General features: G+C 37.0%; 5 protein-coding genes across 58 annotated transcripts in view; 3 read left to right on the forward strand and 2 right to left on the reverse strand.

The window, feature by feature from the left end:
* Nucleotides 1–700: 700 nt before the first annotated feature.
* Nucleotides 701–15,331, reverse strand: sytl2b (synaptotagmin-like 2b). Of its 4 annotated transcripts, none has more exons than XM_079885274.1 (19): nucleotides 15,258–15,331; nucleotides 13,527–13,735; nucleotides 11,557–11,708; nucleotides 11,313–11,433; nucleotides 10,813–10,879; nucleotides 9,754–9,871; nucleotides 8,828–9,652; nucleotides 5,648–8,164; nucleotides 4,884–4,976; nucleotides 4,593–4,646; nucleotides 4,387–4,475; nucleotides 4,200–4,304; nucleotides 3,616–3,785; nucleotides 3,428–3,530; nucleotides 2,790–2,951; nucleotides 2,591–2,669; nucleotides 1,924–2,023; nucleotides 1,633–1,838; nucleotides 701–1,520 (listed from the first exon to the last, which is right to left on the reverse strand). In XM_079885274.1, exons 2-19 carry the CDS (start codon nucleotides 13,625–13,627, stop codon nucleotides 1,372–1,374), a joined length of 5,211 nt encoding a protein of 1,736 aa, XP_079741400.1. In that variant the 5' UTR covers nucleotides 13,628–13,735; nucleotides 15,258–15,331; the 3' UTR covers nucleotides 701–1,371. The 4 variants fall into 4 exon arrangements, with proteins under 4 accessions (XP_079741400.1, XP_079741398.1, XP_079741399.1 ...); XM_079885272.1 differs by having other exon boundaries at nucleotides 2,591–2,684; XM_079885273.1 differs by having other exon boundaries at nucleotides 2,591–2,684; nucleotides 13,527–13,794; nucleotides 15,258–15,302.
* Nucleotides 15,332–16,203: 872 nt separating this feature from the next.
* Nucleotides 16,204–35,478, reverse strand: picalmb (phosphatidylinositol binding clathrin assembly protein b). 50 transcript variants are annotated; one of them, XM_079885326.1, is made up of 24 exons: nucleotides 34,887–35,476; nucleotides 30,963–31,105; nucleotides 30,781–30,856; nucleotides 30,475–30,577; nucleotides 30,047–30,140; nucleotides 28,602–28,713; nucleotides 28,076–28,182; nucleotides 27,950–27,991; nucleotides 27,257–27,268; nucleotides 27,044–27,129; nucleotides 26,714–26,837; nucleotides 25,696–25,829; nucleotides 25,049–25,140; nucleotides 24,774–24,926; nucleotides 23,512–23,595; nucleotides 23,185–23,274; nucleotides 21,824–21,931; nucleotides 21,499–21,603; nucleotides 20,957–20,987; nucleotides 20,754–20,853; nucleotides 19,151–19,210; nucleotides 18,970–19,074; nucleotides 18,655–18,766; nucleotides 16,210–17,604 (listed from the first exon to the last, which is right to left on the reverse strand). In XM_079885326.1, exons 1-23 carry the CDS (start codon nucleotides 35,014–35,016, stop codon nucleotides 18,674–18,676), a joined length of 2,184 nt encoding a protein of 727 aa, XP_079741452.1. In that variant the 5' UTR covers nucleotides 35,017–35,476; the 3' UTR covers nucleotides 16,210–17,604; nucleotides 18,655–18,673. The 50 variants fall into 50 exon arrangements, with proteins under 50 accessions (XP_079741412.1, XP_079741407.1, XP_079741454.1 ...); XM_079885325.1 differs by having other exon boundaries at nucleotides 21,499–21,606; nucleotides 34,887–35,474; XM_079885301.1 differs by lacking the exon at nucleotides 34,887–35,476 and adding an exon at nucleotides 31,422–34,468 and having other exon boundaries at nucleotides 21,499–21,606; nucleotides 25,696–25,823.
* Nucleotides 35,479–41,423: 5,945 nt separating this feature from the next.
* zpld1b (zona pellucida-like domain containing 1b) lies at nucleotides 41,424–52,376 on the forward strand. Its single transcript, XM_079885335.1, has 12 exons — nucleotides 41,424–41,545; nucleotides 46,425–46,533; nucleotides 46,665–46,778; nucleotides 47,653–47,873; nucleotides 49,089–49,270; nucleotides 49,421–49,493; nucleotides 49,880–49,977; nucleotides 50,280–50,360; nucleotides 50,586–50,757; nucleotides 50,854–50,959; nucleotides 51,787–51,816; nucleotides 52,085–52,376. The coding sequence occupies exons 3-12, from the start codon at nucleotides 46,673–46,675 to the stop codon at nucleotides 52,246–52,248; spliced, it is 1,233 nt and encodes a 410-aa protein (XP_079741461.1). The 5' UTR covers nucleotides 41,424–41,545; nucleotides 46,425–46,533; nucleotides 46,665–46,672; the 3' UTR covers nucleotides 52,249–52,376.
* A 2,058-nt stretch (nucleotides 52,377–54,434) lies between these two features.
* Nucleotides 54,435–58,714, forward strand: LOC307167759 (zona pellucida-like domain-containing protein 1). The gene is made up of 10 exons (XM_079887048.1): nucleotides 54,435–54,657; nucleotides 54,745–54,962; nucleotides 55,539–55,723; nucleotides 56,502–56,574; nucleotides 56,686–56,783; nucleotides 56,871–56,951; nucleotides 57,221–57,389; nucleotides 57,812–57,917; nucleotides 58,030–58,050; nucleotides 58,146–58,714. Exons 1-10 carry the CDS (start codon nucleotides 54,564–54,566, stop codon nucleotides 58,283–58,285), a joined length of 1,185 nt encoding a protein of 394 aa, XP_079743174.1. The 5' UTR covers nucleotides 54,435–54,563; the 3' UTR covers nucleotides 58,286–58,714.
* An 11,675-nt stretch (nucleotides 58,715–70,389) lies between these two features.
* The window catches only part of alcamb (activated leukocyte cell adhesion molecule b), a 20,998-nt gene continuing 20,107 nt past the window's right edge, over nucleotides 70,390–71,280 (forward strand). Inside the window, exon 1 of one of the 2 annotated variants that reach the window (XM_079886127.1) lies at nucleotides 70,390–70,643. In XM_079886127.1, coding sequence (XP_079742253.1) covers nucleotides 70,589–70,643 — 55 coding nt within the window. In that variant the 5' untranslated portion in view covers nucleotides 70,390–70,588. The remainder of the gene's footprint in view (nucleotides 70,644–71,280) is intronic. The other variant, XM_079886128.1, reaches the window with a different exon arrangement.

Consider the following 71,280-nt stretch of genomic DNA (forward strand, 5'->3'; position numbering starts at 1 on the left):
CTTTCTGAGGCTCTTTGCACCAGATTTCAATAGTGGTGTATTGTATTTGCATGCATTGTCAGAATTCTATAGTTATGTAATACAAGTGCAATTCAGTACTCCCTCTATGCTGTTTAATTGGTTTGATATGTTTTAAACTAGCCGTTCGTTTGAATGATTGAGAATACGATGTTGTGGTTTATGTACTTAATATAATGGCATATTATTTATTAGTACATGCACATTGCAAGTATGCATGTGAGAAACCGCGCTCTCCTCACTAGGTGGTGCTATGGATCAGAAGTTTCATATTGTTCCTGACTAAATTGCTTAGGCTCAAGGGGTCATGGTAGCCTTTTAAACAGCCATTTATTCTGACTAAATAAATGTTCATGTGGTGCCATTAGCCAGTCAACATTACTCAACATACATTAGTCAACATACTGTCATGAATGTGGATTTATGGTTCAGTCGATTAGCTTAAAAGCAATTGTGTCCGGAATTGAGCCATGAACAAAGGCAACAGATTTTAATATTGCATGCTTGTAGGGAGTCTCACTTTCTTAGCTAGTCCGATGTAGTTGTGGGTCATCCAGATATTCCGTGCATGTAGAAGTGATTTACATATGTAATTGCATAAGTCATAGGGCACCATTTGTAACCATATACAAATACCTTTGATATATCAAGAAAAAATAACAACTTCTGCATTGTAAACAGTTTTCTGTTTATTTATTACACTTTTCATAATATTTCTGCTATTTTATCAGGTGTATCCAGCATTATTTTACTTGTGGTACAGTATATCTATGATGTTAGTACAGGTGTATTTTACAAATAAGGCAATCACCATCAGCACATTTTGCACATCCTTGGCAACAAACTCAATCCCAATTATGGGACACAACATTGCAATACACACATATTGCATCTTCCTCCTTTCCTGGTTAAACAATTTTTTGGTGGGTTTTTTTTTTTTTTTTTGCCATTGCTTTGAATTTTAGCTTCTTTTCTTTTTTTTAAATATATGTCTATATCTTTTCAGGAATTCTCATTAACTACATAATTCAACAACTTCTTTAAAAATATAATAAAAAATATAATATTAGAAAAATTACCCCAACATCCACCTCTGGACATATGTAAGTCCCATTTTACATTTTGTGTGGGTAAATTAATTTGGTTCTCTGTTCAGTCATACTGGACACGCATTGAAGTGAAATCCAGCTCAAGAATAACACAATACTATCTGGATAAGAAACTTATGTTAATCCCAGGTGTAATGGGGGCCAGAATGTCTTTCTTAATGTGACAGAAACCGCATCTATTTTACTATAAATTATAACAAATGCAAGATATTGTATGTGGACTTTGATAATATTCACTGTAATCTCATTTCCATGTGTTTTTGGCTGCTGTTACCATCCTCAGTGATAACAAGCCTTCCACCCATTCATTGGGAGATTCCATCATTCTCCTCCATAAAGTGACCTCCTCTGCTGTAGAGTCCATCCAGTCCACCAGTACTCCATAACTCCTGCCTGTAAAACAAGATTGACTTATTAAATGCATATATATTTGTGTTAATTTGTATTTTATGCGTTTATGTTTGTAGATCTCAGAACACACAAAGATCCCAACACTGGACTGCACCTGTGCCCATGCCGAGTCTCAGGCCTCCAAGCGAGTGATTGGCTAGACGGTCCCGGTCCCAAACAGTAAGCTCCACACAAGCCTCTTTTAGGTCCTCTGCCTTGAAGCCATCATACACCATAGTGTGATTAAATATGGGGTTGGCTGTTCTCTTCAGCACCCGGGTCTTCTGACGGCTCTTTTTGCTGGTGTCGGGGAGTACAAAGCTGTGCAGAGAATTCAACAATTACTTAGTGGGACCTTGAAGATGTTTTCATATCACAATAATACAAAGCAATCATATTATAATACCATTTCACATATGGGTCAATAGTTGGACTTCTGATAAGAGGGAGATTCTTGCAGTCTTTGACCCAGATATGCACTTCACCAGAGCCAGGAATGTTCTTTGCTGGATTGAAAAAATAAACACTCGCACAGATCAATTGATAAATCTGTGACATTTGACTTTATTTTTGACATAATGTGCAGTCTTTCTGTATATAAGCTGCATGTATGTGAATTATAATCAAGTGTAGAGTCAGTTCTGGTAGGTCACGTTAGTCAGGCTCGCATCTGCTGATCCATGTCTACCTATATGAATACGACGCCTATCACTGTATACATATATAAGCTCCTTCACTATTATCAGCAGCTATCGCGTTTTTCAGGAGCGAATTACCCTCCTCCATCCCCAGCTCCTCCTCTCGCCCAGTCAGGATTTGGCATTCTGATTCCCCTCGAATCAGAATAAATTCTCGAATTATGTTGTACTTTAAAATCTTGAATTAATGATATCTGCAATACATTCATGTTGGTTCTGTTCTGTTTACCCTAAGGGGGGTTATTGCTGCTCTCTTCTCGCCCAGAACGGAACCATTCCGCCAATCCAAACTGTATGCTAATTGTCAATCGTATTTGACGATAGTGGTCCTGACAGAATTGTAATTAGTAAAAGATTGTAATGGTGGAGCCTTACAGTGGGAGATCTGAGGCAGGAAACGTATGGCCAGTCTCATCTGTCCTCTTAAGTCAAATGGCTGGAGGCTGTTTGTGGTCTGTGGGAAGAGATTCTGAAATCAAGAGAGATTTGTATTTTCATTTACTAAATATTTTCACTTTTAAAATTGTATCACAAGTTTCACCTAAGAGAAATTATGGACACATTCATACTGTACCCTTGGTTTAAGAGGCAAAAGCTTCATCTCTGTGTCGTTAAAATCCCACAACGAGAGGTCAAGCTCTATCTCACCCAGAAAGCTGTTACGACCAAATGTGTCATTGTGCCATGCTGAAAGGTTGAGAACCTGGGACATCAAGTACTCCATTCGGACTCTGTACTGTATGCATCAAATAATAAAATGAACGGAGATTATTAAGCATTTGGTATGATGCATATAGGGGACACTGGGGCTAGCTGTCACGTATTAATCCAGTGAATATCTCTCATGTTAGGGTTATTTTTCAAGTACATTTTTGTATAGACACATATTAAATTCTTAAAGCCTAAAATTCCACCGTTCGCATGGGAATGAGTACAGTAAATTGAACACACCCAATAGTGGGGCATGTTGTCACACTATATGGGGTAAGTTGTCACAATTGAACCTGCTGTTAAACAGCCTATTATAGACATTTCAGCTCAAAATGAACAGTAAAACAATTATGAAAAAGCAACAGTGTGAAATCTGATGTGCATATATATCAAACCATTTATTTGATCAGCAACGTTATTAAATGTGTAAAACACATGATTGCTTGCTCCAATAAAAATGTGAACACTGGCCCTGACTTATTCTGCCAGCGATTTCCTTACCCTAAGAATCTCATTGTATGTAGGATTCAGTGTTTTCTTCTTCACAGCGGTTTTTCTTTTTCCCAAATTGGCAGAATCAGGTATGAGGTAACTCTTAACATACCTAGAAAACAAAGCACAAGTTCCCTATGGAGAAAATATCTATTTAGAGGAGAAAGGGGTGGGTGGTATTGAGATCGCAGTCTTACGGGTCAGATCGATTCCTCTTCTTGTCCACTGCTGCCAGATTCTGGCACTGAACAACAAAGATATGGAACTCCCGCAACTTGTGCACATAGTTTAGTGAAAACTGGATGCTCCCTTGAACGTCAACGCTGCTATAGTCACTACTGTACACGCTTGCAACACTGCCGCTGACCTGAAGGTAATGGAAATACAATATTGAATCATTCCCAGAACATCAATGTGCTTAACGTCAAATTAAATTGGACCCTGTTTGATTTCTAAGTAAATGTTCTGGTTTTACTGTGATCAATTCATCACTGTGCATGAGCAAAATTATGTTTATATTCATAATCAGGATAAAATAAAGCCCAACATTACTTTTGTTCTCATTGAATATCCTGTTTCATTGGATTCTGTCCGATTACGGATGTAAACTTGGCTGTGAATGGTGCTTCATGATTTATATCTGAGGCAAATGGGATAATTTACTGGGTACATTTGCCTATGTATATGGAATATAAATACTACTGTATATTATCTGACAGTATATGCTTGGTAAAGAACTTGGTAAATAGTTTAGTATATAATATACAGTATATGAACATACAGAGGTGGAGCCAGAGTAGTTGCTGAGGTTAGTAAATTGTCTGTTATTCCACTGTGGGACGCCACTGCGGGAACTGCTCTCCGAGTCACTCTCTCCTCCATCACTCTAAAAAGACAGGACAGCGGCAGACATTTTGAGCATTTTGACCTGGCCTTTTATCTTAGATAAAAATGACAAATGAACCAACTTCTTTTTGTAGAAATGAGGGCACTGATTTGCTGAGTTGCTTCAGGTGCTCTGGGTCTGAGGTTGCGAAGGAAGTCTGGGCAACTGAGACTGAAACAAGATGGCAGAAGAAATCAAGTAGATGTGCAAATATGATGCCAACAAGATTAGTGTCTCACAATATAATTAAAACTGAATATAAAATGAGAAGTTAAGTTTGAGACTTGCCATCATAGTTGTCCTGCGTGTAGTCATTTGTTTGTTTGAATTTTTGGTCTTGTCCTTAGAGAAGAGATCACAATGACAAAGTAGAACAGATTCTGTTGTCATGTGAACTCTCCATTTAAAGCCAAACAATAAGGTGTTTTCCTCTGGAAGAGTAAAACTAGAAGTATACTATGAAAAAGACAGCTAAATATGGATATGGTATTTTTAGTTGAAAAACTAATGTCAAAAAATATTTAAATTATTTTCTGTTACAGTTCAAAGTGTTTGACATAATAGAGAATTGATGCTCACTAGGAAGAAGGCTGATGTCTTCCATGCTCTTATGGTACACAGGTCTAGATGAAGCGTGTCTCAAAGCTTTCAGAATGGGACTCTCATTTTCACCTGCAAGATTTAACAGTGGCAGTTTGATCCAATAAAGGTATAAAGAATTAATACAACAAGCAAGAAGAATGTGTTCATGAGAGAACTTGTGTTTCCTGTTCTTGTGCTATTGTGTAATGTGAGCACTTATATCTGTTTGATTTAACATTTGAAAAGAAAGCTGTGGAAACATCTTATACAACACTGATGTAAATGCACTTAACTACATTAATTCATGTTAGTTAATCTTTTATGAATGCACATACATGTTTCTTGCTTATGGTTAGGAACTTTTTCTAAATCATTAATCCTAAGTATTAAATTATTATTAATTTTCGAAGCAATCAGATTTACGATTTTTACACCTAGCAGTTGATAAAACTTGTGTTCCTGTAGCTCAAACAATAGAGCATGGCAATAGCAACACCAAGATCATGTTCAATTCCCAAGGAATGCATAGCTTAAATGCAACGCAAGTAACTTTTGGATACACATGTCTGCCAAATGTGTGAATGTAAATGTAAAATGTGTATTATTATTTATTTATTTTAAATACAATGGATTTGCATTCATGCATTTGACAGACACTTTTATCTTGCATTGTATTCCAAGTATAAAAGGGGTTGGGGTCTTTGGTTAAAAACGTTTGAGAAACCTGTACAGTATGATAAGAGAAAAAGCTTCAAACTTACCCTTAGTGGCATTTCCATCAGTTTGTGTGGTTGAGTGGAGTCCCAGGCTCCCTTTCCTGGTTTGGAGGTCAGGGGAACCCTGTACTGGAGTACTGGTTTTTACTGGGGAACACTTACAGCTACAGTTTGTCTCTGGAGATGATGTAAATGAAGTGCAGATAAAATTATCAACCTGCTCTGTAACTGGAGGTGGAGTGTATATACTTCTGTCTTCTGTAATTCCAAGGTAATGTTGGTAGTCCCGTGGAATGAAAGATCTAGCAAGAGGTTGAGAGTCGGAATCCTCTGAGGTACGTGATGGTCTTCTCTGAGTATTTTTGTCTCTGTCTCTCCAAGAGATTTCTGGGGATGTTTTTGACATGGTATAGCTAGCTTCTTGTGTTTTCCTGGTCTGTGTAATGCTAGCTTCTGGTGTCTTCTTAACCTGTTGCATATTGGGTCCCTGAGACTTCTTGGACTGAAGATGTAAGTCCTGGCTTTGCTCCTCAAACGCAGAGTTCACTGAAAACATGCTGGTGGCACGTCGCATGGCACTTGCTTTTCCATTTAGACTGCCTTTGTTGCTTCTTCTACCCTGCTGAGGTCGTGACTCTTGACCAGCCTGAGGTTTAGGTACCATTGTGGCTTTTGAATTGTTCTGAGAGCCTTTCTGTGCCTGAAGAGAATGAGACACTCCATGGGATATTGCTTCGCCCCCATCTGACTGATCGTTTTTTGATTCTTGTCTTGACATAATCCTCTTCTTTGAGGGAGACTGGAATGCTCTAGTTTTGGCTGGTGAGGATGTTTTACCATTCTGGCTGTCATTAGCAAAGTCTTTGACATTGGCTCTCTCTTTTGGACTTTGTGGACTTAAGGATCTCTGAATTCCACTTTCAAGGACCGGTGACCTTCGTCCAGATTTTGTAGGTGGTCCTCCCCAGAAGTCACGAAGGTTCTTAAACTGTAAAGTGCTCATACCATCCATCACAACTGGCTTATCCTTCCGTAGAGGTTGCACAGGGAAATTAGGAGACAGTCTACCTCTGGCTGAAGAACTGTCCTCCTCCTCATCATCATCATCATCATACTCTGTACCTATTGTTCTGAGATCAAACTCAGACTTTGTAAATCTTTGGTTCAGTCGAGCAGTAGTAGTCGATCTGATTTGAGCTGCTGATGTTTTAGATTCTTTCTCCCAGAAGGACTTTAGTTGCTTGATCCTCTCTGCCATGTTCTCTTGCTGGGAATTCTGCTTAACAAAAGGCACTTGATTGGTTCTTGGTGTAGTTCTTGATTTTGCCTCTAAATCTTTTGGAGAGGTGTGATCTGCATCACTACTGTGTGTGCTAACTGTGCCTCCCATGCTATCACTATTTTGACCCAATAGCAAGGATCCACTGTCAAGTGATGGAGAAGATGATTTTAAACGTGGAAGAGAACCTACTTTGTCTAAGAGAGAGCTTGCAAGTATTTGGTCATTCTTCTGATTAGCATATATCAATGGCGGTTTTGAATCATCTGTAACAATGGGTACTTGGGGTTTATAGATGGTGTTAGCACTCCCTATATGCTCAAGGTCTAAATCTTCCACAACTGTCTCTTTTTTCTGATGTCCTGGAGATGTTGCTTTCAAGCTCTGTTCACTTCTCTGTTGGTCCTGTACACATTCAGTCGGCTTTCTGCTAACATCACTAGGGATTAATTGTTCAGTTATACCAGGAGCACTAGATTTGCTGATCAAAATCTTTGGTCCAATGTTTTCTTTCTCCCAGAATGATTTCAAATTGGCAATTTTTGGTCGCTGATTCTCTTCAGCACTTGGTCTTTCTTTTGGCAGATGCCGAGTATGCTTGATGTCAGTGTTTTCCAGTTTAACTTTGGTCACTTCCTCTCTCTTGATAAAAGCTTCTGTTTTGTTCTCATTTTGACTTACTTTCCCACCTACAGAAATATTCACCTCTGGGATCTTTGGAGGAACATTGTTTGCGGTAAGAGCAGAATCAATAGAGAGATTCCTGATGAGAGGTTCTATATGAGAGGCAGATTCAGATCTTCGTTCTTTTGGAATGTTTTGGGTAGGCTCATCAACACTCTGTTCCTTTCCCCAATCAGTCTGTTGTAGAAATATCGTATCGACTTCTAATGGAATCTCTTCACTCTGGCATGGTATGATTAAGTACACATTATCCCTTGGTTTGGATCTCTGATCAACCTCATCTTCAAAGTCTATGTCATCGATCTTGGTGTCCTCCTCCATGTCTTCATGGGCATTGCTCTCTATATCAAGCCTATCACTGCTGTCTGAGCTTCTGCTAAACCACTCAAGAACTTTGGCAATGGAATCTCCTTGTTCATCAGTAGGTGTCGGAATGTGTTCATCTGTCATGACCTCCAGTTTGGCATTTTCCTGTTTTGAGTTATTAGTCTTTTGTTTTATGTTGAAGACAAGGGGGTTGCTGCTAGTCTCACAGTCAGAAGAGGCATCTGTCTTATTGAATGTATCTGTTATGTTGAGGGATCTGGGAAATTGTTGACCTGGAAGACAAACAGTATAGCATTGAACGACCAAAGCAGAATCTAGGCATTTTAAATTTCAAGTAACTATTGAAAGCAATAATTTAATTAAAAAATATATATAATTTAATTTATTCTAAATTTAAGATTATTTCACCCAAATATGAAAATTATGTTATTTACTAACTTTTATGTCATTTCAAATCTGTATGTCTTTATTTCTTCTGCAGAACACAACGGTGGATACACACAGGTGAAAAGTTTATTAATATCTAGTTGGGTGAATATTCCATTTAGGTGGTAGTATCTTGAACACTGGGGTATGTTGAAGCGGCAGAAGCAGGTGAACATTTCCACCAACTACTGGACTGGAGAGTGAAAAGCTGGATGAATGTACAATTACTTGAATGTCAGGTTGTTTTTCCGGCACATTTGGAAAATGTATGGTGAGACACATGTATATTTAGCTCACATACTTGGATGATATTAAGCATTAGAGTGAGTCCCAGTGTATTGCCATTATATAGTTTTTGAATTCACCCAGAATTCAACAAGATTGTCATTAATTTATCTAATTTGTGTTCTGCAGAAGAAAGTAAGTCATACAGTTTGAAAAGAGGATGGGTTAATGACACAATTCAAATGTTTTGGCAAACTACTCCTTTTTAAAAATATGGATCATACCAACAGCAGTTTTCTTCATATTTTCTTCAGTTCTTATCGCTTCCAATTTTGGAAACTGAGCCACATGATTTTCCACAATCTCAGATTTGTGCTGTGTAGGTTGAGGGGCAATGATCTCATCCAGTGGCTTTTTAGAGTTGTCAGTCAATGCAAACATTACATTCTCACGAGGAAGATAAATTTCACCAGAAATGTTTTGGCCCTCCAATTCCATACTTGGTGACTGAGGAAGGCAACTATTTGTTTCTCTTCTTTGTTTTAGAGGTTCTTCTACTTTCCTGCCATCGTCTGCTCTTGTGATAGAGTTCAGACTTAGACGTGGTTGTATCTTTGGCTTCTCTTGTAAGCCCCGCGGAGGGTTTATCAGTTGCGATGAAGCTCTCACTGGTAAACGTGACTTTGGCAACTTCATTGGTGAAGGGGAGCTAAATGGCTCCTTGTTTTCCATTTTGCTACTTGATTCCTCTGTATTTCCCAGAGAAAGTCTAGATTCTTCAGGATCCTTTCCTTGGCTGGTGTTTTTGCAAACATGGCTTAGAGATACAACTGGTTGGCGCAGTTGGCTCTTGAGAGTTGGCTCATTTGAGCTGTGTTTGGGGATACTTCTTGGTGGTGGAGACCTGATACCTGAGCCTGCTGTGGTGGACACACTCTGGCTGGACATGCTCTGGGTGGACACAGAGCTGGTGCTGTCTGAGATAGAGCCCTGGGGTTTGTTGATTTTGGTTCTCTTCTTTGGCACAGGCTTTTGACCAGGAGGTCTGTTTTGTATGGTGTCAGAGACCTCTCTTTTATCTTCACTGTTACTTGCTTCCTGATGTTTTACTGCAAATGTGAGACTTGTAAGCAAGGGAGAACACAAAACATTACAAGTTTCTTAAAACTTCTGAGTATAAATGAACATTACACAATGTTGTCACATCAACCTTGTGAATCAGAGCCCCTGTCTAATGATTTCCTGAGTCCAGGTCCTGATGTAAAGGGGATATCAGTCTCCTCAAAATCAAGCTCTATTGGAACACTGTTGAATGGGTTGTGTCTTGGCTGGAACCAGGTAAAGAGGCAAAGTTTGTTAAAAGAAGCAATGAAGAAATGCATTGATTATTGATGTCATATTGATTTATTTGTCATATAACATTAACTTTCACCCACAATTCACACACTAGATTGACGTGGACTTAAAAGGGGTCATATCATACATTTTTGTGAAATAATTTTTTTATAATTCTTTATACTGTTACTGAAAGTGCCAAAACTAGTTTCCTGATAAAATTTATGATCATTTTCCACCCTCTCTCCGATACATACATGAGAAACAGCTGTGTTTACTCACAAGCTGCAGGTCTGCTGTAGAGTCCAGTATACTGTAGTTTGCTCTGTTCAATCCTTCAGTAACTGCCTCTTTGCACAGCCTGTGTTATATTATGACGATCATAAATCTATCATATTTCCTCCTTGGTATCTCATATTGACCTGGCAGGCCAAGTTTCTGATTATAAATTGGTGTTTTCATCTTAATGTAGTGGGCAGCCACATGTTAATGCATTTTGCTGTAAGTCATGGAAGTTCAGTACACTTTTAAATAATAAAGGTTCTTTATTAGCATTGATGGTTCCATGAAAAACATTCAACATCCATGGACATTTTCCACCATATAAAAGGGTTTTTATAGTGGAAAACGTTCTTTAGAATATTAAAATGTTTGTCACACTAAGAAAAATGCTCAGAACTGTTCAATGAAGGGTTCTTTGGAGAACCCAAAATGGTTCTTCTGATTCTTCACTTTTGGAATCTTTATTTTTAAGAGTGAAGGAGCCATTTTCCCACATCATTTTTAATAAATGGTCCGTCTGGACTGGAGAGGATGTTTTGAAATTTTAATTCCATTATGATATGATCCCTTTAAGTGTTTCTCCCAAGGATATACAGTAATGGTGAATGGAGCTGACACTAATATGTTTGTATTTCTGTGAGCACTTACATACCTTGGATGGTGATCTCATGCCTATGTTTAGCTTTTCTTGCTGGAGCTCTAATGTGTCACCGTTTTCCCTGATTTCAAAACAAATAGTAACCTGTTCATTTATTGTTATGCATGCTTGCATGTATAAGATATCCAGATGATTTGGACTCAAGTTCTACAAGAGATCCTGTAATGACCAGGATCAATTAAGAGCATTAAAAGTACAGCAAGCAAACTCCTCTGTTGACCCTTGTCGAGTCATAAAGATATTGAAATCATGAGGTATCCACACCTGTAAAGCACACAAGCACCTGGGAAGGGTGGAGGTTGCACACACAGTGCAAACCAAAGAGTTCTGGCAAGTGTGAACAGTTATTACCCCATTCTTCTAGATAAATTAATTAATATCAAGCTACTACTATAAGAAATGGATCAAGCAGTGTAGGATTATGCCAGCAGCACTAAACAGTTGATCAGGTACTGTCAACTACTTTGCTTTTGTACATGAACATGTACCATTACCTTTCCTTTAGCTGCATTGAGGACTCAGTAGTTTGTGTTTTTTTGGGTGACGTCATGATGCCATCACTATCCTTTCTGCTGATGCTTCTTGATCTGCCGCCCCATGGCTTGGTTAAAAACTCTATATAAAAGGATAGTGGGATGTTTACTGATATTTAGTGCTGTTTATAGGCTCACTAACAAAGCATCAAGTCAAGGTTTCTGAAAGAGTTGCATGTGTGAACTGTAGGTGTTTTGGTCTCACCAACAACTGATGATTTCCTTTGATTCATTGACGCCAATATGATGTCAGAGCCATGAATCCTGTCCTGGTGTCTCTGTGACTTCACCTCGTAGAACCATTCTCCTGACAAATACTTGCGTCTGTCTTCCTCTGGGACGGCTTTCTGCAGCTGTCTGGAATCAAATGAGCGAAACCTTCAAATTTACTAAGAAAAAAAAGAAACGAGTGCAGTTCTCAGCAACATGCATCTAACATAGTCTCACCTCAACATGTCTTTTGGACAAATACCGTACATTCCATAGTGCGCAAATTAGTTTACTCCAGCAATCAAGGGAAGAAAGCACTGCAATAATCACATTTTCTGTTGTTTGCTCTCAAAATGTTAAATTCTTTTTATGTACAAATGTGTCAGGCAGTCCTTTGAGTACTAGGATCATAAACTGGGCTTTCCAAATGTTGGTATCTCATTGCACTTTATTACTTTATTATGTTACACAGCTCTCCTGTATTAGAGTCTACTAAACCAATAACATTCCATATGACCAAAGAGTGTGGGTAAACTCTTCCTTCATTGGTTTATACAGTACACTGTCTTCAATACTGACTGTTTGCTTTGCAAATGCCAAATCTTTCATAATGGTTGCTTCTTAGGTATTATCAAAGTATCCAAGTAGCTGTACCCTGTTAAATGAAGAGTTTTATTGAAATTTCTTTTTTTTAAGAAAAACAACCCAAGATGTTGAGACTAATAATTATACTGTGACTTGTTTTGAGAGCTGGTTACTGTTAAATGGTACAAATGACAAAACAACCATTACAAAACAACCTTAATAGAGACATTGTGAGCATTTGGAGTGATTCAAAATGGTTTGATTAAAATCATGTGTTTGGAAACAACCATTGGAACACATCTTCACTTTTGAAGGAGTGGAAACTATGTTGGTCATGTGAAAAGGCCAAGACAATTATTCCACAAGGGTAGACTTAATCCTTTTATACAAGGTTGAGTAAGGTTGAGGCTGAATACAAGGAAATCACCCAGACATGGCCAGATTCTGCATTCTTTCTTTCATGTAGATTTCCCGTCTCCATTCAAAGCGTTAAACACGAGAACAAATAATTTGCTAGTGCAGCGGCGTTCATGTGGGTAAACACCTCACTGTTTGTCTGTGGATCAATGCCTTGTTTGTTTTTTTCATGTTGGATTTTGATGTATTTAATTGAATAAGTGTAAAATGACAATTATGTGCATTTGAGTTGTTTACAAGTGATGTTTTACATGCGTTTTTGCTGCATTTATTTGGTCAAATATACAATAAAAACAGTAATACATTGAAATTTAAAATAAATTAGTTTATAAATAACTCAATGTTTTCCATTGTAATTAATCAAATCACTCTAATATGCTGATTAAATGCTCAAGAAACATTTATTACATTTTACAAAACTTTAAGAAAGAAATTTTCATTAACATGTATTAACTTATTATCAATGTAATATTTTTGTAAACTGATACTTTTTTTTCAATTATTTGATAACAGAAAGTTCAAATGAGCAGCATTTCTTTTTGTAACATTATAAATGTATTTACTGTCTCTTATGATAAATTTAATTCATCCTTGCTGAATACAATTTTTACTTACTGACCCCAAGCTTTTGAATGGTTGTGTGTGTGTATATATATAAAATGTATAATGGAAAGTGTATTTCAGGTGATATAACTGGTCACCATCTATTTTTCACCATTCTGTTTACCTTGTAGCATTTTGCAGTTCATTTAAAATTTATTTTTCAGAATAGAAATATTCAGTGTAATCTGTTTATGTGAGGTTATAAAATGTCATTTATAATATTTAAACAAGATGGAAACATTTCAATGGTTTCATATCATAGTATATCACACTGCATGATATTTTCATATCAACTACACTTTTGCAATAATAGAGGAGGGTCATTTACCCTAATAAAGGTTTGTGTCTGAGCAGTCTTACTTTATTCGTTCCTCCTCGGCTTTCTTCAGCTCAGCATCCCTCTTTAAAACGGTCATGATCTTCTCCTGCTCCTCCTCGCTCAGGTGGCTGAGGTCTATCATGATGGCCGTTGTTCTTCTCACTGTTTGAGACTCTTGTGCAAAGGCTCAGAAGGCTTATCTATTGTTGCTCCTGATTCACCTTCATTTCATTATGCGCAATTACGGCACCTGTAATGAGCACATCAAAACCTCTGAGATGCTCCATTAGTCTCTTTCAGGTCAAGAGGCTTCAAAAGAAAATAATTAGGGTAATATTAAGTCATTATTTAATGGAAAGGAAAAATGTAACTTAATTTGTATGCTGAATTTGCTATAATTTGAAATGAAATGTGAGTTCTAAATAAGTGCACAATGAAGCCGAGTGTGGGCCAGTTTGGAGAATGCTGAGATTAGACAAAACATGTGACGGCACTGTCAGTTGACCATGAGAAGGGGCAGACTTTTAGATCAAGCACATTTACAGAAAATTATTAAGTTTTCCGTTGAACATAAATTGCATAATGCTGATCCCACTTAAGAGTCATGTCCGATAATGGCTCTAATATGTACTATTAATTAAATTAGATGGCTCTGATATGCACAGAAAAACAAGCAAATTCCTGGATCTATCTTTAAAAAAAAAAAAAAAAAAACTTGTTTCCTTACATGATCATATGACCATCTATAAAACTTAAGACACCAGTGTATCAAGTTAGCTGTGCAAATATTTGAAAACAGCTCACTGAGACACTATTTACTCTGGGTTACACCTTGATCAAAACAAGCTTCAAATAAATGACAAAGTTAGACTATACATTACATTATACAAACAACCAGCGAAGAAAACATATCAATGAGATGTTAATACTTTACATGGCTGAGGAGCTTAAAAAAGGGTGAATAGGAATACATATTCTCTAATGAGAGTTGAAATCAAGAAATAATGAATAACTGTTTGGTAGAATTACACAAACAAAACCAGTGTATCAACAGCACACGAGTAATGGATTTAACATGATAACTGATCTGCAATACATGATGCTATAATGCCATATCCTGAATCCTGTTACTGTCCAAAAGGCTTTTGACTCCTCAAATGAGGCACTTAATTGCAAATTAAATTAAGTTTAAATTGAATAAGTTCTTAGCAAGTATTTTATGCAATGTAATATATTTACGTAGCCTATCACTTTTAGTAAACAGGATATAGTTACTTATCCTGTTTACTAAAAGTGATAGGCTACATAAAATTAAAGTTGTTTTTCTGGATATGTAAAATAATTTCACTACAAGAAGCCCAGTAGAATTTTTTTTTTTTTTTTTTTTCAGTTGTTTTTCTGGAAATGTAAAATAATTTCACATTTTTTACTTTTTAATGTTTAACTTTGAAACTTTTTCTGTTGAATTCGTAGTGCATTTATATTTAAACATCATAAATGCATTACCTGTAGGCTACAATAGTGAACTCAAGAGCAGACCAACCGGAGATTAGTAGTCTAGTATTACAGTGTAAATTCTGCTTTGTATGAGTTATGTCAGTCAATTAACCAATAGCTTATTTTTCATAGTTTACTCGAGACCAAAAACACAATGAAAGCCTTCAAGAATGTATTCATGAAAGCACTAGATGTTCGTAAATATATTCTACAGTGCTAAAACACTCTTCACAAACATAACGACAGGTATGTCCAGATGAAATGTTTCAGCTCACCTTATTTCCGTGGCAGAATGTAGTACAGCAGAGCAGAACACATCTACACTGTGTGAGCGACGCGTCTCTCAGGGTTGGACGGACTCTTGACGTCGGCTCCTAGTCGACCAATCAAAGACTGCGTTTGTGCGGTCGACGCGACGCGCCAAGATAGAACGTTCCAGTCGGGAGTATGGACGAACGAAGTTAACGCATTGAAATAAGTTGTTGCAAAAAGAATGTAAAAAATCTTAAACACTGTCCGTTTATTTTTCTTCATAAGTTTCAGTATCAGTTGAGATGACATATATGTTTTGCCACTCTGTAACGTTATATTTGAAGCTCAAGTGGTTTGACATTTGTCACACTGTAGTGAATCCCTTGTTGCTTACCGTCTTGTTTTTACTGTCAATTTCACTTCCATCCATGAAAAACAGTGGAGTGAAATTTTATTTCATAACTATTCGTTTTATTATTTTTAATAGTAATAATAATAATGTGGGGGAAAATTACTAAGTGCGCCTTCCACTTTATCTAAAAATATCGTCTGTTGTTATACATTGATAATCTTTTGTAACCTTGTACTTCCCAGGGAAATAATTATACAAATGCAGCCTTTTTGAGTCCCCTAGTAAATTTATATTAGAACAAGTTTAACCTGGTTTATGTTTAACAAGTAGGAGTGAGGTTTTGAAATGGGTAGATTTCACGCAGTGTAAAGAGGGCAAGTGAGCACAAACTCTCAAATCTATTGAATATTAATACCTCTATTAAGCTTGGTATTTTTGAATCTGTGACTTCTGCCTGAACTACTATTTCGATTAATTGAATACAAATGATCATTTACAGGTTCTGATCGGTAAATAAGCTATGTTTAGCAGTATTTGTAAATCATAAAAACTAGTACATGATTAACCACTAGGCTGCAATAGCTGAAAGAACTAATGCACGCCATGAAACAAATGTTCACAAGATTTGTGGAAGCTGCACTTTATTTGTAAAAGAAAGAGTACACTAATTGTTCTTACATCTTTTAAATACATAAAACAAAACAAAACAAAAAAAGATCCGTGAGGACAACACGTAAATTATTCAGTAAAACTTAGGTCAATTGCGATTTGATTGAATTGCTTTCATATTTCAAACCATCCTTAGCCAACCCCTGGACAAACTGCCTATGTGATATATGTGTATATATACATAAAAGCACCGATCAACAGTGCTCAAACTGTCTCCCAGTCAGCGATTCTCATATTTTACACTACAAATTTACAGTGATGTCAATAACCCTGTCCGCGAACAATAGCTAGAGGAGCGTCCAGCTCTCGTATCCCAGTATTCCTGGACTTTTAGAGAGCAGGGTGCTTAACTTGACAAGAAGTCTGAAACATGAGGGCAACTCTTAACATTCAGATCAGGGGCAGCCATTTCTAACGGTCCGTGTGAAATGATGGCATGCCATGCATAATGCAGAACACCTCCCTTCCCAAGTGCAACACTTCACAGTCACGGAGGAAGTGCTTTTCTACTCCAACAAATATCTCATTGCAAAACCCCTAAGCACAGTATCGACTAAACAGTATAACAAACCATTCACTAATGATTACCCTCCCAATAGCCTTGGGCTGCAAACATTTCATCCACGGGAAGTTGTTCTAGACATAAAACTTAGAGAATAGTTAGTGCTCTATCATTTAGCTTACAGGTGTATTTTTCACATAATATCTATTTTAAAAGTCTAAACCTTCATTATACAACCCAACACCCATGAGTAAGGTTGAATTATCATTTATATTTTTTCCCCAATGTACTTCGTAAACTCTCCTTTTTTTTATTTTTTAGGCATTAATCATAAATAAATACAAACGACACGCAAGAAAGGTCTACTGGTGAATACAGTTAAAAGTAAAACTAAAAGATAAAATGTAAAACAAAGTTACTGTTACTATTTCATAACACGTACTATATCAGATGCTGAGTTATACTCCGATTTAGGTCGACATTTGCCACAAGACCTCTCATCAGAAGCTCCCGGTCGAAGGAAAAAAAACCCCAATCTAACAGGAAAATCAAACTATAGATTCTCAGAACACAAAATATCAAAGTCTCTCAATGCCCTTACCTACCTTAACAGATTATAAAATGTATGAGGAATCCCTTTATGGGCTGAACAGCAGCATCACTTGACATCTTAAACAAATTACGAAATGATTGCAGTATGCTCCCAGTCTTTCAACACACTTGGTTTACATCTTTGACGTCGAGTATGTTGTGGGTTTGGTCCTCTGAAGACCATCCCGGCACAGAGGACAGAGCTTAATGGTTTGACATCAGGGAGCAACTTCATTTTGTGTTACATAAACTGCATCTGGAATAAGAAACAATTAAACATACAATTAGAAAGGTGCTTTAAACGATGGTGTGTCAAGTCAACAAGAAACTGGATGAATGAAACTGGTTATTTGATGGCAAAAAAGTGAATAGTCTCTATCACAGGTGGTTGGAAGAGAAAATTAACAGGCCTTGGTGATGTTAACCAAAAAGGCTTTTGCAGGCTTTTCCAGTATTGACTAGTACTGAACAGTGTTGGGGAAAGTTACTTTTAAAAGTAATGCGTCACACTATTGTGTTACTCCCGAAAAATGTAACTAATTGTGTTACTTAGTTACTTTTTATATAAAGTAATGTGTTTTTCTCACTTGGGCTGGGCTTGCTAATTTGTTTTTGTTTGGTTTTTTTATAAAAAGAAAAAAGAAAAAGCTCTATTTTTTGCAAATATAAAATACCTTTCACACCAAAATTGAAATGGATAAGTCTCAGGGTTAAGAAAATGCAAATTCACGCCTGTCAGCAGAAGTTTGATGTTTATTTAAAGTCATTTTTGCTTATTAGTATGGTTGAACTGGATCATCAAAGGTCAGCAGCAAAGACATTGGTAAATAAAGTGAGATTAAATACATAAAGTATATTTGTATTTTTTAGGTTTTCGTAATATTCTGAGTTTGCATTTGACTTTTTATTCATTTTGAGGAATACTGAATCTGTTTTTGTACAGGTGAGATGAGTAAATCCTCACATTAGTCTAGAATTACAATAACCATCACGTTTACTCAGCGCACACAACGCCTCTGCATCTTACTCCTGATTTCTCTCAACATGGGGACAAGAGAAGTGTCAGTCAATATATGGGAAAACCAAATAAATTGCATTACTTATTTAAAAAAAAAAAAAAAAAGTAACTTGGATATACTTGAAAAAGTCATCTTCATTACATAACACCTTACTTGTAATGTGTAACCCCCAACACTGGTACTGAACATGCAATCTACATGTCCGTTCTACATCTAGCAAGAGGCACTAGATGAAACTGAACACGACTGCATGCAAGACCATCGGTGAGCACAAACGCATGCGGTACCTAGACAAAAGACGAAGCTCTACAAGAAATCCTTGAGAGAGAGCTGTGCAAAGGGGTCTTGTCCTGGGGCTCTGAGAGGACTCTGACTGGAAGGGCTAGAGGCAGCGGAGGGCTAATGCAGAGAGAATAACACAGAGAGAGAAAGGAAAGAGCTTGGAGTGACAGGGAAAAGCACAAGTGGAAGAGGAGAGGAATGATCTGCAGTTTGGGAAGGTGTTCTCGGTCTCATGGCCCATTAATACACAATGGACCATGATAATGTAGAGTGTTAATAGAAATCTACATGAACACCTGGAGAGATCGTAGGGATTGTACCTGTGCGCTGGACACTGATCCGAACGGATTGGATGGCCTCATGACAGGCTGTGTGTACATCATTGTGGGCTGGGTCATCATGGTCATGGAGGGCAACTGTGGAGGCTACAAAGATCACAACCATGAGGAATACATTTTCGACAACCTCAATTCAGGCAGCTGGTTTCACAGAAGTACTAACCATGCCATATCCCATCATTCCTGTAGGTGTTGTCGCAGGGAAAGCCATGATAGATGGTGGCTATAAAACAAAGTAGGACTAATGAGAACAAGTTCATCTGATTAATTTCATTATGTTCGTTCTGTTCCAAAACCTTAAGATACCTTGTTTTAGTCAAATCCTAGAATGCACTTCAGTATACTCAGTTAATAAATGGAGGGCAATGTTGGTTATGATTTAACAATTCTTTCAATACTGAGAAGCGATGATTAAAATGGTTAAAGGACAAGTTCGGTATTTTACACTTAAAGCCCTGTTTACAGATCGTTTCTGATGAAATAGAACGGTTGAGATAAAAATGTGGACACATGCTGCTGTCCCGAGAATTTTAGGTTTATTTCGCTTCTCCCCCCCACCTACACAATGGCAGCCTATGGGCACTGGATCAATCCTTCCTAAAACGCATTAAACTTTCGATTACAAAGACGTGAAACTCACCGACTGGTCAGGGGTGTTCACTGATATGCTCACACAAAAATCGCTGCAAAAGATGCTTTCCAACAGGTTTTATCGTAGTTTTTGTCCAACTCCATTGACTTGAATTGGATGGGCTGTGTGCGGTACGGTATTACTCCGCCGCTTCTTCTTCTGCTTCTTCTGTGTATTCAATTAAATGCCAGTGGTTTGCTTGTAATTGGCAAAGGTGCATTATCGCCACCAACTGGGCTGGAGTGTCTATTATTCAAGCTCTCAACGGAAGAATCTACGGGTGTGAGACGTTTGGAAAAATAGGTCCACAGTTTTACAACGAATGGTAAAACACCTGTTGGAAAGCATCTTTTGCAGCGATTTTTTTGTGAGCATATCATTGAACACCCCTGACCACTCGGTGAGTTTCACGTCTTTGTAAACGAAAGTTTAATGCGTTTTATGAAGGATTGTTCCAGTGCCCATAGGCTGCCATTGTGTAGGTGGGGGGGAAAGCGAAATAAACCTCAAATTCTCGGGACAGCAGCATGTGTCCACATTTTAATCTTAACCGTTCTATTTCATCAGAAACGATCTGTAAACAGGGCTTTAAGTGTAAAATACCGAACTTGTCCTTTAAATTAGATTGAATTAGATTAGATATAATCTAGATTGATCACTCAAAGGCTGGAATACACTAGGACTTTTTGCACAGATTATTGCCCTGTTTTGTTGTCTGGATGAGTTGCCGCTTTTTGCCGAAAGCAAGTCTTCAGATTTTGTTCAGTCAAGAGGTGACAATGTGTGATGGGCACAGACTCTTATTTTTTATCTTCAGACAATGATTTTATCTAGTCAACAGATTTCAAACATGGCTGATATTTTGAGCCAATTTTAGTCTCCTAGCAATAAGGTGCAAATTTTTTGTTCGTAAAGAGCAAGTCTGGTGTAATCCTTAGTTGTTTAGTGTATGATGCCCAGTTTTCTCTGTAAACATTTACAAAGTCAGCAAGTGTGTGATGCCTAGTTCAAATTTTAAGTTGTGTAATGTATTCCAGTCTTAAGTTAAGAGTTTAAGTAGCTGCCTATTTAGGCAGTAGGCAGCTCACTAGGTTTTGGAACAGAGACATTTTATTAATATAAAGTACAGCTTTACCATAGAGACAGGGTTCCATGTAGTAGATGGAGCATTCTTGGGTTGCCAATTCATTCCACCAGTTAATTTTTTCTCTCCTGGTTGGTTCCAGTGGATATCACTGTGAAAACAGTTGGCTAATGTTAACACCAAACCAGAATATGAAAATGTATTATAACTGTCAGAAAGTCTATAATGAGCATCAGAAAGGGCAACATTCTTACTTTTTAGTGGTACCATTTCCAATACCCAGATCTGTAAGTGAGATATGTATTTCACAAAGGTTTTAAAGAGGTACACTTAAAATTTAAAAAAATAAAGGGGCCATTCACACAACACATTTCCATTGTCTTTCTATGTAAACACACTAGACAGACGTCTTTGACCACTTCGCTTGCATCTTTTGCAGCGTCTCACAAATAACAAGTCGGTCTAAAGAAAGAATCAGAAGGATATTGTGCATTGGTGTGGACACTATATAGTTATCTTTATAGTTATTGTTCTTGGTGTGAACGGGCCTTTACACCTTATGTTTTTTTGGGGCTATGCAACGATTAATCGCATCCAAAATAAAAGTTTTTGTTTACATAATATATCTGTGTACGGTGTATAATTATTTTGTATATATAAATACACACACATCATGTATATTTAATGTAAAAATGCATTCTGTGTGAATGGACCCTAACAATGTACTATATCTTGATTTTAGCATAATTTCCTAACAACACTAGATTATGCAAACCTCTAAATAATTAACACTTACTTCCAACAAGGTTGGCCAAGGAAGAATCCAGGTCGTCTGACACCAGTTTATCTGGGAGCTGATTGGAGGACTGATTTAAACCGGCCACGGTGGGTTTCAAAATTCCTGCTGTGGACATTCACAAGGCGAGTATATTTTTATAGCATATTTAATACACAGTGTGGCAATTCAAAATGCTTTACATAGGCATAAGGAATTAAATAAGAAAAAAAATAATTTTATACTGTAAGTTTAGAAACTACTGATTACATTTAAAGAATTGTACAAGTTGATCTTTTTTCCAAGTTGGTTTATTTGATTTTGAGTAAAATGTCAAATGCCTTACCATCTGTATCCAGGCTATTGGACGAGGCAGCTTTAGTACCAAAAACAGACTCAAAATCAACATGCAGCTCGCCTGAGCTCTGTGGAGGGATTTGTGGAGCTCCGTATCCTTCAAAAGGCACAAAAATCCATTTAAGCCCTCTTACAACACACACAATATAGATTAGGACACCATTTGAAGAATGGCCAGTATCAAAATGACTAAATTCAAGTGCTGCCAATAAGTGGACTAGTACCCATGGTCACATGTCAGAGTTAGTGGAGGGTAAACTACAGACATGCACAAGACATCCTGCAAAAGTACAAGAACCACTACTTGCTCACAAGAACAGTGTTAGGGTGCTTTCACACTGGCAATTTAGTCCGAAACGGGGCACGGTTCACATGAAAAATTGGTAATGTGAAAACTGGAACTAACGACGCTCGGGCTCGGACCTCAACAGTGTGAAAGCCCCCTTAAAGGAGAACTCGGCAACTCTAGCGAACTCTAGTCACTTCTTCGCTGATTTTCCCTTTTGTTGTCGCATGTTTTCCCCACGAGCTCCCCCTACAGCTGTGGGGGGGGCGTATATTTCACAACGCGGTCGTAAAAAACTCACTTGCGGCGGCCTCCTCCCCCTCTCTACCGCTGCTCATGTGCGTTTGTTTTGATCGGAGCAAGCCAACTGTATCGTGTGGAGCTATGTCTACCGAGGTGGGTAATCTGGTAATACATCATACATGCGTGTGTGTTTATGTCGAATTGCCGTAAAGCAATTCGTGTTTCGCGCTCGCGCTCGTTCTCGTTCTCGCTTCTCACGAGACTTCCAATTTCTATCTTGCCGGGACGGTAGTCCCCAAGTTGCAAGGTTGGTTTTCCGCCTGGGAACGCTGGGGGGAGCGGGGAAAGTCACCAATATCACCAGAACAGGTTGTTTAACCATCCAAATGATTTCTAGACAGTTTTATTAAGTTAAAAAAGTTACCAAGTTCTCCTTTAAAGGGATAGTTCACCAAAAATGCTAAATTGTGTCATCATTTACTCAATGGGTATGCCTACTGTAGATCATAAAAGGTGAATTATTTAAAAGAATTTTCTGGCTGTTCTTTTTCATATAATGACAATGAAATAGAATTGGGGTTGTCAAACTCCGAAAGCACCATAAAAAAGCATCATGAGGGTGAGTAAATGATGAAAGAATTGTCATTTTTAGGTCTTCAATAGGCCTTTAAGGATCTGGTTTTGAATGGTGATAGATCATGTTAGATCAGACAGCATTATAGACGAAGGAAAACATATTTCACAAAGGGGTGGGGTGGGGTGGGGTGGGGTGGTTTTGGGGCAGCGTCGCACAAGGCAACCTCCAGCCACAGGCTCCCTACCTCTGAATAGGCCTGCTACAGTGGAGGGCTCAGACTGGAAGGGAGAGGGGTTTGGGAGATGCTGGACCATAGACGGTTGACCAAACGAGTCTGACAGGCAGGCGGGGAGAAACAACACAGCAAGCATTACAAACATAAAGACATTATAGATTCAAATTGGATTAGCAAAGAGCGTATTTAAATAGAAATATTAAGACAAAGCCATGTGCAGAAGGCAAACATCATCCAGCAGGGATGATCACAGGATAGTCCCTGTAAACTGCTTCAATGCCCCTATGTTTCCTGACAGAGGGGAAACATAGGTGGGATGGTTTGCCATCATGGTACCTGAGATTAAGTGCTCTATCCGAACAGTGCGTTTGTAATTGGTTGATACAGATGAACTTGAATCAATAAAGGGATTGTACTGATCTATGGTAAAAAAGGAAAAACAAGCATTCACTTATAGCTAAAGCAAAAGTAGACTGAGGTGAAAACTGGAATGAAATATGGTTTTCTAACAAACTTTTCTTGTTTCAGAATCAAGTAACGTCTATTTTTATGAATAATATAATATATATTATGATTAGGGCTGTCAGATGATTAAAATATTTAATTGCAATTACTGTCCTTATGACAGGGTTCCACTCATGGGTGATATTTCACTAGTTGACCTTCGACAAATATTAAATTTCACCATACAAAGACTGATTTTTATTTTTATTTTTTACAAATCACATGCGTTAATGCATCACCTTTGATAGCCCTAATTTTATATATACTACCATTCAAAAGTCTGGGTTCAGTTTTTTTTTCTTGGAAATAAATTATAACTTTTATTCAGCAAGAATATGTTAAATTGATCAAAAGTTACAGTGAAGACATTTTTTTTAAAATTCTATTTCAGAATATGCTGTTCTTTTGAACTTTCTATTCACCAAATAATCCTTAAAAAAACTCACGGTTTCCACAAACATTAAGCAGCTCAGCTGTTTTTGACATAGATAATAATAATAATGTGTTGCTAGTCCACCAAATCAGAATATTAGAATGATTTCTGAAGGATCATGTGACCTTGGTGAGCATAAGAGACTTCTTTCAAATACATTCAAAAAATCTTACTGACCCCAAACTTTTGAATAGTAGTGTATGTAACCTATTGTTTCTTTACAGTTAGATGTTGGAAGTTGGGCAAAGTAATCTATTCAGTATGTAGTCTACATCTTGCTTTTAACAGGCATTTAAAAAGCTTTTTTTTTTCTGGGTCTCACGCTACCTACACCCACTTTAATTTCAGCTATCGAGATAAAACCTGTAATTAATGAAACAGCCCTATTTGAACAGAGCCAAAACAAAGCTCTGTGTCTACAAACATTTTTTTAAATGTGATCTATAGTACTGCCACCTAACCTCTATTTAGTCTCCAATTACAGACTGCATTCTTACTCCGACGTCGAGTTCAACTGGACCGAACTTAATCAGAGGATTCCTGATTTGACACAACAGGATACTGTGCATGCGAAACGAGGGACTTTCAGCGACCAAAAAACTCAAACTAATAAAACACTTTGGATGGGTGGGTTGGAAGAAAGAATCTAAGGCATGTTTACCACCAAAAATCTCATGACCTGACGTCCTAGAGGAGAAACTAACACCATCTGATGACATAACGGGTAGATGAGCACCATCAACAACAAGTTTGGTTAGGAAAGGGTTTAGGTTTGGAATGGAGTCATCTACAGCTTCAGAAGAAGAGAAAGGATCTGAGCAGGCAAAAGGAGAGAGAAAGAGTCGAAGAGAAGGACATTAGGACGAGACTCAAGTTAACAGAAAAGACTACAGCATGCTGAATCTCTGACACGCAGTCACATGCAAAGGATCTCACCTCCCCATGCCGTGGCCACAGAGGGTCCAGGCTGCATGCCCGCCTGAAAGTTGGTCTGCATGTTGAAGAGGTCGCTCTCCATCTTCAGGGCACTGAGTAACAGAAAACAAAAACGACAATTTAACCAAGAGAGGTTCAGGTAGATGAATAAAGGATATGTTTACACGACAACGTTTTTCCTTCGCGTTTTTGAAACCTCTCGCGTACAGACGACAATGTTGTCTAAACGATACCCGTTAACACGGACCTGTGAAAATTAAAGAAAAAAACAACAATGCTGTTTTATGCATGCCAGGCCAGTAGTTGGCGATGTCACTTTGTGCTATATAGACTGATCTCGTAATACACATACGATATCACCGTTTTCACAATTTTGCGAATTTGTAGTTTACACAGAGACAATAATGGTATTATTTTCAAAAACTTGCACTTTGAAACCCGTTTTTTTAAGTTTTCATGCCCCCAAATCGACCTCGTCATGTAAATTATGTCATGTAAACACCACCTAAGATACAGGTGTTTGTACTGAAATTCGGCACACAAATTTGCTGCAACCGTTTAGTGAATTTGCCCCTGGTCGAGCACAAACCATGCTTGTTTTTATATCTCAAGCCATACAGAAAAATATCTAGAGAATCATAGCTAACCCATTGGAGCAGCTGGGAGTGGAGAACAGGTCTATGGCAGGAGCTGTGCTGATGCATGCTGCTGTGGTGGAGACTGGAGAAGTGTCTGTCGTAGCAAACGAAGGCCTCTTGGAGAGCTCCTTCAGCCTCTGTTCCTGATTAAAAAGAGCACAAGCCAAGAAACCTTTTAGACAGGAAGGAGCCATCTGATTGGTATGTAACCACTTTTCATTCATTAGTGTGATGCTTAGGGGTGGATAAATTTGAAATCTGTGATAACAATCTCATAATTGTTAAAACAAATATCTGAAATCCTTTTTTTTTTTTTTTTTTTTTTGGCATTAATGCAAAACATCCTAATGTCATTCCTAACACATAAGACTTTCATTCATCTTCAGAAGACAAATGCAGATCTTTTTGATGAAATCAGAGAGCTTTCTGTCCCTCAATTGACAGCTACGCAACTATCACTTTGACGCTTAAAAAGTTCATAAAGAGATCATAAAAGTAATCCATATGAATTGAGCAGTTTAGTCCAAATTTTCTGAAGAGACAAGATCGCTTTATATGATAAACAGATTGAATTTAGGCTTTTATTCATAAATAAACATTCAACAACTCACACACCAGTTGTGGTAAACAGAAGTATCAGTTAACAAAAAACGTAATAAATAAATAAGTAATAAAAGTATCAGGTAACAGACTATCCCTTTAAATAAAAATTAAAAAAATTGTCATACTTTGTCCCTTATAAGTGCAAAGATTTATGCTGAAACTATCCAAAATGCTGTATTAACAGTTTTTTACTGTTTAAAAAATAAATGTAGACAGTCATTTGCAAAGTAAAGCATTTTTAGAAAATACATCAACTATTAGCCATAGATTTACTGTAAATTCACACAAACACAAAATTACGTGAGTTGCACATATAACTAGAAAACAGCAATCTATAATTAACAGAACACCCATGAAGAAAAAATACTGGAAATCCTTTTCCCCGGTGGGTGAAATTATTTCTGAAATGGGTCCAGTTATGTACCTTTAGTGCTTTTAATCGCGCCTGCTCCTCCTCCAGAGCTGCCTGCTTTTCCCTTTCATCCACTTTGGTGAAAGACATGCCAGTGTTGGCCAGAGATGACACAGCATTGGAGAGTGTGCTTGCCCTACAAAAGTCGGGGACAGATAAATTGAGCTTCTGCGAGTACGAGAGAAAAATCTCACTTGGAGTATATTGAACTACTGCATTTGTCAAGCACGCCGCTCTTATAGGTATAAATCTATCGGGAGATTCAAGACCCATCGACACAATGCATCTGTTAGCACTCATTCATTTGTATTCAGCTCTGAGCGTGACACATGAATGGCCCACCTGCTGGCAGCGGTGGAGTCCTTCACCTTCTTCCCTTCTAATGAAGCCAAGTGTTGCTCCAGGGCATCCAAAAGACTGCTGGGGGCCTGAGGGAATGCACAAACATTTACTCAAGAATAACCACTAATTAAAAGACAAAATAGCTTGACATTTATAGGCAATAAGAATTAAAAGGTGCAGAGGAGTGCAGAAAAGAGTGAGAAAAGTACTTACACACACTGTAAACTGAAGATGGACAGAAGGTGGAAAGATAAAGGGAAATACAGAATATAAAGGTGGTCTTGGTCAGACATATAATGCATGACTTTCAAAGCAGCTATCTGCCCTTATCTATGGCTATGATGGCATTTGCGCTAGATATATAATCTGTCCTTTTCAAGTGTCTGTTTAATTCATTCGTGACTTCTGAGTGTTACTGTATATAACAACCCGTTCTCACTCCCAAGGCGTCACATACTGTTGCTTGGGCACAAGCCCTGCATGTCACAATGTAGATGCCAATAGTGAATAAACATTACTATCATCGTTATCATCATTTTGCTGGCTGAAATATGTCCATGCTGTAAATTATACCCGTATATAATTGAGTGAGAACCCGTTGCATATACTCTGAGTCAATATACTTATAATAGAATCATGACTCCCACAGTTATCTCTATAATTACTATTCTCAAATCTCCACTGAGCCCATAACACCTTTATTTGCTGTAGACAGGGAACAGTTAAGACAGAAAAGGTAAGAAATCTTTAGTGACATGCGCATCCTAATGAGCTGCATGCTTCTTTCGGAAATGCATTTGTGCAAGGTAAAGTAAAAAAAGCAGAACAGCTTCAGAAAATACTCAGGATCGTTAATAATGCAGAAAGAGTGCAGGTGTTAAAGTCAGAATAAAAGTGTTGTCTTACCTGAGACAGGTCAGGTATGTCCCCACGGTCTATTCCCACCTGCTGTGAGGCGAGCAGAACAAATATGTTACATAACGCTCTTTTAATGAAGTACCTTGCCTCCAGAACAACACATGAGAATCTCACCTCTGCCACTTTGAGGAACTCTGAGATCCTGGTCATTCGGGTAAGGAATTTCTTGTAGATGTCCAAACCCTCTTTACACTGTACTTTTTTCATATCAAAGTACTTTTCTGTGAAAGGAAGATAAAGAAGCACCCATTACCAATCAGCGCTATGCCGTTATTTGCATGTGTAGAAATTAAAATAGATCACACGGGTTATGTCACTTTTTTTCATTTCAATTTAATCTGCAAATAGGATGAAAAAATTGCTACTGAATTTGACCTTTTTTTTTAGACAGGGGGAAGTACAGGAAAAGGGAAAATATGCAATCAGGGCATGATGCAGGCTGAATCTGAACCTGCGTAACTGTAAGTACAACTTCTTGTGAGCATGTGCACTACTGCACCACAACCTTTTGTTAAATTTCAAGAGCTTAAACATTCAAATCTTTAATGTACATCTTGCATTTAAAAGTAAAATGAGTGTATTTATACAATACATGGTTTATTTATTTAGTATTGTGAAGAAAGCATCATGAAGAACCTACCCAATAAGTTTATTATCCCTTCATTGTAAGCTGCAAAAAGTCGGATGGAGTCTTTGAAAAGAAGCATGAAGGCTGCATTAATAACCCCATTGGTAAGTTCATTGGCATTGACCTGGGAAACAGAAAAAAATATTTTCATAAACATATGCCACACAAATGCTTTGCTGCTACAAAGAAAAGCCCCTTTCAGACATACCGTTTTTACTGGTAAATTACCGTTAAGAGTTCATGTGTGATCAGGACCTTTTCAAAAAATACCGGTAAATTGGTTCTGGCAATTTACCCATATGAGAATTTGTAATATTACCAGTAAATTACAAGTATTATGTTGTGTGTGAACAAGGAATGAAGATAACCGGTATGAGCATGTACAAGAAGTTTGCTTTGGGCCAATCATAAAGCTCTGTTGGAGCCGTTTACGTTAAGTTCCGTGCCAATTAACTGTTTTTGTAACTGTTTTTGATTAGCCTGGCTAACGTCAGACCTCTTTCTCATTGAGACGTGGTCTGGGAACCACATGTTCATTTTCTCGTATTTGAGGCGTGGTTTATGAATGCCCAGAGCCGTTTATTGGGCGCTACAAATGTCTATCAAATGCGCCTGTACGTAGCTCATAGCCAATCGTTTCAATTATACCAGATGACGTAGTAGAGCGGCAGAAATTCGACGAGGAAGACGACGAAATAAACTTGCGTTCTAAACTACTTAGAACACTATCTAAGGCTGCATCGAAAGGTAACTTCGCGCCTGATGCCATGTTGGATCCATAGATATAAACAAACTGCTTCGGTGTGTCGCATTGACGTCGTCATCATCTTGCTGCTCCCTCCCCGTTCTGTGATTGGTTCCCTTTTTGAGGGGAAAATCTGGTCCATGGTATCCAGGCTGCCTAGCAGTGTGAATAAAATCACGCTGCGTGCAAGGCAGCATGGGGAAACCCAGACTAGTTTTTGATTGCTTCTCAATCAGAATCCTAGTTCAGTAGTCAGGGCATTGATCAGGGAGTCAACCATTTTAAAGGCTGTCTCAATCACAAAATCATTCCACTCCCTTTAGTCCCACAAGCCACAATTAAAAATCAGGGAGAGGGAGCATCGATGGTCACTATGTTCAGAGGTTCTGAAGCGCGAAGCAAATCATGTGAGCCAACTCACTAGACATAATGACAGTCATCAATAGAGTCATCAGTATCCCATGTGTAGAGAGCCTTAGTGTCCCTACCAGTGCTTGAATTCGTGAACACAATATACGGATTCACAACTTTGGAAGCTAGGGAGCTGATTGAGACGAACCCTCAATCAATGCTTGTGTGAACAGCACGTGTGTATTTACCGGAAAAGTCGTTCTGGTAATTTTACGGTAATTTACCGGGATTGCTGTGAAAGGGACTATAAGCAAAATGCATATATGTAGATCAGCTGTCAGTTTTCTGCATTCTAACTTACATTGAAGTCAAGAAGGGCATCCATCTGGTTCTGTATAATAGGGATGGTTTTAAGGAGCTTCTCTGTGTTCATGGTTCTCATCACTCCGTCCACCCTTAAGGAGAAGATTTTAAAATATAGGTCAAATGACATTGGGGGATCAGTGCATGGAGGTTTAGTGGATGATCCAGTGCAATGACTTCAAACATTTAATGCAAGCGCTTCAAAACTAGTTCTGTTGCACAAATCCCCTTAAATGATTTAGAACAAAAACTACAGCTAAGGCTAAAAAAAAAAATCATTGTATCGAGTGAACAATTTACTGGTCAAATGAATCACTGTTGGAGTTACATAATGCACTTAATGCAAAAGTCAGCACACTAAAGAAAGCAGAAATTAGAAACTACCTTCAAAGTTGTATTATAAAATGTATTTAAAAAATGTCCTACCCACGCTTTACTTTCGTGAAGTCAAATGCCACCTGTCGATACGAAACGGCCTTCTCATTCAGATATCGACTATACCTCCGAATGAATGTTGACATATCGTAACCTAGGGAGACACCGATAAAGATGACTGTTAAGAATTTAAAAAATAATAAATGAACATAATGTTATAAATATTATCAAACTAATTCAATTAATTTAAAAAAAAAGTTTAATTTTTGGAATGTTTATTACAAGTCAAATAGTGCATCAAAGCAGAACGAAGCCTCTGTAGAGTGTGAAATAAATGTGTATAGTTCAATACTGTACCTTGTAGGCCACTTTTGTCCAGGAAATTACTGAGGTTGAATAATGTGTTCCTTGAGGCCAAGTACTGAATAAATCGCTGGAACCAAAGTGATAAATTAAAAGATGTTTAATGCATGCAATTATTTGCAGATCTTAACTTGTAGCTTGATTAAAAAGCAGATAGATCTCCCACAGTCACGCACCTCGTTCCCATATACCATGAGGTGATGTGTTGTGATTAGGGACTTAAAGACCACCACCCAACTGGTGTTGGTGGTTCTCTCGAACAAAGAGTCTGCCAGCTGAGGAATGTTCACATTCATCTCATTGGTACAATGTATCAGGTCTACAACAGAAACAGAGGTTTCCATTAACTAATGACATTAATAACTGGGTGAACAGGCAAGAATCCAGTCAACGAAACAGACTGCAATGTTAGAGCTTAAAATGTAATAAATAAAAGGATTAACATGCATTTATAACATAAAACAGAACAATAATAATCTGTGGAGAGAGTCCACATAAATAAGCATTACGCAGGAACTGCGCAGGAATTCCACAGCCCACTATTAACTGTGCTGGTGGACTTCCTTGATGAAATGTTTAATGCACTTCTGCAAATATACTTTAGGGGAATGACATTTTTGTGGTGTAGTATTCACATAGATGGTGATGTAGTGCAGTTTCTGACGGACTTCTTCTTTCTGAATGAATGAGGTTGACTTCAATCGTGTGGTTGGTTGGTTTGGTGTGAGACAGCTGCCTCCACAGCACTGCCAACTTTGATTCACTCCTACTCCTGAGAAACAAAGCCCTCACCACAAAAGATGTCAAGATCATTTAATCTGTTCTATCGCTATAGGCCTATCTGGCGAAGTTAATCTTTGGTTGGTGGAAAGGACCATAAGTAACCATAATTTATGTGATATATACTGTAACTTGAAGGGATAGTTTACCCACCAAAATAATGTAAAAAAAAAACCGCGTGTGGAGCTTTCTTCTGTGGAACATAAAACACATTTTGAGAAAATGTCATACAATGGGTGTTTTGTCCATACAATGGAAGACAGTGGGCAACAAAACTGTTATCAACATTCTTCAAAACAGTGTTATTTTAGTATCGCTGAGATACTATTATAGTTAATTCATATTTTTGATTAGTTTTTGTTTGTTTATTTTCTGTTTTTATTTTAATTACAATTATAGAAATTTTGTTGTGTTTTTGTCATTTTTATCAGATAAATAAATAGGTTTTTATTCATATTCCAGTTAGCCTATTTTAGTTCATCAATTTAAAGCTGCAGTCCGTAACTTTTTTGGGTTAAAAATGATCCGAAATAAATGTTTACACATAACAAGACAGTGTTCAAAACTATCTGCTTGCCTTAGCTCGATTCAAAACGGTAAGCTTGTAATAATGTTTTTAACTCCAGTGGTACTGGTGGATTTCCGCGGGAAATTTGAGCATGTCTTTGCGTCATTACATCACATCTGTACACATAAAGAAGGAGTCTCGGCTAGTAGGCTATGTTGCGTGTGAGGATGTTGGTGGTGGAGATTTAAAGCCTTTTCTCGCAGCACTTGATATAATTAAACTTATCAATTTGATGGCGGATCCAGAAAGGTTCAAACGACAATCACCAGTGACAACTGGAGATTCACCCGTTATAAAATGCAAAAGACTACCATGACTGCAACCGGCCCATGAGAAAACAAGGATAAATATCGGAAGGGCATTAAATGTAGTCACGCAATGCTGATGTTGTTAACATTAATAATTTGAAAACAAAGTATAATTTGCACGGTTTGACGTGATATGATAAGCGATCGTTAGATTTAATCAGCGCGATTTACTGCAATGCGTTTTTTCCCTCAGTTGGTCAGAACAAAACTGGATGTTAATTACTTCTTCAGATTACATTTTCCGGTGAAAATTCTTATGTTGGTCATACTTCCAAAAAGTAGAATCTGTGATTGCGAATGACAGTTTCCACACCGGCGCGGTGACTGACAGCCGCACGCTCTCCTCAAAACATTGGATTCATCCGCGCTGTGCCGTGCCGAGGCACAACCCACGTAAAGTTGATAATTCCGCCAATAACTGCAATTGCAGATTTCGAACAGAGATGGCGACAAAGAGGAAAAACTACGGACTGCAGCTTTAAACTAAATACAAATTAGAAATGTTGCCTTTGCCTTCGCTTTAAGGTTTTTTATATTTTATTTCAGTTAAAGATTATTTTATTTCAAGTAACCTAACAAATGTTTTTCTATGTTTTTTGTTAACTATAATAACTCTAAATAAGATATAGCCTATTAATAATATTTTGTTCCAAAAAAGAAACAGTCACACAGGTTTGCAACGACATGAGTGTGAGTCATGACAGAATTTTCATTTTTGGCTGAACTTTCCCTTCAAGCTTTAAAAATGTTCAGTTTACCTGCATTCAAATAGACTGTTGATTAAAATTACAGAGGCATCTTTCGTTATCATAAAGTCTCAGATGAAGACAGAAAAAGAGAGAGAGAAGTTTCTACAAAAATGATTTTGTAAAAAAAAAAAAAAGAGAGATGGAATTCAGTTCCCTCACTAAACTAAAAGGTGTGAATGGGTCCAGCAGGCAGACAATTTTATTTTCCTTTATAAAAGTCCTAACTACGGTCCTTCAAACATGTCATAGCTTGTCTTATAACGCTGTAAGAACATAATGAAAGAATAGTCAGGCCTGGCTGAGACAGACGTAAATAGAGATCTATTCTGAAGACTTACAGACTTACAAGACTGGCACTAGACCAGCAGTTCTTAAAGGGTTAGCTAGTTCACACAAAAATGAAAATTGTGTCATTAATGCCTAATTACTCACCCTCATGTTGTTCCAAACCCTTAAGACTCTTCGGAAAAAAAATGAAGATCTTTTTGATGAAATCTAAGAGCTTTCTGTCCCTCCATTGACAGCTACGCAACTACTACTGTGACGCTTCAAAACGTTCATAAAGAGATCGTAAAACTAATCCTTATGAATTGAGCGGTTTAGTCCAAATATTCTGAAGAGACGTGATCGCTTTATATGATGAACAGATTTAAATAGGCTTTTATTCACATATAAACATTCATCAACTCACACATCAGTTGTGGTAAACAGAAGCTCAAGCATGTTCACTTGACGTGCGAGAACCAATGAGGTTCATTCTCGTGTTACGCAGCATGTTTGAGCTTCCGCAAGAACCAATGAGGTTTGTCCTTGTGCGTCAAGCATGTTTGGTTGAGCTTCTGTTTATTTTCAATGTTTATATGTGAATAAAAGCCTAAATTCAATCTGTTGGACTAAACCGTTCAAATCATATGGATTAGTTTTACAAATAATGAACTTTTTTATGAACTTTTTGAAGCGTCAAATTGGTAGTTGCGTAGCTGTCAACGGAGGGACAGATTTCATCAAAAAGTTATTTATTTGCGTTTCGAAGATGAACAAAAGTCTTGCGGGTTTGGAACGACATGAGGGTGAGTAATAAATGACAGAATTTTCATTTTTGGTGAACTAACCCTTTAAAGAAGATACACAGCATTTACTGACATCATCTGTGGGTTTGTAACCAACTGGACATGATAATCAAATCCAAATGAACTTCTAACACAAAACACCTTCCTTACATTAACCTGTGCACAACATGTTTTTCATGCAAGAAAAACAACAGCACTGATTTATTTCTCCCCAATGAGCATTATATGGAATTAACATTTAACCAGCATTAACCAGTATGGCAATGCTGAGGAGGTCTACATTAGGTCCAAAACTATATTAAAAGCATTTAAAACATTTATTAATATTATTATGGAATCAAACTTAATGGAAATCCACGTATTCTTGCTTACATACAAACAGCAATAATGCACATATACACAGTCCTGCTTCAATACAGCTGAAAGTGATTCAATGTCAGTTTGTCATAAATGGACTGTATTTCCAATATTATTATCAGGAGTCTGTCTAAAGCACATTAGCTTAGCACAGCCTGGGCCTGCCCATTGTACAATAGCCTAAAATCGTAGCTATAACAATCAAAGCAACAGCTGTACACACGTTCATCCTCGCAATTTCATTTTAAACACCGCTGCTGATACTTACAATCCAAGTGTTTCTTTTTAGGGCCCATTATTTCGTGCGTTGTTGCCTTGCAGACAGTTTTGGAAACGGCTGATCCAGTAACGCTATGCTGAGCAGCAGTTATCCTGTCTGTAATGCTCTGCCCAGACATTTTCAAAGCTTTCCAGCGATCAAGAATCCAATAATATGTATGATGAATATTGAAATTCAAACTGCAACTAAATAGTGTTCACAGTTCCCGGTCGACCTCCTGCCGTACGATACTAGTAGTATACGGGGGAGACAAAGATTGGTCGGACAAGAGGAGGCAGATGGGAAGCCTTGCACACAGTTATCCGCTGCGCGAGACGATGATGAATCCAGAAATGATGTTAGCGAATATCTCGCGCGGAATTCTTACATTGTTACGGGCTTCAATCGCGCGTTGTAAAGGCTCGTGACTCATCTCTCATGTCTCGGACACTAATCCCGCTGTTCAACCGCCGCCTGTCTTATTCGTGTAAGCCCGCAGGATTGAAGAGCAGCGAAGGCAAATGGCGGGCCTGTGCTGTTCCATGAGAGCTGGAGGAATATAGGACACTGACCGCTGATGCTGCTGATCCAGGATCAGGCTGAACACCTTCATTACAAATGCACTTGGAATAAAGGGACAATCAACTATATATTCCTATCTTTTTCCACTTGGTGACAGTTTAAAGTTTGATATTAGTTCAATTTATATTTCAATATCTTAACATTTAAAAATATATATTTTAATATATATATATATGTATTATAAATCTCAGTAATTACTAAATGCCTATAGGTAAATAGCAATTAAATGCAACAGTTCATATGTTACTGATTTTTTAAGTGTCGGGTCCTTTGCACAATTTTTATTAACATGTTTCCTTTTTTCAGGCTGAAACATGCAATTTTGTTGAAGGCAGTCCTTTCAGGTGTGGTTCGAAATTCGAATAGGGTGTTAAGCGTGTGTGTGTGTGTGTGTGTGTGTCATTTATACATTTTTGCTTCTTCCATTTTCTCGCAAAATGTGTTATCACTTACAGTGGGTCACTAAACACCAAATTATATCAAATATTCCTCATATATTTATTGAAAAATCGATAGGAATATTGACGTAACTCATAGCAGGTGAAATATGAAAAGAGGACCTACATATTTTTGTGTATGCGTGTGTATAGCCTATGTATATGCAAACATACGTATGTCAAGAGTCAAGTCAAGAGGCTTTATTTGTCATTTGCCAACCTGGTACCACCGGGGAAAACTGGGAATTGAAATGCTTGTGACGAGGCTCAAACATAGGCTACAGTAGCCTAATAACATGACCAAATACACAAATTTAGTATATACATATAAACATAGTATATATAGCCTACCTTATAAACATATGTGTACGGTATGTGTGTAGGCATATATATATATATATATATATATATATATATATATATATATATATATATATATATATATATATATACAGGTGCTGGTCATAAAATTAGAAAATCATCAAAAAGTTGATTTATTTCAGTAATTCCGTTAAAAAAGTGAAACTTGTATATTATATAGACTCATTACATGCAAAGTGAGATATCTCAAGCCTTTATTTGTTATAATTTTGATGATTATGGCTTACAGCTTATGAAAACCACAAAATCAAAATCTCAGAAAATTAGAATATTACATGAAATCACACAGTAATTACACAGTAATACCATGGTCATTGAACCAGGTTTTGGTTATTTTGGCAGTGTGGGCAGGTGCAAATCCTGCTGGAAAATGAAGTCAGCATCTCCATAAAGCTTGTCTGCTGAAGGAAGCATGAAGTGCTCTGGAAATGTCCTGGTAGACGGCTGCGTTGAGTGGACAGCACAGTGGACCAACACCAGCCGATGACATGGCTCCCCAAACCAACACAGACTGTGGAAACTTCACACTGGACTTCAAGCATCTTGGATTGTGTGCCTCTCCATTCTTCCTCCAGACTCTGGGACCTTGGTTTCCAAATGAGATGCAAAATTTGCTCTCATCAGAAAAGAGGACTTTGGTCCACTGTGCTTTATTAAATCCAGAGTCAACGCAGCCGTCTACCAGGACATTTTCAGAGCACTTCATGCTTCCTTCATTTTCCAGCAGGATTTACACCTGCCCACACTGCCAAAATAACCAAAACCTGGTTCAATGACCATGGTATCACTGTGTAATTACTGTGTGATTTCATGTAATATTCTAATTTTCTGAGATTTTGATTTTGTGGTTTTCATAAGCTGTAAGCCATAATCATCAAAATTATAACAAATAAAGGCTTGAGATATCTCACTTTGCATGTAATGAGTCTATATAATACACAAGTTTCACTTTTTTAACGGAATTACTGAAATAAATCAACTTTTTGATGATATTCTAATTTTATGACCAGCACCTGTATATATACTCACTCACTGGCCACTTTATTAGGTACACCTGTTCAACTGCTTGTTAACACAAACATCTGACATGTAACAGCAACTCAATGCATTTAGGCATGTAGACATAGGCTACTCAAGACGATCTGCTGAAGTTCAAACTGAGCACCAAAATGGAGAAGAAAGGTGATTTACGTGACTTTGAAAGTGGCATGGTTGTTGGTGCCAGTCGGGCTGTCTGTTTATTTTTAGAAACTGTTGATCGACTGTGATTTTCACGCACAACCATCTCTTGGGTTTACAGAGAATGATCTGAAAAAGAGAAAATATCTATTGAGCACCAGTTCTGTGGGTGGAAATGTCTTGTTGATGCCAGAGGTCAGAGGAGAATGGCCACTGACCTCTGATCATGACTGGTTCAAGCTGATAGAAAGAACTCAAATAATCACTTGTTACAACCGAGGAATGCAGAAGATTATCTCTGAACGAACGCACAACACATCGAACCTTGAAGCAGATGGGCTACAGCAGCAGACGAACACACCGGGTGCCACTCCTGACAGAATAGAAAACTGAGGCTACAATTCACACAGGCCCTCCAAAATTGGACAATAACATTGAAAAAAAACCTTACCTGGTCTGATGAGTCTCATTCAGATGGTAGGGTCAGAATTTGGTGTAAACAACATTTTTCTGAACATGACAAAAGTTCACTGTACTCGAATGGCCTCCACAGATGTTGTGGAAATGGAGATAACAAATGACAAATCTGCAGCAACTGCTTTATGCTGTCATGTTTATATGGATCAAAATCTCTGAGGAATGTTTCCAGCACCTTTTTGAACCTATGCCACAAAGATTTAAGGAAGTTCTGAAGGCAAAAGGGGGTCCAACTAGGGCTGGGTATCGATTCAGATGTTCCAATTCGATTCGATTTCGATTCGCAAGCTTTCAATTGAATTTGATTTCGATTCTAAATTCGATTTCGATTTCCGATTCGATTCTCGATTCGACTCAATGAATATAGATTTAATACAAATCCTATATTTATAAAAAAATAACAGTGAACATAAGTTTACAAGTGGTTAATTAATAAAAAGAAATTAAGAGCCACAAACCTGTATATTAAACTCTTTTTTTTTTAGATACACTTGGGTACGTTAAAACAGAACCCAACTGTATATTTCAAATGCATACAATGAATAGACAGGATTTTGATGCAAGATGAAAAATGTATGCTGAAAATGGGATAAGTCAGAACAGTCGCGTGCCTTGATTAAACAGGATCAGGTTATTTTATGTTTAAGACAACATAACATCTCACAGCATTAGCTGTAACTTGGAGGCTGCAAGCTTATGAACAGTGTAGGAAAACTAATACTGGCTTTTCGGTGATAGGTAAATAAATATGGGAAAAAATCAATTTGTGGCCTTTGAGAATCGATTTTTAATCGACCACATTTTAGTTAATCGAGAAAAAAATATTTTTTGCCCAGCCGGTCCAACCCGGTATTTGCAAGGTGTCCCTAAAGTGGCCTATGATATAGGATATATATATATATATATATATATATATATACACACACACATACATGCACTGTAAAAAGTGTTCAGTTCACTTAAATTCTTTTAGTAAACAGTTGCCTTAAAATTATTAAGTAAATAAACTTAATGCTTAATTGAAAAAATTAAGTTATGTGAACTTGACAATTCCACATTACTTAATTTTTTCGATTAAGCATGAAATTAATTTACTTAATAATTTTAAGGCAACAGGTTTCCTCAATTTTTTTTAAGTTAAGTCAACTGATCACTTTTTACAGTGATGTACATGTGTGTGTGTGTGTGTGTGTGTGTGTGTGTGTGTGTGTGTGTGTGTGTGTGTGTGTGTGTGTGTGTGTGTGTAGGGCTTCTTTCTACTTTGTTTTATATATATTTTATACGATTAATGTCCTCAGACCTTGCGTTATATGTGGTTTTAGTGGTGATGAGGGATAATGTAATGTTATAAAATTTCCAAAATAAAGAGGAAAAAATCTAATGAAATGGCTAAGAATGTTGAAAATGTAGTGATCATTATTTTTATTTCAAAGAGGATTTTGTTAATTTTCTGTAATAGGCTACTTCAATGTGAACTTTGATTGTGAACTAAATTGAGTTAAACACCTGAATCGATTATTGCAGTATTTAATCTTCTAAATAATAACGTAGTTCAGTAAAAAAAAAAAAAAAGTTGGGATTCCATGTTTGGGCTATGTAACCAGCGGTAGGCCTATGCCAGTAAAAGTAATCAGTTAAAAGGATAGTTCATCAGAAATTCTGTCATCATTTACTTACCCTCAAGTTGTTTCAAACTTGTATGAATTTCTTTCTTCTGCTGAACACAAAAGACGATATTTTGAGGAATGTTGGTAACCAAACAGTTGATGAACCCCATTGGCTTCCATAGTATTTTCCCAATTTCCCAGGTTTGGAACAACTTGAGGGTAAGTAAACGATGACAGAAATTTCATTTTTAGGTGAACTATCCCTAAGCCCTCACAGCTATGCGCCGCTTGATCTGAACACTAGAGGGCGCGGTCGAAGCATTATGCCGATGGCACCGGAGATGCGCCTGTGATGCAACATTTGAAGATCATTTTCTCTCCCTTTTATGTGAGAGATAAAACATAGGCCTATTATTAGGCCTTATTATTCATTATTAAACTATAATTAGTTTAATACATCGCGATCTATGAAACGTTTTTTTAAATGACTAAACCAATGAGTTTTAATATATAGCCCACGGAACAACAAAACAGTTCTTAATTTCTTTCCTTCTGAGCAATGAGCAGCTGATGAGAAGGCCTAATGACTTACATAAATTTACATTTAATTTAAATAAAATCACATTCCGTTTTCTCTTTCATTTCTGAAAATGTTTAGCAGCCTACACTCATGCTTTTCCGCTCTTGTTGAGAATATTTTGTGATTTAATTATACAAGCATCTTAACAAATAAAACTGTTCTATACCTTTACTAAACAAATAGCCTACTTTTTCTTCAGAAAACAAAACCTAATAATATTGTAAAATATAGAAGGGTCCAACATCAGTGAGCTTGGATGACCTGAAATGTTAGCTGCATCTCTTGTCCTCCTTTGAAACTCACATTTCAAAAGTATTATAATTTTAATACAAACAAAACCTGAATGAAGAAAGTCCCTTACTATCAGTTGTTTCGGATAGTTTTCACTCTGGGTGAGTGGACCAAGTAAGTGTAGTGTACATAACTTTAAAAAAATAGATATACCCTATAACTTTAAAATAAAGGTTCCAAAATGGGGTTTTTACAGCAAAGCCAAGAACCGTTTTTGGTATACCCCAAAGTCTCTTTTCAGTGAACAGTTCTTAAAAGAACCATTTTTATTTTGTGTGGAGAACATTTTCATAATCTATACTCTTTTTTTTCATAATTATGTTTATTGAATTTACATTATATAAAACAAAACAAAAAAGCCAATACAAAAAGGAACTGATAAGAATGTAAATGTGTACCTTGAAATGCAATGTAAGTTGCTTTGGATAAAAGCGTCTACCAAATGCATAAATGTAAATGTAAATGAACGCAAATAGCTCAGTATATAAAACAGCACTATACCACCATAAAACATAAGAAGAAAAAAACAATAACATAGGTATCCAAAAAGATGAAGAGGACAAAAAAGTTATCATCTACACTCTTAGAAGAAAAGGTTAAGGTTAGAACCTGTCAGGCACTTTAGAACATTTTAGGGATTCCATCATAGCTCTAATTAATCAATTTTGTTTTAATTATTTTTTATTTTAACAAAACTATGAATTAAACAACTTGTAAACGTACTTTATTACTAGAAATGTTTTAAATTACCTGTTAAACATGAAAGTATTATGCAATCATTTAAGACATTTCTCTTTATATAGATCCTTTTTGGCATAAAGGGTTCATTAAAATTGAGTCAAGAACCGGTTCTATAAAGAACCCCATTGAACCTTTTTTTCCCCTCTATAAAGAACCTTTTGTACCTTGAAAAGCTTCCATATGTTAAAGCTACACTAGGATTTTCTCCCATCTAGCGGTGAAATTGTTACCAACTGAATATTACTTTCTAGCCCCTCCCATTCCGAGGGCGTTTTAACTCCTACGGTGGCTGTATTATTTCAAATCTGCCGGCAGTCGCGAGTAATCTCCCCCTCGCATTCGTCACGGTGCCACTGAGTGTAAAAACGCAAAAGATGAAGCTTGAATTTCCAGGTATGTCCTCTTTGGCTAATGTATTTTCAAGATGGAGGCGCAACATGGCTGCCGCCATTCGAGCGACTCGCTCGTATGTATTCTAAATGGCAGATTCTACGCTTACGAGAATACTTGATTAGTTGGTAGAAGTAATTACACATTAATGAGCACATATCATTTTGAAAGAACAAAGTGTTTTTTGCTAAGAATCAACTAAAAAAAATTACACAGTGTAGCTTTAAAGGTTTTTCATGGGACCATCAATGCCAGGCTTAAGGCTATTCAATATTAGCCTGGGAAAACCCAGACAACTTCCGGCAAATTTAGATTTGCTCTGCAAGTAGTCTGGCAAAGAGCTCATTCAAGCCCAAATCCGTCGAAATCGCGGCACCGATCAGAAACGTTAACGTTGGGGCGGGCTTTACACGATGAAATTCATTTATAAATAAAATATTTTTTTTATATAATTCAAAAAGTAAAAAAAGAAGCAGGAATGAACTATATACATATCCTATATTGGATATTAACATCCAATAGTGTAAATCGCGGCAGCAGCTTCAGGTTGGTAGTCCAAAGGCATTGTTGTTTATCGTTACTTCCGGGGATTTTCCCACCGGAGCCTCACTTTCGATTTCAAAATGGCGGCTGCGTGAAATCAGCGTATTGCGCCCATTGAGCGACGTCCGTTGGTGAAGCGCAGCAACTTTTAAATGCATCATTATATTCAAATTGCAAACACATGAGGACAGTCTCCATGAAAGACCCACTGGCAGATGAACGTGCTACTACATTTCTCTCCGAAATGGTAGGAAATTAAATGAGATTTAATAGAGGATTTTAACTGTGACACGATGATTGACAGGGCAGTTTAAGTGACAGGATGCACGCAACAGATCCGTCCGATAAAGATGACGAAGTAGTATGTCCCAAAGCTTGCCTACTTTTTTGCTATTCAAAAGTAAATACCCTTTCTTCACAAAAAGAGTACATACTTTTATGGCGTAGTGTAACTTAGGTGAATTGGGACGCAGCATATGGCTTTACACGATGACGATCGCTCTGATTGGTTTTAGGTCTATCCAACTGCGCCCAGAGGCATAGAGCATCACAGTCCCGCCCACAGCCCGAGAGCGCTTCGGTGCCGGAAGTAAATTTCCCATTCATTTTTCCCATTGACGTTTTCGAAAATCCGTATCTAAAGAGTTTTAGAGCATGTCTGAGGATAACCAGCTACGGCTGAACTCATAGGCATACAACATATCATTTCGAGTGAAAAAACGGCGAGAAAATCCAAAAAAAGTCAAAGGTACAAGACTGTGTACATATTTTAATTTCCGAGCGAAGGAACTACTCATCCCATAAACCACCGCGCCTCACTGAAGTTGACTGAAGCCACAACCGCGAAAGAGCCTTTAGAGCGACTTTAAAATCTGACGACAGCCACGCGAACTTTTTCTTGTGCCGTTTATAGCAGTTCTTTCAGTAGTAATTGTGTAAATAGACTGGAAAGCATGGCTGGCGGTCCGCGGCTCACGGGTGCAGATCTGGCAGTCCGCGCGGCGTTCTGCTCATCAGTTTCAGCGGCCCACGGGCAGGTTGCTTACAAATGCCTCAACAATTTCCCACTTGTGGTCCATGCTCATTTTATTCATGAAGTTATAGTTCATCCTTAATTTTAATAACATTTAATGTATTTTCTTAATAACAACAAGTGAAAATTAAAAAGTGAAGGTCAGCAAACCAGAAAGTGCATCATATTCAGTTTATTAACTTGCCATGAATTATTACACAAATGTTCAGTAAATGCATGAAGAGCTCTCTATGGCTCTGGGTATGCCTAAGCTAAATATTGTTTTGACAGTGGCATCATAAAATGCTTGATATGACTCATACCATATATGAAGACTCCTCGGTTCAAATGTCACATCAGTGATACCGTGCAAAAAAAACCGCAACAGTTTTTTTTTTTCTATTTGAGTCTTCACGAACTTTCGCGGGGTTTACACGAGCTCCACCAATCAGATGCATCACTGTGGGATTGTGGGATTGTTTAGGATTGTGGGTAATGAAGTACTTCTCCAAGACATCGCGAATAAAAGGCATTTATCCCAAAACAAGGTTAGTGCCCCATGAACTTTTGGCGGTTATATGAGCATATACAATCGCTTAGTACTGCCGTAGCTGGTTTTAAGTCTACCATGTATGGTTACGTTTTTATGGCTTATACCCCAACTGTCAATGGAGAAATTGTATTGAATTTTTACTTCCGGCACCGGCTGTGGGCGGGACTGTGATGCTCTATTTGAGCGATGTCCGTTGGTGACGCCCCTTTGGAAATGAGTTATTAATGAAGCTTTGCCAGACTACACTCAGTTATTGAGAATGGTCTGGTTTTAACCAGGCTAATTCAATATAAAAGTTTATCAAAAACAAAGTTCTGTCATGAAACTCTAGATTCAGGCTGAAAGGTCCTTAACTCAATCTGCTTGCAATCATATTATTCTCTATATAGAGCACAGCTGATTGGTTCCTGCTGTATCAGTAGCCAATTCGCTACTTGCACGTAGCCGCCATTTTGGATTTCGGATCAGCGAGGGTATGCTAAGACACTTCCGGTTTCGCATTACGCCCGGTGCAGGGAGCCGGAGAAAGACGAAATTTATCTTTTATAGTTGTTTATAGAATCAATTATCACTTAAAATACTACTAAGATCCATATTACTATCACACGAGCAAATGGCAATTAAATGCACGGACGCATAGTCAGATTAATGAATGAAATACAACTGTTCACGAACATAAGATTGTATTTGACTCATGCTGAATACACATACGCAATGACAATTATGCCTACTGTAAATATAGAGTTACAACTACGACTAGAGTTGTTTACATAAAATGCACAGTTCAGTTTTAACGCTAACCACTCTAAACGTTTACTTTATTGAATGCATCTGATACGGAATCGGACATGGGCATTATCTCCTTCTTATCTTATGCTCGAAACACTCAGTTTCTAAAAAGTTTGAAATCTTCTTTGAATTGTTAAAACAAATAACAACAGCACATGAGGAGCTTGAACTCATTCTCTCGCTGCTAGTACAGGTCAAGCGCTACGAACGGAAGTAGGCAACCGGAGTCGTCGTCATGGCAGCGCGCATTGTTTAGACTGAGCAGAATAAGGTGGATATTGTACAGCAGCAGCATGCCAAACACATGCCAAACACAGCATGGCATACCATGCCAAACACTCAGAGGGTTGTCATGACAGAACAGAAGCTGTATTAAAACTCAATAAGTGAATTAGTAGCAATCTATTTCTTGATTTGATGGTGCTGTAGTAGATCTACACATCTCTATTTGTATAAAATGAATGGGGATAATAATAAGCATTGGTTTTCATGCTGGTTCTGCTCAGAAGAAATTAATTGCAATGCCATTATATGCAATACATCAAATTAGATGATGTTTATTTCTGTATCTGGTTGATCTGAGTATAATATAAATGTCTTTGAAGAGGATGTGAACTGCATGAGTTATTATACTGTGTGCGCTGTATATTCGTCTTACACCTGTGCTGTGTAAATATGTAACTTTGCGATTTTAATGCAGAGAACGATTAAATGATAAACACAAATGATTGTATGAGAATATAGGCCACTGTGTCCTCTCAGCTCTGATCTTACCAGATGCTCAGAACATCAATCACTAAAAACAATAGAATGTCATCTAATCCTTCAGGATGAATCAGAGCAAATGGCCTCCTCGCTACTGTACATCTGGGTCATTTCATGGGCGGGTGTTGTAAAATACAGTAGATGGTTGTGGTTTCAGGATTTATTCTTCATTTCAGGTTAAAAGGGCCATTTGATCCCATTTTACCTGGAATAGCAGCCCTGTCAAATATATTTGATTTCAGCACGGCCTAATAAGACCAAGATTCTTCATAATATGCAGCTAAAGTCCATCCATCCTTTTTGTGACAATTAGCATCTCAACAAATTTAATAGGGCCTAGGCCGATCACAATTGTTCTAACCATTATTTGAGATCAGCATAATAAGGGAAATTATATTGTGGTCATATTGTATTATAAATTATTCATTAAATAAATATCATTGATTTTAACAGCATTCTAGTAAATCATTGGGGCCTTTTTATTATAAATTGCATTATCATATTATTTATGATTCCAGGCTAAGAAAAAAAAAAAATCTAAGGCTTACACTGTAAGTGACATGAACAATTGCAATTATTTGCAATTAGAGCATATATTTTAACAACCTGCATGCAATCAATCAACTACTGTTCTAAGGTTTGCAGTCAGTAAGATTTTAGTTTGTATGTTTTTTTGAAAGACATTAATTGTAAAAAAAAAAAAAGATTTATTACAGCATTTTAGTACATTTTAACACATCTCACTGTTAGTAAAATATGAACTGGTTAAATGAGAGTATTAGACATGGTAGCTATTATCCATTAGCTGTATTATTTAATGTAAAAAAATGGGCAGTTTGTGATTGTATCTTCATTTAGTGCATCAGTGTGTCTGGTTGAGTGAAGTGCGAGGAACCGGGAGGCCAGAGTGACAATAACAGCACACTCGCTATCAACCCTGATGGACTGACAGAGAGAATAGGCCCTTTAGTCACTTCAGCCGCCGATGAAAACATAATTCCTGCCTTCAGTCCCACACTGAGTTCAGACATTATTGAGCGATGACAGAGGGAGACCAAGCCATGAAGAGACGAGTGGGAAATCGTAAAAGCGGCTCATGTTTCTGCCTCCATAAAAAAGATTTGTTCAGCGCATTGAGATTGTGATGGATTTTCCCATGTTGTCCAGGACAGGTCTTTTTGTTTAAGGCTTCTGATAATGGCTCATTGTTTTGGCTGCAGTAGAGGCCCGTGGTGCGGGCGGCCCTGTGGAGATGCCAGGCTGCCCATTCACTCACCGGCAGCAGGCCGAAACGCATGGAGCGCAGCTCACCTGCATCAGGGGACTGAGGTAATGGGGGATCTCAACACTTTATGCTATTATATTGTTAAGACAATGTTAAGACAATGTTATTCCAGTCATTATAGTTATGACTGAAGTTTTGATATGGCAGAAAAATGTCTGTTTTCCTTCCTTTCCAGGTGTTGAAATGGAGTGGATATGTGTTCCTCTTCTGCTTTTCAGTGGGATTCGTTTAGCTTTTACACAATTCAATGGATTCAACTGTGATCCAAACCACCACAGCAGATTCCCTGGTAAGAAATTTATAGCCAGAATTTATATGTTGCAGAATGTACAATAATACACTACTGTTAAAAAGTTTGGGGTCAGTAAGATTTCAGAAGTTTAGGGTCAGTAAAAAAATTATAAAATAAAAAAAGGACGCATTAAATTGTTCGAAAGTTGACAATAAAGACATGTATTATGTTACAATAAAAATAAAAAACTTATTTTGAAAAAAAAAAGTCATTTGTATATCATTTGATAATAATAATCAGCATATTAGAATGATTTCTGAAGGATCATGTGACACTGAAGACTGGGGTAATGATGCTGAAAATTCAGCTTTGCCATCAAAGGAATAAATTACATTTTACATTGTAATAATATTTCACAATATTACTGTATACTACTGTATTTTTTTTATTCAAAAAGAAAAAAATCTTACTGATCCCAAACTTTTAAACAGTAGTTTAAATAAATCACTTTTAAATAGTAAATAATTATTTATTTTAAACAATAACAACTATTTATTGTTCTATATGAATCATTTGTTTATTAATTCCTTATATTAGAGAAATTTGTATTTTATATAGTGGGGTCCAAAAGATGGATTCTGCACTGGAAATCTGGGATTTACAATTTCATTTAAACCTGGACATTTTAGGATTTTGAAAAATGTATAACAAATAAATGTTATGATGTAAAATTAATAAGTATTTCTAGCTCCAAAAGGTCAGAGATGTTCTTGCTTGTGGAGTTCATGGAGCTTGCCATTAAAGCAAATACAAGATTTTTTTTAAATTCATAGTTATTCTTTGCACTTAAATTGTCATGCTGATAATATAATAATAAACCCCACTGTGGAGATGCCATATCATTTACATGTTGTGTTGTCTTTCCCTCAAGGCGACAGAGATATCAGTGTATACTGTGGCGTTCAGACAATCACACTAAAGATTAACCTCTGTCCTGTGCTGTACTCTGGATACACTGATGCCGACCTGGCACTGAACGGACGTCATGGAGAAGTCCATTGCCGAGGCTTCATAAACAACAACACTTTCCCCACAGCTGTGCTCTTCAGTATCAGCCTGAGCACACTGGAGGCCTGTGGGAACACGCTGGTGGTAAGGGATACATTCACTTACACATTTATCATGGTATTATTGTGGGGTTTGGATATGTATGGTGTATAATTAATTATGCAATACCATTGAACTGTGTATCTGAACTACCACCAGCTTCACCTTTGCCCAAGCTTTTCTGTTTGTTTTAATACTGTATTACATATGTTGCGTCCCATTGCTCAAAAGGGGTGCAACAAATGGGGGCTCGTCCGGGATTTGGAAACATAACTGATCTGGGATTTTAACCCGTGGTTTCACAGACAAGCCTTGAGATTAGTCCCAGACTAGAATGCATGTTTGAACTGTTTGAGCTTAAAGGGGTGGTATAATGCCCTTTTCACAAGATGTAAAATATGTCTTTGATGTCCCCAGAGTGTGTATGTGAAGTTTTAGCTCAAAATACCCCACAGATATTTTTATATAGCATGTTAAAGTTGTCAGTTTTTGAGGGTGAGCAAAAACGCACCATTTTTGTTTGTTTCTTTAAATGCAAATGAGCTGCTGCTCCCAGCACAGAGGGCGGAGCTTCAAGAGCTTGTGTCCTTTTACCTCACACACACATGCACTGGAAATTTCAAAAACATTTAGCCTTTTCATGTTCAAACCGGAGTCAGAAAGATGGAGAGACTCAAGAAGAAGTGACAACATTTCTGAATGGTTAGTTGGTGAATTTATGTAGCTTATGTGTAGTTATCTTCTAGTCATTGATTAGCATATTCTGTCTTCATAATCTATAAATCATGTTCCAGGGGGCGGGGTTTATGTAAATTTTATGGTTAGTGATGTCACTAACCCGGGAGGAAGCTCGTGTAGTCCCAACCAGCCATTTGTTGTAGTCCTTAAAAAGCAATTTCTTTAAAAGCAAATATCTCCCTTTGCTTTGAACTTTGAGCGTTGTAAATTTCCAGATGTTGTTTATGCTCAAACAGCAACATTACACACTAACTAAAGTTAGAAAAGTGAAATCATATTCAACCACCCCTTTAAAATAGGTCAGTGCCATTGTTTTGTCTCACACCAGTAATGTTTTTTTTTTCAGGCATGTTTATAAAAGCTATTTAAATGTCCTAATCGAAGGCCTAATCCTGGCTTAATCTAAGCCCTGTCTGTGAAACCGGGCCTAATTTTTAGTCTTAAGAACAAAACAATTTGATTTTCCAATAGTGACAATAAAATGTACATTTAGGTAACATATTTCAATCTATCTGTGTTCAGGTTTCTACAACTCAAGGTTTCAACGCTTATGGGAACATCTCTATGGTGCAGATGGGGAATATATCAGGCTACATTGACACCCCAGACCCTCCGACTGTCATCAGTTACCTGCCAGGTCTGCAGTATAAATTCAGCTGTAGTTATCCTCTGGAGTACCTGCTCAACAACAGCCAGCTGGCATCGTGAGTTAGTTATTTCTGTCGTGACAACCTACTTCTCTTTTTTATGGTTCTACAACTATTTAAATCCAAGTAATAAGTGATTTGCTGATATTTTCTGCAGTGAATACACAGTGATAATGTCTTGTTCTGATCTTAACCCTCTTTTACCAGCTCATCTGCTGCAATATCAGTGAAAGACAACAATGGTACTTTCCTGAGCACACTCAGTTTGGTGCTTTACAATGTGAGTGATCTCTAGATCATAAAATAAAATACATTTTAAAGTATGGGTGTGTAAAGCAATAAAATAAATATTTATCGTACATTTGTTGTTCCAAAACTATATTTTCATGAGATCACAGTTAATTAGCGGTTACAATTTTTAATGTTTATGATTGTTTAATAAAGATTAATGAAAATATAAAAAATTAAATTATGATATTTGGCTTAAGAGTATAAACAGTTTCCCCTTAGGATCTATTATTGTCACTTTCATATTGTAAATGTGTACAGAAATGTGTATGTAGTTCTCAAAGTTAAATTAAAACGTAAAAATGGCATGTTTGTGTAATGAAGAATGGCTTAGACCGCCATTACAGTATAGCTAATTTTCTTTCTCATATTTTACAGGATTCAACATTCAGTCAGTTGATCTCTATACCGATGTCTGGCCTGTCCTTGAAAACTCGTGTGTTTGCTGCAGTTAAAGCTACAAATCTGGACAGGAGGTATATCATGCAGAGAAATATATGTTTTTAAATATTATTAAAACATTATTTTTTGTACAATTATTTCATATCATAATGTTTTAGTTTTCTTGTAAAGACAGGTTACTAGACTAAATTGTGACATATTACTAGTATAAGTAAAATTGTGAGATTTTGTGAGGAAAAATTAATTGTCTTGAAAAAGAAATATTCTCTTCTTGGGTAACTCAGATCATGAGCCCCTATTAACTTATTCTTTTTACTTCTTGAGATTAGAGATTCAATTCCCATTAATAGCAGAAATGGCTGTGTTTTCCCCACAGGTGGAATGTTCTGATGGATCACTGTTACGCCACCCCCTCTGGGAACCCTAATGATGAGATACGCTATGACCTTTTCTTTGGGTAATTTAGTATTTTCTGAAATTATGTGCGCATTAACTCGCTGAGTCCTCATTACCTGCTCAACTGACTACAATTCAATGCACAAAGGCCTTTTAGAGGAAATGATTTGTGTGTGTATGAGTGTGTGCGCGTTAGTGTTTGTTTGGGTATGACTGAAGATAATCAGTTTATCAGCAGATCTGATGTTTAAAGAGGCCTTATTTTTGGTGGTGGGGGTTTAAATAGGTGCTACAAGGATCCACAGACAACTGTTTTTGAGAATGGAAAAAGTCAAATAGGCCGCTTTGCATTTGAAGTCTTCCGTTTTGTGAAACATAAGAACCAGAAGATGTCCACTGTGTTTCTGCATTGCGTCACAAAGCTGTGTCGAGCAGATGACTGTGGAATACTATTGCCGGTAAACGGTCTTAATGCTGAAATATTTTATGGTTAATAAAGTTTTTTAGGTGTCTTAACTGAATGAGAGCACTGACTGTAATACCTCTCATGGCAGATCTGTGGAAATCGCAGGAGGAGAGACACTGTGGATGAACATGCAGTATCAGGTTCATCCTCAAGGGATGCCGTCATAACCGCAGGTCCCATAATCACTAGGAGTGGTAAATCTCAGCTTTATAGTCTGTTTCATGCACTGAAAAAAAAAAAAGATTTACTTACTTTCTAAGTTTTTGTTATTGTTATAAGTAAATGTAAATATTAATGGTATAAAAGTTAGTAAAATATTGTGCTGTTTAATATTTTTCTGGGACTGTGATACATTTTTTTCAGGATTCTTTGATGAATAGAAAGTTCAGCGTTTATTTGAAATAGAAATATTTTGTAACATTATTTAATGTCCTGGCTGAGGTATAAATAAAGGGAAAAAAAGACTTACATTTTAAAAGGTAGTGTATATATACAAACATTGAATAGTAATATTTCAAAGTCATATAAAGCATATATTTTCATTTCTGTGAGGCAACATCAGCTTATAATATATGTCTGAGACACAAGAGATGCAGACAGTCTCACAGACCTCAACATTTGGTACACAAGGAATGATAACACCAACAATCAATAGATAATTTTTCTAAGCATGACAACAAAATCAATAACATGATGTAACCAAACAGTAAAACCATGCAACCTAGTTAATTAGTCATGCCACAGTGCATGCTGGAAGTAGATTTACATATTTCTACACCTTTGTATCTTTTTTTCCTCTCAATAACAAAATAAACACACAAAAATGACAGCAGTGAGAAAACAGCTCTAGACAATCTACGAAGTCGGATGAAGGTCTCGTTTTATACAAGTTTAAGTTTCATTACAAGCTGTTCACACATTGGCAAAACAAAAAGTGATTAATACATGAAAATTCATACACATAGCACTTTTAAAGCATGAAATCTTGTATGCTTATGTACATCTTGTGTGTTTTCTGCAGATGAAACTCCAACCAACAACTCGCAACCCGGTAAGATTTTCTTTTTTAGGAGGTCAAGAAAGTGTAACTAGCCTACTAAACGTCCCCACACTCACACACACACCACCTTGTCCTTTCTGTGAGTCATCAGCTTTGTTTTCACAGTGAAACAATGGACACCAGTGTCAAATTCCATGACAACCGTGGTAGCCATTTACAGAAACATCTTCTCTGTGTTTTTGACCCCCATTCCACCCAACCCCATTCACCCCCACAAACCCCTGCTTACCCCCATTCACCCCTCTCTGTGCTTCTGCAGTGAGCAGTTCCTCCAAGCACCTGAATGCTGTAACCAGTGCCTTGATATCGGGTTTGGTTGTGCTGGGTGTGACGAGCCTGGGCCTCTTCATGCTCTCCCTCAGGCTGCTCAGGAAGCCCAGCCCTTCTAGTCTGACAGGGGTCTGGAACCCCAGCTTCAGATGACCTTCATTCTCAGACCATGAGTGCTTTCAATTATGTCAACAATATTTGGTCATATTCCTATCATTGCATTTTAATCAGATCCTCAGTGCTGCTTTCTTATGTCCCCAAATTGGCATTGGGCTGCTTTGTCAAACATGTTTCCTTATTTGATAATATATGTATCTAATAGTCCCTAATAATATCAATGTTGAAAACAGTTATTCAGCTTAATTTTTTTTTTTTTTTTTTTTTGATGAACAGAAAATTCAAAACAACAGCCTTTGTTTGAAAGAAATTTTTTGTAACATTATAAATGTATCTGTCACTTTTGATCAGTTCCTTGCTGAAGAAAAGTATAATTTTCAAAATTCAAAATGTTAGTGTATATATATAAATGTACATTTTAAAATACCTCAGTTTGTTACTTTCTGTTTCAGGGTCTGTGATCCTTTATGTCTTGACGTGCAGAGCACAAAATAAATGTAACCAACCTTATTTCACAATTTTGTTCATTTGTTTTTGATTTGTGGGATATAGTACAGTTTAAATTATTTTTAGATTTATATTTTATGGTGTGTTTTTTTGCACAAGGTGCCATTATAACCTGTTTCGCATTTATTTTAGTTATTTTAATCAAATTACAACCTGAGATTTTGTCAATTGCATGTAATATTGCATTTTATATGTGATAATATAAAAATGTATCCAAATTTTGGATCATTTATCTGCATTTTTATCAGTTTTCAACATATTCTTTGTGTACCTAAAATCGCACAGCCTTTTTTTATTCAGCCACAAGAAATGACATTTAACAAAGACACAAAACACCCATTTAATTCCCACAGTGCCACCGTAGATCTCCACAATCTGCATCATTTTTCAACATAATCCCAGATTACTGCAGTGAGTCAAAAGCCAGAAAATATCTGATCTAGTGCTTCCCCCTCTCACTTCTTATCTTAGCAAAACAAGAGCAAAGACCTCAGCTAACATATTTAACTGACTACGTCAAGGCCATCATCATATTATGATGAGGTCTGTAACATTTCCCATGGTTTTGTGTCATTGACAATAGAAGAAGGCCAACACCCAACACTCTGATTTGACTCGAATCAGAAAATTGTTGTCCTTCCCAGGTAGCTCAGCTGACAGGTTCATATTACATTTCCATTGGTATTTCCTGTGATTTTTGTACCTCATTTTCACATTAAACGCAACCCAATTTATACCACCAATTGGCCAGTCACAGATTTCACCTCATTTGCTGTTGACATGCTATAGATATGAAGCACAACAAGAATCCAGAAATGATTTTGCTGTTTTGAAACTCTAGTATTTACTATTCGAAAAGCTTCAGAATTACTAAGTCAGTATAGAGTCCCATGTTGCTTTGGACCCCATTGCCTTTCATTGGACAAAGAAAACAGAAACATTTTTTAAATTTCTATAAAATATATTTTGCTTCACTTACTGACTTGATACTTTATTTGTCCCTTTAAGGGAAAAGATAGGCTACCCACATCAATAACAATCACACAGTCGTGACCTTTGCATTAGAGTTTAACAGCCATGTAGCCAAATGAACAAAATAATTTTTATTGCAGTTGTATCTAAGCCTTGGGATATGGAAACGTCGAACAAATGGAAGTGGTTCGAATTCTAGATAAAGCATTCAACCCACTTCCATCTGGTCGACGTTTTCGTATCCCAAGGTTTAGATATAACCGCCATAAAAATTGTGTTCCACAATTAATTCTTCAGCATATCCCTTTGACAATCATTGTCACAACCATCAAATAGGTGTCCATCAAGACTTTCAGTTTACAAACCTCCAAAAAGGTCAGAGGTTACACTGACAGACTTTTAGGTCCAAAGAGAAGATGAGACCTATTGTGTGCTTCTTCAAAGGAATTTGTACCAAGTAGCCTACATTAAATTACATGTTGATATGTTTCAGGGTGTACAAAATGACAAAGACAGTGGTCATTGTTTATGGTCTAACTTTAAAGGTGATGTGTAAGGTTTCAAGTTTTGCCTCAAGGTAATGGTACCTAATCCACAAAAGTGAATTGTTCTGGAGAACTCAAACAACCATACCAAATGGCAAATGACCTTGTTTTGGTCCAATCCAGCGGAAACTAACTTTTTTCTGCACACACACACATATATATATAAAGCACAAACTGAAGCCTTTCAGAGTTAATCCAACAGTGACTTTGAGACTATAACGAATCTTTAGCAGTAAGGATACCTTCAAGAGCTCTTCAAGATTTTCTCTGGGGTGCTGAGAGTCATTCGAAGGTTATTTTTGGACATTGACGAAGAGCAGATCTGACATGGCTCTACTCGGCCTCTTGATTTTGGGCGCGCTGGTTCAAGGCCATCTGGCTCTTACTTCTAGTGAGTGTGGAGCTTCCCTCAGGCGTCCAGGTAATACCCTGCATTTTTTGTCTCTAAAAACTAAAATAAGTGTTATAAGAAATAGCCTACATCAGGGAACTTGTCTTTGTTTTACAGAGTACACCGACATCGCAGTGTATTGTGGGACTGATTCTATAAATTTGGCAATCCAGGTTTGCCCGGTCATTTACACTGGCTATAACGAGTCCTTGTTGATTTTGAATCAAATGCCAAATGACCCGTGTCGGGGAACACTGGATGCGACTGCGACTCCTCCGGTCGTGCGCTTCACCTTTCCGCTTAGACAATTGGACGCCTGTGGCAGCATCTTCCGCGTGAGTATTACTGCATCTTAAACTGCATTGATGATGCCTTCCCTAAAAAAAAAAAGTTTAAACCAAACTGCTCTTGAAGTCTGAGGAGTTGAGAAGTGCCCAAGCTAGCAAACCATCGTGGTTACCAACAGGGGGCAGTGTTACTCCTACTCTCATTAAAGGGATAGTTCACCCAAAAATGAAAATGTTGTCATCATTTACTCAACCTCAAGTTGTTACAAACCTGTATGACTTTCTTTCTTCTGCTGAACACAAAAGATGATATTTTGAAGGATATGGGTATGCAACAATTGATGGACCCCATTGACATCCATAGTATGGGAAAGAAAATACTATGGAAGTCAATGGGGCCCATCAACTGAGATTCTTCAAAATATCTTCTTTTCTGTTCAGCAGAACATAGAAATTCATTCAGGTTTGTTACAACTTGAGGGTGAGTAAATTATGACAGAATTTTCATTTTTGGGTGAGCTATCCCTTTAAGAACATCATTTAGTTGAATAGTATAGTTAAAACACTCTCTGTATTTCGTTCTCTCTGTGCAAGTCTTTTTCATTTTATTGCTTCACTTTATAGACCACCAGCGCTCCAGGCACCGGGATGTTCTCGGACTTCTCTAACATCCAGACGGTCAACATCAGTGGGGTGGTCAGATCTTTCGACCCCACATTAGGAACAGTGACCTACAACGCTGAGCTGAAGTATTTTTACTCCTGTGCATATCCACTCGAGTACCTGGTCAACAATACACAAGTTGATGTGTAAGATCTTTTAACTCTCTTAATAGATTAATCCTGATGAAATAATAATAAAAAATCTTAAACCAGCCATTTGGTCTCCCAGTCTAGTCATTTTAGTCTGACTTTTTTAGTCTCAATCAGCTAAAAGGCCAGTTTACATATTTACATAAACATATGCAAGATTCACAGACTGAAACACATACATTCTGACATACACTACTGTTAAAATACTTTTATTCAGTAATGATGCATTCAATTGATCAAAAGTGTATTTATAAACTGATTAATAATGTTACAAAAGATTTAAATTTCAAATAAATGCTGTTCTTTTGAACATTCCATTAATCAGATGTTTAAACGTATAATTGTTTCCATAAATATCTTAAGCAGAACAACTGTTCTCAAACTTGATAATAATAAGAAATGTTTCTTGAGCAGCAAATCTGCATATTAGAATGATTTCTGAAGGATCATGTGACACTGAAGACTGGAGTAATGGCTTGGCTGATGAAAAATCAGCTTTGCATCACAGGAATCAATTTCATTTTAATATAGTACATTAAAATAGAAAACAGTTATTTTACACAATATTACAATTTTAATGTATTTCTAATCAAATAAATGCAGCTTTGCTGAGCATGAGACAAAATCGTACAGACGCCAAACTTTTAAACCGTAGTATATACAGTATTAAACATCTGAAAATGCAGCTTGAATAATTATTATAACCAAATGTTAGAATCCAAGAAAACTTGAAGTATGTGGCCCTTGTAAAATGGAACCTTTCCTCCCTCTACAGGTCATCCTCCTCCATTGCAGTGAAGGACATCAACGGAAGCTTCATCAGCACTTTAAGCATGCAGCTCTTCAAAGTACAAACACACACACACAAAAAAAACTTTTTCCAATTTCCAAAACCTGTAGCTTTTTCTATTTTCCGTCAGTTTTCTGTCCCTGAACCCGTATTTTAATTGTGCCTCTAGGATGTAAACTACACTACTCCGCTCACTATCCCATCTGTGGGCGTTGAGCTCAGAACCAAAATCTATGTGCAGGTCATAGCAGCAAACTTGACTTCACAGTGAGTAACATTTGCTGATGTTTCTTCAAAGAAATGCCTCTGTTAGTTTATGTAGAAATTGACTGATTCTGTCCTCCTTCTCCACAGGTATCATGTTCTGCTGGATCGATGCTACGCCTCTATCTCAGCCCTACCCTCCAATTCAACCTTTTTCAATCTTTTTGTGCCGTAAGTCCAAAAAAAGGGCAAAAAGTCATGTTAAACATATAAATTATTTTATATTTTTGATCATCTATATTTGTCAAATTATTATTTTTTAAACTAATCATTTTAAGAATATTTCATTAATTACAATTGTTTTTTACTTCAACCCTAAAACACAATATGGAAATATCGTAGTATGGAAAATTTCTTCTTATCAACAGTGCATTGGCCCCTGTTTGTACAGGCTTTACTTAGAGTGTGTAACATACTTGAGATTTACCTTTTCTCAAAAGGTGCTCGAAGGATCTGTTCACCACCATGTTGGAGAACGGAAACAGTCAGAGGGCTCGCTTCAGCTTCCCAGCTTTCCGCTTTACCGAGCAGCAGAACCAGACCATTTCCACCTACTTCCTCCACTGCATCACCAGGCTTTGTGAAACCAGCACCTGCGCCACGTTCAAGGTACGAGCTCTCAGACTGGAGGGTCTAAACTGAATGAATAGAATGTTCAAATAGGGATAAGTGTAAGGCTAGCCATTTTGACTTATATTCATTCCCAGGATATGAATTCTTGATATCAACAATTCAATTTTAGTAAGAATTGTATTTCTGATATGTGAAAGTGAAATTTTAAGTAGTAAGAAATCAATTCTTAATATCAACAATTTTTTCTATTGGAAATGTAATTCCTGATATCAAAAATTGCCATTGTTGTTACTAGTAGACATCTAATTCCTAATAATATCAAGAATATAACTAAAGTAAAAATGTTATTGTTTATATCAAGCATTCATATCCTGGGAATGAATAAAGGTCAAAAAGGCTTGCCATAAAAAATGTGTCCTGCTGTTTTGTTTAACCCTCATTCCCTCTTCATTGATCAGCAATGCAGGAGGAAGAGACGGGACATACAGACAACGACAATTACAGATGGCCTCTCAGACACCACCCTCATCACCTCAGGACCTATTAGGACTCGAGCGGACACCCGTATGGCTCTCTTCTACTTGATCCTTGTCATAGTTTATGATACTGATGGAAAAAAAAAATGAAGAGGCATAAATGTAGTCAGATATTAACTCATAATTGTTCTTTCTTTCAGCTATTACTACTAATGAAGGAGGTAAGTCTCCCTAATCAATGCAGTTCATTTACAGAAGAGTGCCAGAAATCAAGTCATTTTGGTAATAATGTGCTGTCTCGTGTGTTCCTCTACAGCCATGAGCAGTGCACAGAAGGGCAGTGGTAACGGGGCGTCTGTAGGACTGGGCATTGCTCTGGCTGCCCTCGTCGTTGTGGGCACCATCGCTGCCCTCATGGCCGTGTCATTTTACCGCAAACTCAGGATGCTTCGTTAACTGTCTATGATCCCAGAGGATAAAACAGCGCTGGTGGAGGTGCAGAACTGGGGATCCATAATATATTATTATTACTTGACTTTTTAAAAGATAAACTATCAGCATAGCAGACAACACAATTGCCATTTAAAATGCAAATATTGCAACCAAAAAAAAAATATATATATATATTTTAAAATTGCTGAATTTATTCATTCATTTACACTTAGCCTATATACTTCAGATACCCATTTTTAATGGAGCTATACATTTTAAAGCAAAATATGTACAGAATAGGCTGAAGCGTTTGATGTAAGAAAGAGGATTACACAGGGAGCAATTGCAAATAAGTGATTTTTGTAAGGATAAAACATATTTATCATAATTCATCTGCATGCTAAAGTTGTGCCACATTAAAGCAGGATTGAAGGCTTTAGGATTGACAGGTTTGTGAAAGAAGACATGCTTCATAAAGTTATCATAACTGCTGCATGAAGAGCCTTGCTTTGATTTAGCACACTTGTATCTTATTAACGTGGAAGGAAAGTGTCGTTTTGGAAAAGGGATTACAGACATGCTTATTTTATTTTGGATACTTCAGCTTATGTAATTCAGACAGTTGATCTTGTGGAACCTGTTTGTTTTCAAGAATCACATTGTTTCTGAATTGTATTTTTTACTCTTATTGCATGCAGTGTCATTAATAAAGGCTTGTAGCATTGTGGACATTTTTGATGATTTCCTCTCGTGTTAACACGCAACACCACTAGAGGGAGCCTCACTATTTGAAAAAACAACAACAACACACAGCAACCTTCCATTGACAGAATAATATTTTAGTCGTGTTGCAAAAGTGATGTTTCTTTCTGGTTATCTTATAGAAGATTTTATAAAGCACTTTTCTAGGTTTAAGGCTCCCACAACTGAGGCTTAAACCAAATAAAGTCACATGGTGTCTCAAAACAAGTAGGCTAGCCTACGTGATTTTTTTTACGTAGGCTACTACTTACATATGCCTAGGCTACTTTCTAAATATAATTTCGTTTCTGCATGGTTTCAGTAACTACAAAAGTTATTCAGCGCTAAGCGCTAAGTCGTTCGTTAAACGCAAGTAAACAGAAGTCGCATTCGACTGTGAAGGGAATGGCCATATTCACGTAGCCTAATTGGAAAATGCTGTTTGGCGATTTACTTTTCCGATTATTGTGTTAGTGAGGACAATTGTTTGATTATTGAAGTCTATGTAAGCAAAGCTCTTGTTTCAGATGAAAGCACAATAGTCATATTCTGCAGTAGGCCTACAGCCAACTCTCTATTCACTGTGGTAAATGAAAAAGTGTAAATTACTGTTTGTTTGTTCATTTCATATCCCCTCACCCCCCACTCCAAATTAATTTTGTGAAAAGCATTTAGTACAGTAGTGATTTTAAGGATTCCTTGCTCTAATGTCAGAGCCACTGCATATTAAAAATGTACATGGTGCTAAGTAGGTCATGATAAATGCACCGAAAAATGACTTTCATTATATGATGATGAGGATAGTTAATACGTGAGAATAATATATGAGGAGGGACAGTGGGATATGAGAAGTAAATACGCCAGTCCTCCATTGGGTAAAACTCTAATTAATGTGAGAGTGGGGTTTCATCAGAACAATACCTGAGAAATGGGAATCTCTGCTACAAGACAAAAGGGCTCTTCAGAGGATGTGGGTGTGGCCTTATTAGTTAGAAAGATGACTTAATTTCAGTTTCAACGCAATGTGCTAATTGCAATGGCTAAAAGTAATCTGTGAGCGGTGATTTATTGTGTCATAATGGAATTCTCTATGATGCAATTTAATGTAATGTTAAATTGCATGGCAGGGTTAAACTAATTAATGGAATAGATATATTTAAAATAGACAAGTAATGTCATTTTGGGAGATGGAGTTTGCAAGAAATTACCAGACAGGAAAGGAAGCATCAAACATTTATGCACTGTACCATATCTAGACAGATGGGCCTATCTATCTCTGGAGACTGTGGGTAAAACATTAGCAGCGAATTAAACTCTCAGTCTAGATACAGTGTAATATTACTTTGATGTTTGGGATATGCTTTTTTTTTTTCTTTTTTTTTTTTAATAATGGCAATTGTTTTGTTTTTTTGTCAGAGGAAATGGGAAAATTAGCTCAGGAAAATTAACTGTTTTAACCGAACAAAAAATCTGCAGATGGAGAGTCCTAAATAACAGTGTAAATGAAGAGTTACAATTTTCCTGAAAACAGCCCACAGTTTAAAAACTTTACTTTAAGCATGATTTTAAAGGATTAGTTCACTTCAAAATGAAAATCATAGTAATGGAAGTCAATGGGGTCCATCAACTCTCTGGTTACCGACATTCTTCAAAATATCTTCCTTTGTGTTCAACAGAAGAAAGAAATTCATACAGGTTTGAAACAACTTGAGGGTGAGTAAATGATGACAGAAGTTTCATTTTGAACTATTCCTTTAAGAGGAAAAAAAAAAGTACTGTCCCTAAACTTTTGAATGGTACACTCTCAGAAAAAAAGGTACAAAAGCTGTCACTTGGGCGGTAACCTTTCAAAAGGTACACCTTCTAAAGAGTGAATATTAGTATCTAAATGGTAGAACTTTTTTAAAGGGACCATCCCAGTGACAGCTTTTGTACCAAGAGTGTATTATAATTTTTGTGTAAATGCATTTATGTGCCTCTGCAGCATGGAATAAATGTACCTTTTCATTGTTACCTTTTCAATGTAAAAATGACATTACTCAAATTCAGCTATAGGGACAAATGCCTTGTAAAAAGCATTAAAAATGCACCACAGTCTCTGCAATAATTTTATATTACAAGACACAAAGTTACGATGATGGCTAGATTACTAATAAAACATACTTCTGCAATCACATTCCGCAATGCAGAAAACTACTTGTGTAACACTAACAGGCTTGTTGGAACATAATTTCTATCACCAATTGGTATTTACAGTTATGAACAACACAGGAAATGCCACAGATTTTTTCCAGATCAGACCCTTTTCTTTTTGATCATTGCTTTGATTTTGGACAGCAGTAGCATGTTTTACCAGTGGAATGCAGGGCCATTTTTACACCCTCTGACCCAGATACAAAGGAGAGTTCAGGGTTGAAGCGCCAGACTGTGCCAGCAGTAGGGGATGGGACGGTTGAGTGAGTCCTATAGCAGACCCCCTGCTGAGCACAGACCAGCCCCAGCCACACGTCTCTCGACCTGCTCCAGCTGTAGAGGTGCTGCTCATCTTTCATAATTCATTACAGGGGCCGAGACACAAAGCAGGCTGCCTGGAGGCTGTGCTATGATGTAAAATGTGCTGCATTATGCATAGGATATGTTATGTTCTCTGCTTCAGACCGAGCAAAGGTCTGCCCTTTGAATCACTGAGTGATTGGCAAAGAGGGCAAATGTCAATGTGTATTGTGGTGACCCGAATGATTTGTGAAAATGCTCCTCACAAATTACACACCAGGTCAGCATGAAACTGTCACCGCATTGAAATCTACGCAAGGACGGAAATGCTAACAAAAATATGTTTGAAGAACTATTTGCTAATGTTCCCATTAAGTATTGAAAACAAATCTCTGAACATTCCAAACGTACAGTTTTTTTTTTTTTTTAAAGAAATGTTTTAAAAATGTTTTTTTCTTGGTAATGCGAACGTTAGGGGAATATTACTTTTTATCATTTTGCAAACATTATGGGAATGTCACTTTTAAATGTTCTCTGAACCTTCTGAAACGAGTAGCCTAACGTTTGAAAAACATTAGACAAACGTAAAACTTCCAATGTAAAACGTAAAAGTTCCATGAACACGATGTATAATGATTTTGCGCTAACGTTTTGAGAACATTCAAGACCAGATAACTTGCAATAGTTTTCGTAAGCACGTATCTTCATGGCAAATTTATTCAAACATGCATAGGCCTAGGCCCTAATTAACAGTAAATAAACACCTCTCCATTGTTTTTTATAGCTGTAGAAGTGACATTAACTTTCCTGAGGTAAAAGCAACGTTAAGTGACACATTGTTCACAAACTGTTTTATTTGCATCTTTCCGCGGTTGAAAGAAACACAGATTGAGTGATTACATGAGACATGATTTCGGTAAATTGTACTGTATCTTTCAACATACCTTCTGTTATTCATGCACGTTTTTGCCTGAAAGTGGAGGAAAAGACTCGCGATCGAAACTGTTGCTTAACTGAGGCGTTATAGATCTGTAACGTCACATTTAAGAGAGTCAAAACGGCAATCATTGTTTGAATTTCATAATAAAATATACAGATTTTTAAGGATGAGACTGTTCTTATCATAAGTAATAATAGCCTAAGTAACAAAGCTCTTTGCGATTATTGAATGGGAGGCGCGCAACAGTTAATGTTTGGTGTAGGGAAAAATCCTGGCAATCCTGGCTTCAGGGTCAAATAGAGCCTGCTTTTTTTTTTTTTTTACTTGCCCTAAATTCTTCACACACAGTATGAATTGCAGGCCGACCAGTTTGCACCTTTTTGACTCACAAGAATCAGGATATCCGGCCCTGATCATCGTCTGTTTTTAAACAATCGACCAATGGTTGATATAGTGAAAATAATAGCTTTTATCGGCCTATGCCGATTATTGGCCGATACATCGGTGCATCTCTAATATGGACAAAAACAGTTGAAACATACTTTGAAATATCTTCTTTTGTGTTCCAAAGAAAATATTAAGTCTCAAGTTTGGAATGAGGGTGAGTTAATGATGACAGATTGTCTTCAGGCAAAAGTGGCCTACATCCAGTTGGCTTCTTTTTCCTGTAAGTACATTGTTTACATTAAATTAGTCAACTACTGGGGTGCGTTTCCCGAACAATGATGCAACTCCCTCCTTAACTAAGAAATTTAGCTAGTCACAACTATTTCCCGAAACAATATTGTCACAAATTTGTGGTTTAACCATGTTGGTTAATGATGTCACGCGGACGTGGTGGAGTAATAACTTCTTATAATGAATCCGTTCAAGATCTAATTAATGCTAGATTTTTACGGATATGGTATCTGGACTTATTCTAAATTTTTCAGTTATTTTGCTTTATTTCCAGATCATAGGCTCGTTCTTACGCACTAGAGCTCTACTAAAAGAGAGAACAAAAAGACATGAATTACATTTTTATATATTTGAAATTAAAGATATAGATTGTCCTGAACAATCCTTAGTTATTTTGCTCAAGATAAGGGTTTATTAAGCCCACATCATGAAACTAGAAACTATGCTTCTAACCACTGCTTGAGAGATGTCGTTCCAACCACAACTTTGCAATGCTGTTTACGAACGTTTTTTGGAACTATAAGGTTTAGGCAAAACACAGAGTCGTTGAACTATGCTGAGAACGACGGAAGTTGCGAGCATAGTTGGCTAACGATGCTTTTGGGAAACGCAACCCTGCATAGTTCTGAGCAGTAACATGCAGTCATTATGAGTCACTCAATACATGTCTTACCAGTTCACAAAGTGGCTTACACACTCTTTTATTTTGAGGAGTGAAGGGATCTGAGCCCTTTGAGTCAGCGACAACCTTTTCATTAAAGATTTATAGCCTCAAGAGATGCAAAGACATTTCAGTTTAGAGTACAAACACCAGTATTGTCCAGCATACCCTGAAATAATATGTGCTCCATATTACTGAGTTTCTTGCAGATGTAGGCCTACTCTTATTTGTTGTCACAAAGTTTTAGATAGGCTATGGAAGAGGAAATTGTCTGTTTACGTGGACTATAATTTTACGGCGATCTATAATGATTATGTTTGTAATGGACACTGTGAAAAACTACAGAGAGGGAGCATTAAAGACAGGGAGGGCCTTTTACAGGACATCGTTTTCAACCAAAAACGAAACACTTTTTATGCGTTTTGGCCGTTCATTTACACAACATTGGCGTTTTGGGGGCCTGCTAACTCAAACTTTTGAAAACGGGTTTCAAAGTGCAAGGTTTTAATAAAACGATACCGTTATCATCTCCGTGTAAACTACAAAATGCAAATTTGTGACGTAATGCATGCATATTGCGTGTTCAGTTTATGGGTTTCTTTACAAAGTAACATCGCCAACTACTGGCCTGACATTCATAATACAGTGTTTTGTAGTCATTTTAACCTAAAATGTACACTTATTGAGTAACAAGTGACAATTGTGATGATGTCTGGGCAGATCTTTGGCTGCGAACGTGTTTGAGGTATGGAAATTTCGAGTGGTTTGACCCCGCTTAGAATGTGACCATGTCTGAAAAGCGCAAAGCGCTGTTTTTTTGTCTGAAAATTTGCCGGGGGGCTTATGAAATTCAGTCAATGGCATAACAGGATCTCAAACAGACTTCCACAGTTCCACAACAGAGACCTGCAAAGAACTACAAACCCAACAGGACGAGACATGCCTTAGCAGAACAGCATATTTCTCTAATCTCTGCAACATTTTCATGCAATTTTTGTCTCAGTTATTTTTGTATTATTCATATAGTATTATATTATTTTGTGGAGCTTTCATTTTAAGATTTTCTGTTTTCCAATTTTTTAAATTGTATGTGATTTTGTCATTTTTATTTCTTTATATATATATATATATATATATATGTATATATATATATATATATATATATATATAAAGAAAGAAAAATGACAAAATCACATACAATTTAAAAAATTGGAAAACAGAATATATATATATAGGCTATATATAGGCTATATTATATTTCTAAATAACTTTATTTTATGTTTGGTACTTCAGATTCAATTTACTTATTTCAGCTGCCAAGGCAACATTTAAGAAGTGTTTCATCTAATATTTATATTTTATTTTATTTCAGCTTTATTTCAATTACCAAAAATGTTTTTTTTTAAATAGTTTTAGTTAACAATAACAGCAATGTCCATATTGTATTTCATCAGACAGTCTGCAGTCTCTGCTCTGCTATCTCAGTTTTTGTGTCACTGCATTTGAAAGAACAAAATTCCAGTGTTATCAAAACAGAAAAATGTACCCATTAATCTCTTATCATTTGAGTTAGTTCTGCATCTCACTAATTGAATGGGAGGAAACTTATTGCATTCATATTTTCAAAGAAATTCTTCAACCTCCCACCATGAATAAATTCATGGCATTAAACAGGAACAACAAGCTGTTTGACAAGTTGCCTCATTGCTTGCATTGTAGACGCTCATTTCATTTGTGTTATGACTGAAGCTAGTTAATAATTCATTTCAGGCCTTTTTATCTGGGTTTTCAGTGCTTTCCATTTTCTATAATACATTTATTTTGGTAGAAGAAAGGGAGCAGGATAATGGATAACCCACCCTGTCAATTAAGTTTTTTGCTAGTTTTACTACACAGTTATCTCATCTGATTCTCCAAATGGTTAAACACACCATTACAAAGTAGTATTTGATACAACTACTGATCACTCGAGGTTCTCCTGTCTAGACCTTTGTGATCAGCGGGCTTGTCGTCTCTGTTGTGTCGGTCTTGGTTTCTGTCACTAATAAAGGCGGTGCTAATCAAAGAAAAACAACAACAACAACACCCTCTAACTGATACTGCTTTACTTGTTTATTTGGGCCTTGGTCTGTTTTTTGTCAGATCTTGGTTTCAGATATTGGGTCTTTGTCTGGACGTCGTCTGGTCTTGGTTTGACAGACTCCAGGATTCCAGTTATCAGGAAACCAGAGCATCTGAAATCTCTCATATGCTTTGATGCATAATGAAAGTGATAAACATTATCCGGGGTAAGTGTGTGGGATAAAGGAGACTGATATGTCATCTGAGTGTTTCATTAGAATGATTCAAAAATGGGTTTTAGTGGCTCTGGATAATATTATAAAATGAAAATGGGGTAAAAAAAAAACAGTAAAAAAAGAGAAAGAAACATAAACACGAAGGAACAAACGCAGATATACAAAACTCCCCTCACACAGTCCTTTTGAGGTTTTCTCACAAAACAAGGCTTTAAAAAAACTTGTTTGAATGTGGAGATGAAGCAGCAGTTCGCCATAAGCATTTGTTCAGGAGTTTCAGACAAATACAGATTTCACTTCAGTACTTTGGTTGTCATCTTGTCGAATATTAGTTCAAATGAAATACTGTTTTTAGACTAGCAATCATCACAATATTCACAAAACAAGTCTGTGTAAATGTTGAGAGTATTTTAGAGCGATTATAAACACCACACATGGTCAGTAAGGCAGAGATGAGTCTTTTTAACTTGTTACAGCAACAATGTTCAGCTAAATCTTGGCAGAACAGAAAAAACAAAGAGTCATCTCCACAAACATTGTTGTTTCGTTAAGGGATTGTGATTTCCCATGCATTACGGCATGAATCAATTATTGAAGGATTAATGTTTTACTATTTTATGCTTTTATGGTTGTTCTTGTCATCACGGTTAGGTAGGTGTTGATGTTCATTGCTCATATTTTTTGCTTTATTATATACAACATCTTCATGTTGTAAAAAGCCTTTTCTCATGGGCAGACAATTGTTTTATATTGATAAAAGCACTTTAAGGTTGACAGAACTGTAGCTGTGATATTTTGAGTTTAATTTATTTAATGTATTTATTACAGTGTGTTTGAAAGGTTAGTATAGTGTGAAATAGAATATATTATGCAGTTTATAGTTAATGTTATGACTAGGAAAGATTATACTGCAGGATGATGTCTTTAAAGTATCAGAACATCAAAGAAATCAAAGGTTCTCTACATGTGGTCTGCCTTTTCCTTTCAGAAGTTATCAAATATTTACATGCCCATACCATCATAATCCTCTCATAAAGGTTCTCATATATTACCTCACCACAAAAAAACAATAAAAACACAAATTCTTTGCGCTTTAGAATTTTACAAAAGAATCGCAAGCTGTTTTATGTTACATTAAATCGTTAAACCTTTTTTAAAATGCTAAATAAATGAAAAGACTGAAAAGGAAAACACCTCATAATTGTAGTGCAAGTGCAGGTACAATAAAAAGCCCTCATTGGAAATGTTATAATGGCACAGTTTGATATGCCACAATCTACAAAGAAAAGGGGGGAAAGAACCCTGGGGGAAAGTGGGGCTATAAACTCAGTCTATATAGAGAATGAGGAGGCGGGGGCTCTTAACCGACACTCTGTGTTAATGGACGCTTTGCATTTGCTGGGTCATGCTGAAGCTCTCACAAATTATGAGATGGTCTCCAACCATTACGGACCACAAATTGATTGATTCCTGTAAGCATTAGGAAGCTTAAATTACTTAAGTTACTGAAAAGGGCACACATGCAACAATTACTCCCTCACTTTCCTCCCAGTTCTTAAGTCAATACTGTAAAATTCACATATTGAATATGGATTCACTCACCTTAATGGTGTTTTGAACACATTCATGTATGTGTTTTAGATAACTTCACTTAAGTTAGAGCCATGAACACTCTGACCCGACTGTTCCGGTTTCCTCATTCCTCATTAACATGCTTAAATGTTATACGCAATCTGTTGAATGTGTATGCAGGAGACACCTTGTTATTCAAAGCATGAGGCTGAGAGTCGTTCTCGCTGCGACTGGAATATCTTCTAAAGATGACCCAAGGCTGTGGGCTCTATCTCTGAGATGTGTGCATCACCTGGACCAGGTCTTGTGCTGGATCTGTCCCTCAGGGCTAAAACAGTACAGTTTAACAGCTTATAGCACAGGCAGGTAATGTCATGAAACTGCCCAATGAACCTGTCATTTTTCATCTCTTTGAAATAATGTGATTATTTTAAGCCCCTCAAATCTTCAAACCACATCACAATAAGGAGAAAAAAGAACCAAAAGTCCCTGCCCCAAAGAAAGTATCAAAATTATGGGTAAGTAATCTCCTATTTATGTCTTTATGCTCTTTTTTTGTTTGTTTTAACAGGTCTCTGCCTCAAAGGTCTGAAATATTATCTGATTATAAAGGTTCAGTGAAAATAATCTATTTCACTATTTTCAGGCCCAGTGAGGTCATTTTCTTTTTACGCATGGATGATGCAATGACCTGAATAGTCACAAAAACTTTCATTTAAATACCCATTTCATTATGAACAAGCTCATAAACAGGGTTGTGAAAGTTCGAAATAAATAAATAAATTGTATAGGCTATAATAAATAGTATCGGCTAAAAATATAAAAACCAAAGTTATGTTGAAAAAATATATATGTATGAGCATATAGAACCAATTCTTCATAATGATATGTGGGACAAATTAAAAAAATATATATATTTTTTTATATTTAATAATAAAATTAATAAAACAAATAATAAAATCATAAATGAAATCAAATAAAAGTGTTTTATTTATTTGAGCAACTATTGCTAAAAGCAAATGCAAAGTAAAGACCAAGCCAATCTGCTATATGTTCTCACTGCCAAGCCCAGTCAAATGAACTAATGAAGCATTCATGCATTTGAGTTTGGCTATTGACTGACACTGGGCAGGTCATTAAGGGCATCCACACCTCCCACAGACCTGTAGATTACGTCAGGGTCAAAATGTCATCCTCCACTCTCGGCCCCCACCCTCCATTACATTCAATGATACATACATTTAATGAGGCTCTGCTGCTTAGAGACTCTCATTCACACTCTCTGTCTCTTTGAGCATATTGGAGGACAGCTTCCCTCTCTCACACTTATAATTGCAGACAATCTTAAGTGAAGCTCACATATGTTTTTGGGCCCCTGATTGTACTAATTTGAGGCTATAGCTTCTCATCAGCATCATTTCACCCTGTCTGAGGTGTCACCGTTCAAATTTTCGACAACTATTCATGGGAATTTGCAACATCTGCTGAATGCACGCAATAAGCAAAAAACATAATCATTTGTGAAATGACGTCTCTTAGCAAGGGGTTCACCACTATAATAACAACACAGCAAACCCCTAAAACAAAAATGTGCATTAAGATAAATAATGTGCCCTGATTATGAACTCTCTCTGAACTATATAGGCTCTCCTTTGAGAGTGAGAATCGTCAAGGTTTGCCTTTGTTCCTCATGCATTCAGTCTCGTATCTATCAGGCAGGCCATTAGGAGGTGTGAGGTAGAACAATACAAGCCGAATGAAATGAGGGAACACCCCACCCTGTGTGCCCACCTGCCACTGATGTGTGTGTGTGTGTGTGAGAGAGAGAGAGAGAGAGAGAGAGAGAGAGAGAGAGAGAGAGACGGGGGATTTCAGCTAATATTGGGGCAATAAAATGCAAAGGAGGAGAAAAAAAAGTGGTTTGGTGGCTAACAGGGAGGAGGGGTAGATAATGAGAGAGAGAGAAAAAAAGAAAAATGCAAATGATTCACTTCTCTTGATTTACCAGGTTTACTGTTCAATCAGGCTTTGAAGGAGATTCTCTAAAGGCTCTTTCATTCCCGGTTTAACCTGTTCGACTGATTTTATGTATTGCACATAATTTGATTAATGAAATAACATTAGCATGCATAGCTAATATTATTAGCTCTATATTACTGCAGCCTTGTAGTCACACACAGCTGCGATGTCTAAAATGTATCTCAAGGCACGTATAGATAATTTGTGCCAACAATGGCCTAAATAATAGCCTATTGATTGTTTTTGACAGATAAACCTAATAATACTCAGATTTTGTTTAATATCCATAGACTAGTGGTCTATTCTGACTCTAAGGCCTATTCAAATTTTTGTCCGTTTTAAAAATTGCTGGGTGTGGGAAGAAAATTGCAGAAGTGGGAGGGCAAATCAGATGATTCAGGCCATTTAGGTCTGGTTTATTGTGGTTTTTAGTATTTTAAATAAGTTAAATTATTTGCAAGTCATTTTGTGGCTCTCTTGGAAGTTTACTGAGAATCATTCCTTTACTTTCTGAAGAAGTCCTAAGCATTCCCATAAGCAAGGATACAAAAATGAATAGTGCATTTCATATGAACCAATGTTGTCTTCCATCCATCACAGCCTGATGTTGCCAAATCAAACATTACGAAAATAATACTAAAGCAGGCTACAGCAGAAGATAACAGGACAAGATAAGAGATGTGTCATAAAGTGTTTTCTAGTAGGTTATGTCCACAGCAGGGGAGGAGCTTGAGGAGAGACCTATAACCGCCCATCACATCTTCAACAGATGAGACACGTGGGGAACAACCTCAAAGTTTGAATTTTACTGACGTAGCCTACGCTGCCTATACTGTAATTTCCACATCATTTTCCAGCAAGGACGCTCTAACGCAAGGATATTATTTCTCAAGATTAAGTGCAACACAGTCCCAGACTGCCGAAAGATGCACTGTACCGCCTTTTTAACGTGTCTGCTCACCGTATGCCTGATAAATCAAGGTAATTCATTTGTACATATATTTATTTTATTCAAATTTTAGAACGTTCGCAAACGTAATTTTAGACGAGATGGACAAATGAAAGAAATGAGCAGTTTTACTTTTAAGATTATTTGTAAGAGCTTAGAGAATGATCGCACCACGTTATGAAATTATACCACGTCCTTTTTAAGAGAAAACGCGCGCGTCAGTTTCACTTGGAATTCTTTCCAAAGCTTTGATGAAACTATTATTTACTACCATATCAGCAACATAATATCAATTCATTTCTATGGTCTTCTCCGTATAAAAGTTACATTTATTTCGATACACGCTTTTTGTCCCGCCCCCCACCTTTTGCTACTTTTTGCTTGCACCTGTTTCGCTTATGGAAAAAAAAAACTGTCGGATATTACGCGGTGCAAGTTAAACCTTTATCGGTAGTTAAAATCCGTTAATAATTAATTTAAGCCTATATCTAAGTGTGTCTGTGTATGTTTAATTTTCGTGTGTCTCTGTCGCGTGTTTAAATGCTGGGGCAATGGTTTTCATAACGCATGTTGTCGTATAGTGCAGTAGCCTAGCATATTCAGGTAATGAAATAAAGGATACAAAACAAAGGCTCGTCAACATATGTTGTTGTTAATCACCTGTGTGTA

The sequence above is a fragment of the Squalius cephalus genome (assembly GCF_949319135.1).
Source record: "Squalius cephalus genome assembly, chromosome: 11".
Taxonomy (NCBI): domain Eukaryota; kingdom Metazoa; phylum Chordata; class Actinopteri; order Cypriniformes; family Leuciscidae; genus Squalius; species Squalius cephalus.

Coding starts and splice junctions, on each gene's coding strand:
- LOC307167759 (XM_079887048.1), top strand. CDS start 54,564: ATGGCTCTACTCGGCCTCTTGATTTTGGGCGCGCTGGTTCAAGGCCAT. Junction 56,952..57,220: donor TTTTTCAATCTTTTTGTGCC/GTAAGTCCAAAA, acceptor TTTTCTCAAAAG/GTGCTCGAAGGATCTGTTCA. Junction 57,390..57,811: donor GCACCTGCGCCACGTTCAAG/GTACGAGCTCTC, acceptor TTCATTGATCAG/CAATGCAGGAGGAAGAGACG.
- sytl2b (XM_079885272.1), bottom strand. CDS start 13,627: ATGATAGACCTCAGCCACCTGAGCGAGGAGGAGCAGGAGAAGATCATG. Junction 4,647..4,883: donor AGACATCAGCCTTCTTCCTA/GTGAGCATCAAT, acceptor CTCTTCTCTAAG/GACAAGACCAAAAATTCAAA. Junction 3,531..3,615: donor AAGAGGAATCGATCTGACCC/GTAAGACTGCGA, acceptor TTTGTTTTCTAG/GTATGTTAAGAGTTACCTCA.
- zpld1b (XM_079885335.1), top strand. CDS start 46,673: ATGGAGTGGATATGTGTTCCTCTTCTGCTTTTCAGTGGGATTCGTTTA. Junction 50,361..50,585: donor CGCTATGACCTTTTCTTTGG/GTAATTTAGTAT, acceptor GGGTTTAAATAG/GTGCTACAAGGATCCACAGA. Junction 50,758..50,853: donor ACTGTGGAATACTATTGCCG/GTAAACGGTCTT, acceptor CTCTCATGGCAG/ATCTGTGGAAATCGCAGGAG.
- picalmb (XM_079885279.1), bottom strand. CDS start 31,599: ATGATCTTGACATCTTTTGTGGTGAGGGCTTTGTTTCTCAGGAGTAGG. Junction 31,106..31,421: donor TGCACTACATCACCATCTAT/GTGAATACTACA, acceptor TTTCTGTTGTAG/ACCTGATACATTGTACCAAT. Junction 30,857..30,962: donor TCATGGTATATGGGAACGAG/GTGCGTGACTGT, acceptor CTTTGGTTCCAG/CGATTTATTCAGTACTTGGC.